Source organism: Nicotiana tabacum, chromosome 2 (genome assembly GCF_000715075.1).
Source record: "Nicotiana tabacum cultivar K326 chromosome 2, ASM71507v2, whole genome shotgun sequence".
NCBI lineage: Eukaryota > Viridiplantae > Streptophyta > Magnoliopsida > Solanales > Solanaceae > Nicotiana > Nicotiana tabacum.
This window is the reverse complement of record NC_134081.1, coordinates 103852964-103925052: the sequence shown is the minus strand read 5'-3', so window position 1 is coordinate 103925052 and position 72089 is coordinate 103852964. Positions and strand designations below refer to the sequence as shown.

The following is a 72089-nucleotide window of genomic DNA, read 5'->3' as shown; positions in this document are numbered from 1 at the left end:
GAAAAGAGTAGGTTAAAAATAAAAAAGAATTTCGTTGGGAATTGGTGTTGTGATTGGTTGGTGGTAGTTAAGTTCTAATATTGTTACTTATATATATATATATATATATATATATATATATATATATATATATATATATATATATATATATATATATATATATATATAGAGAGAGAGAGACCGCGTTATACAAGGCTGATAAGACAGCTATGCATAGCGCGGTATATAACCGCGCTATATATGTATAGCGCAGTTATATACCGCGCTATACATAGATAAATAAACGGTCCCCCTCCTTCTTCCCCACATTCGAACCAGACGCCCCCCTCCCCCCAATTTCAAAATTCTTAACCGACCCCCCCCCCCCCCCCCAAATTTCCTTCTAAAAATATTGTAGTGGACCCCACCCGTCACACAAAAAGATTAAGATTATAGGTCTCACATCCTAGCCAAGTGTAATGACCCGACTTTTCTTTTTGAGTAATCACTCTCCTCTCTACTATTTGAAGTCTCGAATAGCTTCATATGATGTATTATGACTTGTATGCACAATTTGAGGTCAATCGGAATTGATTTGCTATATTGCGACATCGATTCTTCAATAATACGTGGTATTTTATTAAGCAAACGAGTTCCAAATTCAGTTTTGATTGAAGCATTAGATCCGTATTAAAATTTTGGAGCCATAGCAAAAAGAATTGTCTAATTCGGACATCGTATGAGAGAGTTATGCCCATTTTCGTATCAGAAAAAATTTCCCATCGCCGCGAGCGCCCAGGGTAGCGTGGGGCACTAGCCCTAGCGCTGGAAATTTTTGGGTACTGGAAACTGCACCACAGGCAGCACCCCACGCTACCTGTGACGCTCGAAAACACCAGAGACTCTATAAACGGGGTTTTTGACTATTTTTGACAAAAAGAGTTGAGGAGCTCGGTTTGGGCGATATTTGGGCGATTTTCAGGGGTAAACATTGGGGTAAGTGTTCCTTATCCTATATTGATTATATTTCATGATTCCATACTTATTTATATCATGAATCCGTGAATTTATGGAAGAAAAAATCAGATTTTTTTAAAATCTTCCAAAAATATAAAATGACGATTTGAAGGTCAATCCATTATCGGAATTTGATAAAATTGGTATGGGTGAACTCGTAATTGAATGAGTTATCGGATTTTGTGAGTTTCATTGGATTCCGAGACATGGGCCCCATGGGCGATTTTTGAGTTAAATTTCGGATTTTGTTGGAAATTTATATTTTCATATGGAATTAATTCCTACGATTCGTGTTGAGTATATTGAATTGTTTGTGACTAGATTTGGAGCTTTTGGACACGAATTCGCGAGGCAAAAGTTTATTAGAATCTTGAATTTGATTGTGAAACGAGGTAAGTATCTTGCCTAACCTCGAGTGGGGGAATTATCCCTTAGGCATTGAGTATTATGTGGAAATTGTGTAATTAATAACCATGTACGCGAGGTGACGAGTACGTACTTGGTTTATATGTGTAAATTATATCTGTTGAAATTCGTAGACGCCCTTAAGTATTAAGTTGGAAAATTGTTGTAACTTATTAAATCCCTTATTGTCATGCCCCGTTCCTTGCTTGCCGAGGTTGTTTTTATATGATAATTTGGTATTGAATTATAAAGGTCGTGAATCATATTGAGGCAAAGTGCCAAATTATGAAATATTATTCGGTTGCGTTGTTCACTCCCGAACATTTTGTTAAGATGGTGTGCACATTATGATCGAGTCGTGGCTCCTTATTGTGGAAAAATAATATGTTGTAAGATTTGAGCACTTGATGTGCAATTTGTGATATGTTGTAAGATTTGAGCATTGATGTGCAATTTGTGATATGATATGATATGTGAGCACTTGATGTACAGTTGTTGAAATTATATTTATTCTGGGACTACGGAACGGTATTTCGGGAGATCCCCTTGGCTGCATATTTACTTTGGAACTACGGAACGGTATTCCGGGAGATCCCCCTGTCTTGCATATTTACTTTGGGACTACGGAACGGTATTTCGGGAGACCCCCCTGCCCTGCATATTTACTTTGGGACTACGGAACAGTATTCCGGGAGATCCCACTGTCTTGCATATTTACTTTGGAACTACGGAACGGTATTCCGGGAGATCCCCCCTGCCCTGCATATTTACTTTGGGACTACGGAATGGTATTTCGGGAGATCCCCCTGTCTTACATATTTACTTTTGGGACTACGAGGCGGTACCTCGGGAGATCCCCCTGTCTTGCATATTTTTCTATAGATTCACTTGCCTTTGGTTATTCTATTTTTTCGTAATATGTAAATTCTTGTGTTCTTCCGTGATGTATTATTTGATTTTATTATGTGTTCTGCTATTCCTTGTTGTATTGTGTTGGCTTTGGCTCTTTGTACAAGACTCTGCAGATTTGTGTTTATATTCTTTACTAGTTTTCGAGAGTTGAGTGGTTTCGAATAAAAGAAAATACTATTATGTTTTAATTTAATAAATTTTACATCCAAATTAGTAGTCATCGGATGCTTCATTTTAATTGAAATGTCATTTTCTTCACCCAAGCGAGTTCAAAAATGAACTCATTTCTTTGATAATTTCTTACTTGATTTAAAAATTTGAAACTCACTTTAGTGGAAATAAATTGATCATGTGGATCTTATATACATTAAGGATATTGGCATGTGAATTGTCTGTGTAGTTCTGATATGTAATGAGGGCATGAGATACCGAAAAAATATGATGATTTAATTATGGGCACGAAGTGCCATGAAAATATGAAAATGGGCTGAGACCCGTATTTTTATGATTATGAAATGAGGTGTCACATGGTGACCTTTTAATTGAAGAATTATATTCAAAAATTTTATTTGGAAGAATTTTTATTTAGAAAGTATTATATGAAAGAATTATATTTGAAAGATATTTATTTGAGGAAAATTATATTTGAAGGAGAGTTATTTGGTAGAATTATATGTGAATGATATTTATTTGAATAATTTAATTTAATTGGGTGTACTTGTATTTATTATTTGTTGAGCGATATTAAATGGTATTTTGTTGTCTTGTTGTGCATATCCCTGGTTGTTTTATGATATCCTTATTGTTATCTGTTTCCTACTATCTTGTATATTATATTGCACAGGCTATTAGACTAGTGAGTGTCTTGACTGTACCTCGTCTCTACTCCACTGAGGTTAGTCTTGATACTTACTGGGTACCGACCGTGGTGTGCTCATACTACACTTCTGCACATTCTTTGTGCACAGTCAGGTAAATGTGGAGTTGGTTGATCATTAGCTAGTTGCGCGGATTGTTGCTGTGGAGACTCAAGGTAAACCTATTGCTGCGTTCGCAGGATTCGGAATCACCGTCTCTAATTTGTATTCACACTGTTTACTTTATTTCAAACAGTTATATTTAGAAAACTGTAAAAAACTCTGTAGAGCTTATGACTTGTACTACCGGTTTTGGGATTGTAAGTATTGTATAGAGATTTCTACTTTGCATTTGTCAGTCTTGAATTAATATAGTTATTATTTTAGTAAGTGTTAGGCTTACCTAGTCCCTAAGACTAGGTGACATCACGATACCCAACGGAGGGAAAATTGGGTCGTGACAAGTTGGTATCAAAGCTCTAGGTTCATAGGTTCTGCGAGTCATAAGCGAGTTTAGTAGAGTCTTGCGGATCGGTACGGAGACGTCAGTACTTATCTTCGAGAGGCTACAAAACTGTTAGTAAATTTCCATTTCTTTCATTCCTATCGTGCGGAATTTGTTGAATTTGTAATTTGAGCCTTTATATCTCTATTCTCTCACTGATGGTGAGGACACGTGCCACTAGGACAGCTGAGCAGACACCCGTGCATACTGCTAGGGCCGCAAGAGGTAGAGGACGAGGTAGAGGCTGAAGAAGGGCATGTGTCGCGACTAGAGCACATGTCAGAACAGCAGTTGAGGAGCTGCCAGTAGCTCCAATTAGGGGATAGGTACCAGAAGCACCTGTTGTTACTCCAGCACTTCAGGAGACTTTAGCACAGTTCCTGAGTATGTTTGGTACATTAACTCAGGCGGGATTGATCTTTGTTGCATCAAATATTTCGCAGATTGAGGGAGTAGCTCAGACTCCTACCACGACTCTAGAGGAGCAGATTCACATTGGTCAGGTTCCGGGTGTAGTACCGGTATAACCTGTTATTCCGGTTCAGCCTGAGGTCAGGCCAGGGGCATCAGAAGAAGAACAAAAGAGAATTGAAAGGTTTAAGAGGTATAATCCACCTACATTTAGTGGCACGGCTACAAAGGATGCCCAAGGATTTCGAGAAAATTATCACTGTATTCTCTGCACCATGGGTATTGTGGAAATGAACGGAGTTGCCTTTACTACATTTCAACTGTAAGGCGCAGCGTATCTGTGGTGGCAAATATATGAAGAAGGTAGACTAGCCGATGCAACACCACCAACTTGGGCTCAATTTTCAGAAATGTTCTTGAAAGAATTTGTTCCCCAGACTCTCCGAGATGCATGGCGCACAGATTTTGAACGGTTGCATCGGGGCACTATGACAGTGTCAGAATATGCTCTCAGGTTTAGTGAGTTAGCTCGTCATGAACCTATCTTGGTTCCTACAGTCAGAGAACGCGTCCGCAAATTCATTGAGGGGCTCGATTATGATATTAAAATATGCATGGCTCGAGAGTTGTAAACTGATACTCCATTTCAACAAGTAATGGAGATTGCAAGGAAGATTAAGGGTGTTTTAGGCGAGTAAAGGGAGTCTAAGGAGACAAAAAGGTCTCGAAGATCTAGAGGGTTTAATGAATTTTACTCTTCAGCTAGGACCCATTATAGCAGAGGCTCGAACAGTCGGCTAGCTCAGTCTGCACATCAGATTACTTGGGGTGCTCCAGTAAGTTCTTATAGTGCACCACCGACACGAGATTATTATAGTGGTTATTCCAGTTATCCGGCACAGACTCAGTACGAGCAGTCGCGACCTCAGAGGGGCTGTTATGAGTGTGGTGACACTAGGCACATTATGAGAGATTGTCCCAGACTCAAGAAGGGTAGATTTTATCAGAACACTCGGACTATGGGACCAATGCAACTACTACCCCACGTGCACAACCAGTTAGGGGTGGAGGAAAGATGGGTAGAGGGAGCCTAAGAGGTGGAGGCCCGACCCGTTGATATAATCGCTATGATTTGGCTGAGGCCGATACACCAAATGGTGTCGTTACAGGTATGATCCTGATTTGTTATAAAAGGATAATTCTCCTTAATTTGATTCGGTTCTGAATATTGAGGTTAGTCCTCCTATTATGCTCCGCTTATGGGTGAGCATCGTAATTTTGTAAACTACTTATATATTGATCCCTATTGGGAGGTTTGATGATGTTAGCTTGTGTCTATCATTTTATTTTTGGGCATCATTGAGGACTATAAGTCCAAAAGTAAATTTTATTACTCACTACAGTGGTTTTTGATGTGATTTTGGGATATTTGATTTCAATTTTATGAACTTTATGCCCTATTGGAATGAGGGGTTCATTATATGTTGTCAAAATTCTTTACAAATTTATTAAAAAGAAGAAAGAAAAGAAATTGAATATTTCAGTTGGCACGATGTGCAAAATACTTGTGATTCGGAGTTGAGGACGAGATCCTTGCATTTTTTATATGATGTGAAATATTTAAAACAGGCTACAAGCTGCGGTGGAAGTTATATAAGGATGAGGTCCTTGTGATGAAATATTTATGAATTTAAATTCTCCCTTTGTGAAGCTAAATTTGTACTATGATACTAATAGGGAGTTATGCCTGATAGGCTTATGGGATAATTCTTTTATGTGTTTCTGTGCCATAATTATGCTGTAATTATTGAGCTTTAGCCTACGAGGTGAGTGCCCAAGTAATGTAAAATGTGACTCGTTAAGTCGGGTAAATAGTTATGAGGTCGTCATGCCTCACATTCTGTTGTCAATATTGTAAAAATTTGAAACAAGGTGTTGGTTAATATGAGATTAATTAATGATGCTGGAATTAATTATGAATAACTTTTAAGACCAGAGATGTGGTGATGAGCATATATATGATGTGCTTCATGTCCTGATATTATTATGTTAATGCAATGCTTGTAATGCTGAGATTAGTATTATGGATATATACCTTGTGGTGTTTTGTTAGGTTGTGGAGGTGCTGTTAGGAGTTGTTTTGGTGTTACTCTGGCAGGTGGATAGGCCCAATTACAGGGGAGACTCTGCCGAAATTTCTAAAAAATTTGGGAGTTAGTAACATTTGGGGGAGTGAGATTTGCAAAAGAAGGGATAAGTTATGTTATGTGTTTGAGGGCGAATGATCCTAAGCGGGGGAGAATGTAACACCCCGGAAAAATTTCAAAGTACCTTAAGCGCTATAAATAAAGTTGATGTGCGCATAGGCACGAGTTGCTATATCCAGTTGAGACTAATACCGTGCGTTGATGTGAAAATCGGACTTTTGAAAATGTTTGGAGTGTAAGAAATTTAGTCTTAAAGTTTACAAATATGAATAAAAGGAATAATCTCAATTGATATGGTATTGTCGGGCTTATGTCGAATAGGGTGACGTGGGACCACCCACGGGTATGTGCGCAGTAAGATGGAATAGTGATTTGATGGCTTGGAAAACAACTCTGGGCACGTTCGAGAAAAAACGTATGTTTAAGTGGGGGAGAATGTAACGACCCGATTTGTCGTTTTGAGTAATTACTCTCCTCTCTACTATTTGAAGTCTCGAATAGCTTCATATGATGTATTATGACTTGTATGCAAAATTTGAGGTCAATCAGACTTGATTTGCTATATTGCGACATCGATTCTTCAAGAGTACGTGGTATCCCATTAAGCAAATGAGTTCCAAATTCAGTTTTAATTGAAGCATTAGATTCGTATTGAAATTTTGGAGCCATAGCAAAAAGAATTGTCGAATTCGGACATCGTATGAGAGAGTTATGCCCATTTTCATATCGGAAAAGATTTCCCATCGCCGCGAGCTCCCAGGGTAGCGTAGGGCACTAGCCCTGGCGCTGGGAATTTTTGGGTACTGGAAACTGCACCACAGGCAGCGCCCCACACTACCTGTGATGCTCGAAAACATCAGAGGCTCTATAAACGGGCTTTTTGACCACTTTTGACAAAAATAGAGTTGGGGAGCTCGGTTTGGGCGATATTTGGGCGATTTTCATGGGTAAACATTGGGGTAAGTGTTCCTTATCCTATATTGATTATATTTCATGATTCTATACTCATTTACATCATGAATCCGTGAATTTATGGAAGAAAAAATTAGAATTTTTTAAAATCTTCCAAAAATGTAAAATGAAGATTTGAAGGTCAATCCGATATCAGAATCTGATAAAATTGGTATAAGTGAACTCATAATTGAATGGGTTGTCGGATTTTTATGAGTTTTTTTGGATTCCGAGACGTGGGCCCCATGGGCGATTTTTGAGTTAAATTTCGGATTTTGTTGGAAATTTTGTATTTTCATATGGAATTAATTCCTACGATTCGTGTTGAGTATATTGAATTGTTTGTGACTAGATTTGGAGCTTTCGGACACGAATTCGCGAGGAAAAGGTTTATTAGAATCTTGAATTTGGTTGTGAAACGTGATAAGTATCTTGCCTAACCTCGAGTGGGGGAATTACCCCTTAGGCATTGAGTATTATGTGAAAATTGTGTAATTGATAACTATGTACGCGAGGTGACGAGTACGTACTTGGTTTATATGTACAAATTATATCGGTTGAAATTCGTAGACGCCCTTAAGTATTAAGTTGGAAAATTGTTGTAACTTATTAAATCCCTTATTGTCATGCCCCGTTCTTTGCTTGCCGAGATTGTTTTTATATGATAATTTGGTATTGAATTATAAAGGCCGTGAATCATATTGAGGCAAAGTACCAAATTGTGAAATATTATTCGGTTGAGTTGTTCACTCCCGAATATTTTGTTAAGATGTTGTGCACATTATGATCGAGTCGTGGCTCCTTATTGTGGAAAAATAATATGTTGTAAGATTTGAGCACTTGATGTGCAATTTGTGATATGTTATAAGATTTGAGCACTTGATGTGCAATTTGCGATATGTTATAAAATTTGAGCACTTGATGTGCAATTTGTGATATGCTGTAAGATTTGAGCACTTGATGTGCAATTTGTGATATGTAAGCACTTGATGTGCAGTTGTTGAAATCATATTTACTTTGGGACTATGGAACGGTATTTCGGGAGATCCCCTTGCCCTGCATATTTACTTTGGAACTACGAAACGGTATTCCGGGAGATCCCCCTGTCTTGCATATTTACTTTGACTACGGAACGGTATTCCGGGAGATCCCCCTGCCCTGCATATTTACTTTGGGACTACGGAACGGTATTTCGGGAGATCCTCATGTCTTTCATATTTACTTTGGGACTACGGAACGATATTCCGGGAGATCCCCCTGCCCTGCATATTTATTTTGGGACTACGGAACGGTATTTCGGGAGATCCCCCTGTCTTGCATATTTACTTTTGGGATTACGAGGCGGTACCTCGGGAGATCCCCCTGTCTTGCATATTTTTCTATAGATGCACTTGCCTTTGGTTATTCTAATTTTTCATGATATGTAAATTCTTGTGTTCTTCCGTGATGTATTATTTGATTTTATTATGTGTTCTGCAATTTCTTGTTGTATTGTGTTGGCTTTGGCTCTTTGTACAAGACTCTGCAGATTTGTATTTATGGTCTTTACTGGTTTTCGAGAGTTGAGTGGTTTCGAATAAAAGAAATTACTATTATGTTTTAATTTAATAAATTTTACATCCAAATTAGTAGTCATCGGATGCTTCATTTTAATTGAAATGTTATTTTCTTCACCCAAACGAGTTCAAAAATGAACTCATTTCTTTGATGATTTCTTACTTGATTTAAATATTTTAAACTCACTTTAGTGGAAATAAATTGATCATGTGGATCTTATATACATTAAGGATATTGGCATGTGAATTGTACGTGCAATTGTGATATGAAATGAGGGCACGAGGTACCAAAAAAATATGATGATTTAATTATGGGCACGAAGTGCCGTGGAAATATAAAAATAGGCTAAGACCCGTATTTTATGATTATGAAATGAGGTGTCACATTGTGACCTTTTAATTGAAGAATTATATTCAAAAATTTTATTTGGAAGGATTTTTATTTAGAAAGTATTATATGAAAGAATTATATTTGAAAGATATTTATTTGAGAAAAATTATATTTGAAGGAGAGTTATTTGATAGAATTATATGTGAATGATATTTATTTGAATAATTTGATTTAATTGGGTGTACTTGTAATTATGTAACGACCCGACTTGTAGTTTTAAGAATTTACGCCCCGTTCAATGACTTAAGGTCTCGGGCAGCTTCGCAATATGCATATGACTTGCGGGTGTGGTCGAGTTTGATTTACTAAAGATTTGGAATTTAATTAAACGAACAATCCTTAATTTGAAGCTTAAATGGAAAGAGTTGACCGGAGAGTTGACTTTTGAGAAAACGACTCCGGAATAAAATTTTGATGATGTCAATAGCTCCGTATGGTAATTTTGGACTTAGGAGCATGTCGAAAAATTATTTGGAGGTCTGTAGTAGAATTAAGCTTGAAATGCCGAAAGTTGAATTTTTGGGAAGTTTGACCGGGGGCTTGACTTTTTGATATCGGGGTCGAAATATTATTCTGAAAATTTGAATAGCTTCGTTATTTCATTTATACCTTGTGTGCAAAATTTGAAGTCATTCCGGATTGATTTGATATGTTTAGGCACAAGATATAGAATTTGAAAGTGCATAGTTCATAGATTTTGATTTGAGGTGTGATTCGTCGTTTTGATGTTGTTTGATATGATTTGAGGCCTCGAGTAGATCCGTGTTATGTTATGGAACTTGTTGGTATGTTCGGATGGGGTCCCGAGGGCCTCGGGTGAGTTTCGGATGCTTAACGGATCGAATTTGGATTTGGAGGAGGAACTGAAGCAGCTGGGCTGCTGGTGTGATCGCACCTGTGCGAAAAAGGGCCGCAAGTACGAGCTCGCGGATGCGATAAATGAGTCGCGGAAGCGGAAAATTCATGGGCTGGCCAGGCACCGTGGGTGCGAAAAATTTGTCGCGGATGCAAAAAATTGGCCACGGATGCGAAAAATTGGTTGCGGATGCGAAGGCCGCGGGTGCGAAAAATTGGCCGCGGATGCGAAGGCCGCGGGTGTGAAAAATTCTCCGCGGGTGCGAAAAATATACCGCAGGTGCGAAGAAATCACCGCGGATGCGAAAACCCCTGGGCAATACAAAAACAGAGGGGTTTCGAGCTTTTGCCATTGTTGGGCATTTCAAGCTCGGGTTGGGCGATTTTTTAGCAAGGTTTTCACGGGAAAACTTGAGGTAAGTCCCTTGTGATTATTTCTACTCCATAATATTGCATTATCATCGAATAATCCGATTAGATTACATGTTTTTGAGGTGTAAATCGGGGGTTTGAACTTAGGGATTTGAAAACGAAAAATTAAGATTTGGAGGTCGAGTTGTTATTGGAATTCGATAAAATTGGTATGGTTGAACTCATATCGGAATGGGTGTTCGGATTTCATGAAAATTTTGTTGGGTTCCGAGGGGCGGCCCCCGCGTTGACGTTTGTTGACTTTTTGGAATAAAATTTTATGTCGACGCATTATTATCCGGAATTATTTTCGATGAATTTTAATGAAGTTATACAATTAATTTGGATAGATTTGAGCTGTCCGGAGGTCAATTCAAGCAAGAAGGCTATTTTGGAATATCGGCCTAACTTCAATAAGGTAAGTGTCTTACTTAACCTCGACTGGGGGAATTACCCCTTAGGCATTAAGTCTTATGTGCCATTTGTAAAATGTGAAAAGCCGTGTACGCGAGGTGACGAGTACGTACTCGGTTTATACGTGCAAAAATTCATTGAATTAAAGTCCTAGATATTTTTGTGTAGTAAATTGGGAAATTGTGAAAAATTATTAAACCATCTGTTTGTCATGCCTAAATCCTTATTGTTGAATTTGTTTTTATATGATAATTTGATGTGATTGTTACTTGAAATATTTATGAAATTTCGTGAGTATTGTTGGTTTAATATTTCTTGGAAATTAATTCCAATATGAATTTTCCTCTGCAAATAATTTCCAAGAAATATTAAACCAACAATACTCACGAAATTTCATAAATATTTCAAGTAACAATCACATCAAATTATCATATAAAAACAAATTCAACAATAAGGATTTAGGCATGGCAAACAGATGATTTAATAATTTTCCATAATTTTCCAATTTACTATACAAAAATGCCTAAGACTTTAATTCAATGAATTTTTGCACGTATAATCTCGAGTACATACTCGTCACCTTGCGTACACGGCTTTTCACATTTCACAAATGGCATATAAGACTCAATGCCTAAGGGGTAATTCCCCCACTCGAGGTTAAGCAAGACACTTATCTTATTGAAGATAGGCTGATATTCCAAAATAGCCTTCTTACTTGAATTGACCTCTGGACAGCTCAAATCTATCCAAATTAATTGTATAACTTCATTAAAATTCATCGAAAATAATTCCGGATAATAATGCGTCGACATAAAATTTTATTCCAAAAGGTCAACAAAAGTCAACACGGGGCCCGCCCCTTGGAACCCTACAAATTTTTCATGAAATCCGAACACTCATTCCGATACGAGTTCAACCATACCAATTTTATCGAATTCCAATAACAACTCGACCTCCAAATCTTAATTTTTCGTTTTCAAATCCCTAAGTTCAAACCCCCGATTTACACCTCAAAAACATGTAATCTAATTAGATTATTCGATGATAATGCAATATCATGGAGTAGAAATGATCACAAGGGACTTACCTCAAGTTTTTCCGTAAACACCTTGCTCAAAAATCGCCCAACCCGAGCTTGAAATGCCCAAAAATGGCAAAAGCTCGAAACCCCTCTGTTTTTGTATTGCCCAGGGGTTTTCGCATCCGTGGTGATTTCTTCGCACCTGCGGTATATTTTTCGCACCCGCGGCCTTCGCATCCGCGGCGAATTTTTCTCACCCGCGGCCTTCGCATCCGCGGCCAATTTTTCACACCCGCGGCCTTCGCATCTGCGGCCAATTTTTCGCACCCGCGGCAAATTTTTTGCACCCTCGGCCTTCATATCCGCGGCCAATTTTTCGCACCCGCGGCATTCGCATCCGCGGCAAATTTTTTGCACCCGCGGTGCCTGGCCAGCCCATGAATTTTCTGCTTTCGCGAGCTCGCACATGCGACCCTTTTTCGCGCAGGTGCGATCACACCAGCAACCCAGCTGCTTCAGCTCCTCCTCCAAATCCTAATTCGAACCGTTAAGCATCCGAAACTCACTCGAGGCCCTCGGGACCCCGTCCGAACATACCAACAAGTTTCATAACATAACACGGACCTACTCGAGGCCTCAAATCATATCAAACAGCATCAAAATGATGAATCGCACCTCAAATCAAAATCTATGAACTTTGAACTTTCAAATTCTATATCTTGTGCCGAAACATATCAAATCAATCCGGAATGACTTTAAATTTTGGACACAAGTCATAAATGACATAACGAAGCTATTCAAATTTTCAGAATAATATTTCGACTCCGATATCAAAAAGTCAATCCCCCGGTCAAACTTCTCAAAAATTCAACTTTCGGCATTTCAAGCTTAATTCCACTACAGACCTCCAAATAATTTTTCCGACACGCTCATAAGTCCAAAATCACCATACGGAGCTATTGACATTATCAAAATTTCATTCCGGCGTCGTTTTCTCAAAAGTCAACTCTCCGGTCAACTCTTTCCATTTAAGCTTCAAATTAAGGATTGTTCGTTTAATTAAATTCCAAATCTTTAGTAAATCAAACTCGACCACACCTGCAGGTCATAATACATATTGTGAAGCTGCCTGAGACCTTAAGTCATTGAACGGGGCGTAAATTCTTAAAATGACAAGTCGGGTCGTTACATTCTCCACCTCTTAAACAAACGTTCGTCCTCGAACGTGCTAAGAATCTTTCTGAGGACTTTAAATTACTGAGTATATTCTTGCACACATACTTGTGGGTGATTCTACATTTCCGCAATTAAACACGGGTCCGACAACACCATCTTAATTGAGATTATTTCTTTTCTCCATTCTTATAAGCTTTAGAGCAAAAATCCCTAACTCTCCATTCATTTCCAAAATACCTGATTTTCACTTCGACGCACGGTATTAGTCTCAACTGGCTATAGCAACTCATGCGTATGCACACATCAGCTTTTCTGGGATATTTCATTCTTCCCCGCTTAGGATCATTCGCCCTCAAACACACAACATAACTTATCTCTTCTTTCGCACATCTCAATCCCCTAAATTTTTCTAACTCCCAAATTTTTATTTTTATTTTATTTTATTTTTTATTTTTTTCAGAAAATTTCGGCAGAGTCTCCCCTGTAATTGGGCCTATCCACCTGCTAGAGTAACACCCAAATAACTCCTAACAACATATCCACAACCCAACAAAATATCACAGGGTATATATCAATAACATTAATCTTGGCATCACAAGCATTGCATTACCATAATGATATCAGGACATGAAGCACATCATATGTATGCTCATCACCACATCTCTGGTCTTAAAAACTGTTCATAATTAATTCCAGCATCATCAATTAATCTCATATTAACCACCACCTCATTTTGAATTTTCACAACACTGGCAACGGAATGTAAGGCATGAAGACCTCATGATTACGTACTCGGATTAATGAGCCACATTTAACGCCACATGGGCACTCACCTCATAGGCTAAAACTCAATATTTACAACACGAAAATGGCTGAATATGAACAGAAAATATACAAGCATTATCAAATGCCTAACCGGTATGACTCCCTATTAATATTATTGCACAAATTAAATTTCATAAGGGAGAATTTTAAACTCATAAATATTTCACCACAAGGACCTCGTCCTTATATAACTTCCATCGCGGCTTGCAGCCCGGTTTAAATATTTCACATCATGTAAAAATGTGAGGATCTCGTCCTCAAATCCGAATCACAATTATGTTGCACATTATGCCAACTGGAATTTTCATTTTCCTTTATTTCTTCCTTTCAATACATTTCATAAACAATTTTCACAACATATAATGAACCCTCATACCGGTAGGGCGTATAATTCATAAAAATTGGAATCAATTATTTCGAAATACATTAAACCCACTGTAATGAATAATAAAGATTATTTTTGGACTTATAGCCCTCAATGGTGTACAGAAATAAAATAACAGACACGGACTCACATCTTTAAATCTCCCAACAGGGATAAACATATAAGTGAGTCACAAATTTACGAAGCTCACCATAAGTGGAGCATAATAGGAGGACTCACCTCATTATTCAGAACCAAATCAAATTAAGGAAAATATCCTTTTATAATAAAAATCAGGATCGTACCTGCAACGACACCATCTGGTGTATTGGCCCCAGCCAAATCATAGTGATTATATTAGTGGGTCGGGTCTCCACCTCTTAGGCGCCCACTACCCGCATGTCCTCCACCTCTAGCTGACTGTGCACGTGGAGTATCAACTGGAATAAAGCTTGTAGCTGGAGGGTTCTGATGAAATCCACCCCTCCTAAGTCTAGGACAATCTCTCATAATATGCCTAGTATCACCATACCCATAACAACCCCTCTGAGGTCGCGGCTGCCCGTACTGAGTCTGTGTCGGATAACTGGAATAACCACTGTAAGAATCTCGTGTCGGTGGTGCACTATAAATTAGAGCACCCCAAGTAATCTGATGTGCGCACTGAGCTGACCGACTGCTCGAGCCTCCGCTATAATGGGTTCTAGCTGAAGAGTAAAACCCACTGAACCCTCTAGATCTTCGATACCTTTTGGCCTCCTTAGACTCCCTTTCCTCGCCTAAAACACCCCCAATCTTCCTTGCAATCTCCACTACTAGTTGAAATGGAGTATCAGTTTGCAATTCTCGAGCCATGCATATTTTAATATCATAATCGAGCCCATCAATGAATCTGCGGACCCGCTCTCTGATTGTAGGAACCAAGATCGGTGCATGATGGGCTAACTCACTGAACCTGATAGCATATTCTGATACTATCATAGTGCCCTGACTCAACCGTTCAAACTCTGTGTGCCACGTATCTCTGAGAGTCTAGGGAACAAACTCTTTCAAGAACATTTTCGAAAATTAAGCCCAAGTTGGTGGTGTTGCATCAGATGGTCTACCTTCTTCATAGATTTGCCACCACCGATACGCTGCGCCTGACAGTTGAAATGTAGTAAAGGCAACTCCATTTACCTCCACAATACCCATGGTGCAGAGAATACGGTGACAATTTTCTAGAAATTCTTGGGCATCCTCTGTAGTTGTGCCACTGAAAGTAGGTGGACTATACCTCTTAAACCTTTCAATTCTCTTTTGTTCTTCTTCTGATGCCTCGGGCCTGACCTCAAGCCGAACCGGAATAACAGGTTGTACCGGTATTGCACCCGGAACCTGACCAACGTGAACCTGCTGCTCTGGAATTATGGTACGAGTCTTATCTACTCCCCCAATCTGCGAAATATTTGGTGCAACAGAGATCAATCCCGCCTGAGTTAATGTACCAAACATACTCAGGAACTGTGCTAAGGTCTCCTGAAGTCCGGGGGTAACAACAGGTGCTTCTGGTACCTGTCCCCCAACTGGAGCTACTAGTGGCTCCTCAACTGTTGTTCTGACAGGTGCTCTAGTCGCAGCATGTGCCCTTCCTCAACCTCTACCTCAGCCCCGGCCTCGTGCAGCCCTAACAGTATGTGCGGATACCTGCTCAGCTAACCCAGTAGCACGTGTCCTCACCATCTGTGAGAGAATGAAGATACAAAGGTTCAAATTCCAAATTCAACAAATTCCGCACGACAAGAATGAAAGAAATGGAAATTTCCTAACAGTTCTGTAGCCTCTCAAAGATAAGTACAGACGTCTCTGTACCGATCCACAAGGACTCTACTAGACTCGTTCGTGACTCGTAGAACCTATGAACCTAGAGCTCTGATACCAACTTGACACGACCCAAAATCCCACCACAGGAGTCGTGATGGCACCTAGTCTCTAAGACTAGGTAAGCCGATTTCCATTGTATTTTTTTAAGCCATTTTTTTTTTTTGAATTAAATTGGTTTCAAAACTAACAGCGAAAATAATTACAATATACAACCTCCCAAGACTGGTAGTACTGAGTCACGAACTCTAATTGAAGACATAGAATGATCACGAGGATCGAATATACAATACTGTTTGATTACAAATTAATAGTACAATGAAATGAAAAGACTCCAAGGGACTGCGACAACCAAGCAGCTCTACCTTGAATCCTTACGATCCCGCTTTAACTCTGCTAAAGTTCGTTATCTTCAATACCTGGCTCTGCACAAAAATGTGCAGAAGTGTAGAGTGAGCACACCACAGCAGTGCCCAGTAAGTATCAAGACTAACCTCAATGGAGTAGAGACGAGGTACAGTCAAGACACTCACTAGTCTAATAACCTGTGCAATATAATATACAAAATAATAGGAAATAAATAATTATAAAGGCAGGATAAAACAACCAGTGATATGCACAACAGACAACAAGAATACCATTAATATCACTCAACAATTAATAAACACAATTACACCCAATTAAATCAAGCCCTTCAAATAAATGTCTTTCACATAGTTCTTCCAGATAACTCCCTTTCAAATATAATTTTTCTCAAATAATTATTTTTCAAATATAATTCTTTCAATAAATCTTTTCAAATACAATTTCCTCAAATAAATATCTTTCAAAATACAATTCTTTTATATAATACTTTCTAAGTAAAATCCTTCCAAATAAATATTTTGAATATATTTCTTTCAATTAAAAAGTCACCATGTGACATCTCATTTCAAAATCATCAAAATACGGGTCTCAACCCATTTTCATATTTTTCGTAAATACGGGTCTCAGCCCATTTTCATATTTCAACGGCACCTCGTGCCCATAATTAAATTATCATATCCGCCCGGCAACTCGTGTCCTCATTTCATATCATAACTGCATGGACAATTCACGTGCCAAATATCATTATCATTTCATCACACCACCTCGTGCCAACGTTTTATATCACAACCGCACAGAAAATTTACGTGCCAATATCCCCATTTCATATCACAATTCACGGCACCTCGTGCCCACATTTTATTTTATAAACCGCCTAGCAATAGCCACAGACTCCCAATTTCAATATAAATCAGATTATTATGAATTTACTAACAACAAGACAAGTTGCACAAGGTATAAAAATGAACACAAGAAAATCACAACATCACATGAAAATTGTCAACATCACAACCCCACATCACCACATATCGTCCCTGACAATAGCCACCCTTATCGCTCTTATTGCCACCCTTATCGCTCCTATAGCTACCCTTATCGCTCCGCCCAGACAATACCAATAGCCACATTTATCGCTCCTATTGCCACCCTTATCGCTCCTATAGCCACCCTTATCGCTCCGCCCAGACAACATTCCAACAAACACAACAGTGAAATGCCACTCTTATAACCACATAATATCAACGGTGAAATGCCACCCTTATCTCCCCAAAATAACAACTCACACAACACAACAATTTACACGGAAAATTATCACAGCAACATAATAAAATCAATTCATATCACAATTTGCCCAATGGCCACAACCAAATTTCAAAGATATGACAAAAATAATTAATTTCACAACAAATAGCCCAAGGCTCCACACAATGTATATAACACCCAAAAACAATCAATGGAGATAGAAATTACTCAACATAAAGCAAAGTCTTCATTAAATTCAAATTTTCAATAATTATATAAACACTTCTTCTAGATAACTCTCTTTCAAATATAATTTTTCTCAAATAATTATTTTTCAAATATAATTCTTTCAATAAATCTTTTCAAATACAATTTGCTCAAATAAATATCTTTCAAAATACAATTCTTTTATTTAATACTTTCTAAGTAAAATCCTTCCAAATAAATATTTTGAATATAATTCTTTCAATTAAAAATTCACCATGTGACACCTCATTTCAAAATCATCAAAATACGGGTCTCAGCCCATTTTCATATTTTTCGTAAATACGGGTCTCAACCCATTTTCATATTTCAACGGCACTTTGTGCCCATAATTAAATTATCATATCCGCCCGGCAACTCGTGTCCTCATTTCATATCACAACTGCACGGACAATTCACGTGCCAAATATCATTATCATTTCATCACAGCACCTCGTGCCGACATTTTATATCACAACCGCACGGACAATTCACGTGCCAATATCCTCATTTCATATCACAATTCACGGCACCTCGTGCCTACATTTCATTTTATAAACCGCCTGGCAATAGTCACCCTTATCGCTCCTATTGCCACCCTTATCGCTCCTATAGCCACCCTTATCGCTCCGCCCAGACAATACCAATAGCCACCCTTATCGCTCCTATAGCCACCAATATCGCTCCGCCCAGACAATATTCCAACAAACATAACAGTGAAATGCCACCCTTATAACCACATAATATCAACGGTGAAATACCACCCTTATCTCTCCAAAATAACAACTCACACAACACAACAATTTACACGGAAAATTATCACAGCAACATAATAAAATCAATTCATATCACAATTTGCCCAATGGCCACAACCAAATTCCAAAGATATGACAAAATTAATTAATTTCACAACAAATAGCCGAAGGCTCCACACAATATATATAACACCCAAAAACAATCAATGGAGATAGAAATTACTCAACATAAAGCAAAGTCTTCATTAAATTCAAATTTTCAATAATTATATAAACACTTCTTCCAGATAACTCTCTTTCAAATATAATTTTTCTCAAATAATTATTTTTCAAATATAATTCTTTCAATAAATCTTTTCAAATACAATTTTCTCAAATAAATATCTTTCAAAATACAATTCTTTTATATAATACTTTCTAAGTAAAATCATTCCAAATAAATATTTTGAATATAATTCTTTCAATTAAAAAGTCACCATGTGACACCTCATTTCAAAATCATCAAAATACAGGTCTCAGCCCATTTTTATATTTTTCGTAAATACGGGTCTCAACCCATTTTCATATTTCAACGGCACCTCGTGCCCATAATTAAATTATCATATCCGCCCGGCAACTCGTGTCCTCATTTCATATCACAACTGCACGGACAATTCACGTGCAAAATATCATTATCATTTCATCATAGCACCTTGTGCCGACGTTTTATATCACAACCGCACGGACAATTCACGTGCCAATATCCCCATTTCATATCACAATTCACGGCACCTCGTGCCCACATTTCATTTTATAAACCGCCTGGCAATAGCCACCCATATCGCTCCTATTGCCACCCTTATCGCTCCTATAGCCACCCTTATCGCTCCGCCCAGACAATACCAATAGCCACTCTTATCGCTCCTATAGCCACCCTTATCGCTCCGCCCAGACAATATTCCAACAAACACAACAGTGAAATGCCACCCTTATAACCACATAATATCAACGGTGAAATGCCACCCTTATCTCCACAAAATAACAACTCACACAACACAATAATTTATATGGGAAATTATCACAACAACATAATAAAATCAATTCATATCACAATTTGCCCAATGCCACAACCAAATTCCAAAGATATGACAAAAATAATTAATTTCACAACAAATAGCCCAAGGCTCCACACAATGTATATAACACCCAAAAACAATCAATGGAGATAGAAATTACTAAACATAAAGCAAAGTCTTCATTAAATTTAAATTTTCTATAATTATAAAAATACATCTTCTTAAGCTCATTTAATTAATTATTTGCAAAGGAAAATTCATATTGGAATTAATTTCCAAGAACTATTAAACCAACAATACTCACGAAATTTCATAAATATTTCAAGTAACAATCACATCAAATTATCATATAAAAACAATTTAACAATAAGGATTTAGGCATGGCAAACAGATGATTTAATAATTTTCCACAATTTCCCAATTTACTACACAAAAATGCCTAAGACTTTAATTCAATAAATTTTTGCACGTATAATCCCGAGTATGTACTCGTCACCTCGCGTACACGGCTTTTCACATTTCACAAATGGCACATAAGACTCAATGCCTAAGAGGTAATTCCCCCACTCGAGGTTAAGCAAGACACATACCTTATTGAAGTAAGGGCGAAATTCAAAAATAGCCTTCTTGATTGAATTGACCTCCGGACAGCTCAAATCAATCCAAATTAATTGTATAACTTCATTAAAATTCATCGGAAATAATTCCGGATAATAATGTGTCGACATAAAATTTTATTCCAAAAAGTCAACAAACGTCAACGCGGGGCTCGCCCCTCGGAACCCGACAAACTTTTCATGAAATCCGAACACCCATTCCAATACGAGTTCAACCATACCAATTTTATCGAATTCCAATAACAACTCGACCTCCAAATCTTAATTTTTCGTTTTCAAATCCCTAAGTTCAAACCCCCGATTTACACCTCAAAAACATGTAATCTAATCGGATTATTCGATGATAATGCAATATTATGGAGTAAAAATAATCACAAGGGACTTACCTCAAGTTTTTCCGTGAAAACCTTGCTGAAAAATCGCCCAACCCGAGCTTGAAATGCCCAACAATGGCAAAAGCTCGAAACCCCTCTATTTTTGTATTGCCCAGGGGTTTTCGCATCCGCGGTGATTTCTTCGCACCTGCGGTATATTTTTCGCACCCGCGGCGAATTTTTCACACCCGCGGCCTTTGCATCCGCGGCCAATTTTTTGCACCCGCGGCCTTCGCATCCGCAGCCAATTTTTCGCATCCGCGACAAATTATTCGCACCCACGGTGCCTGGCCAGCCCATGAATTTTCCGCTTCCGCGACTCATTTATCGCATCCGCGAGCTCGCACCTGCGGCCCTTTTTCGTGCAGGTGCGATCACACCAGCAACCCAGCTGCTTCAGCTCCTCCTCCAAATCCAAATTCGATCCGTTAAGCATCCGAAACTCATCTGAGGCCCTCGGGACCCCGTCCGACATACCAACAAATTCCATAGCATAACACAGACCTACTCGAGACCTCAAATCATATCAAACAATATAAAAACGACGAATCGCCCCTCAAATCAAAATCTATGAACTTTGAACTTTCAAATTCTATATCTTGTGCCGAAACATATCAAATCAATCCGGAATAACTTCAAATTTTGCACACAAGTCATAAATGACATAATGAAGCTATTCAAATTTTCAGAATAATATTTCAACCCCGATATCAAAAAGTCAACCCCCCGGTCAAACTTCCCAAAAATTCAACTTTTGGCATTTCAAGCTTAATTCCACTACAGACCTCCAAATATTTTTTCCGAAACGCTCCTAAGTCCAAAATCACCATACGGAGCTATTAATATCATCAAAATTTCATTCCAGAGTCGTTTTCTCGAAAGTCAATTCTCCGGTCAACTCTTTCCATTTAAGCTTCAAATTAAGGATTGTTCGTTTAATTAAATTCCAAATCTTTAGTAAATCAAATTCGACCACACCCGCATGTCATAATACATATTGCGAAGCTGCCCGAGACCTTAAGTCATTGAACGGGGCGTAAATTCTTAAAACGACAAGTCGGGTCGTTACAATTTATTATTTGTTGAGCGATATTAAATGGTATTTTGTTGTCTTGCTGTGCATATCCCTGGTTATTTTATGATGTCCTTATTGTTATCTGTTTCCTACTATCTTGTATATTATATTGCACATGCTATTAGACTAGTGAGTCTCTTGACTGTACCTCGTCTCTACTCCACTGAGGTTAGTCTTGATACTTACTGGGTACCGACCGTGGTTTGCTCATACTACACTTCTGCACATTTTTTGTGCACAGTCAGGCAAATGTGGAGTCGGCTGATCATTAGCTAGTTGTGCGGATTGTTGCTGTGGAGACTCAAGGTAAACCTGTTGTTGCGTTCGCAGGTTTCCGAGTCACCTTCTAATTTGTATTCACACTGTTTAATTTATTTCAAACAGTTATATTTAGAAAACTGTAATAAACTCTGTAGAGCTTATGACTTGTACTACCGGTTTTGGGATTGTAAGTATTGTATAGAGATTTCTACTTCGCATTTGTCAGTCTTGAATTAATATTGTTATTATTTCAGTAAATGTTAGGCTTACCTAGTCCCTAAGACTAGGTGCCATCACGATTCCCAACGGAGGAAAAATTGGGTTGTGACACCAAGCCTTCTATTGTTGTGGTTTCCTCGTTTCGGGCTCAAATTTTCAATTCATCAACTTTCCGAAAAACATAAATCGAGGTATTCCGATTTAGTTTATGTTGAAACTCGTATAATAATGCATATTAGTTGTTTTGAATGTGTTTCCATATTGTTTTGTGTTTTTTTTGCTATTAAAATCGTATGTTATTTTTATCCGGACTAAGATATTAGTGTTTTGCGTTTGTTTTGTGATTAAAATGTATTTGTTGTTTTTATCTAGTTTAGATTATTTATTTGCTTAAAGACTAGTGCCATTTTAGCGTAGTAAAATGTAGAGCCTTTTAGCGTAGAATCCATGTAGTTTAAGTATCTTTTATACTGATAGATCAAACACAAACTCTGTCCAATTAAATATGATAAAAATTAATTATTTAATTTACAAAACAAACATACAAAATTATGAAAATATTAAAATTGACACACATAAGAATTCAGGATAGCTTGGTGCTACTGGACCTCAAATATCGAGTCTGGAACCCATAGGTATATACTCTGTCCAATTAAATATGATAAAAATTAATTATTTAATTTACAAAACAAACATACAAAATTATGAAAATATTTAAATTGACACACACAAGAATGCAGGATAGCTTGGTGCTACTGGGCCTCAAATATCAAGCCTGGAACCCATATGTATATACTCTGTCTAAATAAATATGATAAAAATTAATTATTTAATTTACAAAACAAACATACAAAATTATGAAAATATTAAAATTGACACACATAAGAATTCAAGATAGCTTGGTGCTACTTGGCCTCAAATATCGAGCCTGGAACCCATAGGTATATACTCTGTCCAATTAAATATGATAAAAATTAATTATTTAATTTACAAAACAAACATACAAAATTACGAAAATAATAAAATTGACACACACAAGAACTCAAGATAGCTTGGTCCTACTGAGCATCAAATATGGAGCCTGGAACCCATATATATATACTCTGTCCAATTAAATATTGTATAATTATAAAAAATAATTATTTAATTTACAGATCAAACATACAATTAATGTTGTTTAATTTACAGGAGACGACATGGGCGTACCGCCTATGCATCCCGGACCTGTCTCCGATGAGCTATTAGTGTTACAGGGCGATCATAGGTCCGCCTACGTATGTGAGGGAGAGTTACTGGCCCAGACTCTCCGCGCCAGGAGAGTGGACGACATGTGGGATTTTATGAAGGACAGAGATCTCTATCCCCGTGTAGTCCAGCGCCTGCGGGATACGTGCTTCTATAGGATTTTGGAGATCGAGCGGCTGTAGCTCGACTGGTCTTTGATCACACACCTGATAGAGCGGTGGTGACCGGAGACGCACACTTTCCACCTGCCCATTGGCGAGGCCACCATCACGCTGCATGACGTGGAGGTATTATATGGGCTGCCCGTTGATGGACTGCCCGTTGCACTGCCTCAGGCCATGAGAGAGATGATGCGTGGGCAGTATTTGGACATGCTATAGCAGCTCACTGTTTTTAGGCCACAGGATGAAACTGCACACTCAGGGGTCAGTCGCATGAGTTTGACAGCTATTCGACAGTATTTGGAGATATTGCACCCCGACATCACCGGGGAGACAGATGATCTGCATATTCACTGGTATACGAGGTTGTCTTCTGCTCCTTCTGTTTGGGGGGGTCTTGTTCCCAAACACTTCGGGGAACCTAGTCAGCTTGCGATTTCTTCATCATCTTCAGCTGCTAGATGATTTACCCCAGTACAGCTGGGGTGCTGCTGTTCTCGCCTACTTGTACAGGCATCTGTGCCGGCGAGCATGGGCACCTAGCATGACGTATGTGGATTTTTGCTGCTTCTACAGGTGACAACATATTTGAATACTCTGTTCATTCCTTCCAATTCTATCTAGTCAAAAATTTTCTTAAACTTTATGTCAACTTTGTATGTTAGGTTTGGGCCTGGGAGCGGTTCCTGCAGTTGCATCCACCTCTACCACCATTACCTCCGGATGTACCACCTCCGTTTCTCCCTCTAGTTAGGAGGTGGGTTCTCCGGCGTGGATATGTACGAGATTACGAGGCTCATCATAATCTCCCCCTTTGCAGGGATGTGTTGGATATGCTGAAGGGCGCACAGGTAAATGTGTACCTAAACTTACTTGGTATAGCTTCGCATGCGTTGCGCATACTCACGTTTTCTGTTGTTATTTGATAGTTCATCTGGACGCCATACATCGACGACTTGATAGGTGGCCTGGCCGATTATTGCTCGACCGACCAACTAATTTGGAGCACTTCCGTCCCGCTCATGTGCCTCGATATTGTGGAGCATCATGACACGGAGCGGGAACTTTGCCAGTTTGGCCGTCTGCAGTATATATCGAGGGGGCCTACATGGGAGGCCACACATTATCAGCGAGATGATCGTTCCAGGGCGGACGATGCATATGTAGCATGGCTAGAGGCACAGGTCCATACTTGGGACGGCCGAGCAGACCTAATCCCCCCCCCCCCTTCACAGATCCAGACGGAGACTATTCAGCTCTATATGCCCTGGTAGTGCCGCGTTACCCGACTTTTTGTTGAGAATCCCATTCATCAAGCTGACGGTCGGTACGTTCCATATGTCGGGAGGCACGAGGCCCTGGTATGTTTTCTGTTATTATTAATTATATAACTGTAACTTAGTGTTCTGTAGTTTATATTTTATACGTTGTGCAGGCTATTGGCCTGCATATAGTCTACCACTGCAGCGAGCTCGAGAGGATCAGCGCTTGGGACACGACCCTGCTTATGTAGCACTAGAGCAGTACCAGCGAGGTAGGGGTGTCGCACGAGGGAGGGGTGCCCCTCGAGGTATGAGTGCCCCACGAGGCAAGGGTACCCCACGAGGCAGGGTTGCCGCACGGTGTCGTGGTGGGCGGCGAGGAGGTGGTCCCCAGCAAGGGGGCGTTGAAGCCCCTATTTATGGTGTTGGTGCTGATCTGCCGGGTGACCTACATGAGCCGGACGAGTATCCCACCAGCATGCCGTCATACAGCCTTGGGATGCAGCTCACTCCAGGGACTTCGCAGGTGACCCCGTCAGGTCCGTTATTGATCACGGGCACGGACCTTACCGGAGAGGATTGGGAAGCATACTTCCCAGGTTCATCGACCACTGCTGAGGATCGGCCGACCCGAGATTTGGATAGTGGGCGCCGGCTGAGTTATGGCTCATCATCACATGCGCATGTATGTTTTTATTAGTATTAAATTTAAATTTGATTTTTTTTTTCTCATTTATTTTCCATAACTTTATTAATTTTCTTATTAAGGCTTCATCCCCGCCCGTCAAGGAGGCCCATTTGTGCGATGTTGACACGGTTGCGACGGATGATTATATTCAGGAGCCCGACGAGACCATGGTAAGACTATTTAAATTGTTGTGACTTAATATATACTTTCCTATACTGAGCTGACTTATTCTTCTGTAGGTTTCTACTGGACCGACGACCCCTTCTACCGATCTTGCCAGCACCACTGATGATTATGCTGCAGCGCATCCTGTTATAAAGAGGCGTCGTGATGAGGATGATCCTGATAGTGTAGCCGGGTGGGATGGGATGCGCCTCAGGCCAGCGGCTGCAATGAAGCACACAGGCTGTGGGACACATTGATTATTTATTTATTTTTTTGTATTTTATGTAAATAATAACAACAATTTTTTATGTTTACATAATATGCGCATTATGTTTTTATTTCCCCGTTCCTTCTTTATTTTAATACTAAAACACAAACACAAAACATAACAACTTAACATAATTTAAATTCAGTACAACTAATGAAAATACATGACACAGGAAACATAAAGATAAATAGTACACTCAACACATACATGTCATTGTTTAGTCACTGCCGCCCATTATTCTCTGCTCCAACCACTTAAATTTCTCTTCCATCTTATTTTTTTCTAATTCTGCCTCTTTCAGTTTCTCCTTCAACTCCGCAATTTCTCGTTTATATTCTTTTTCATATTCATACTGTTTTAAGGTCAAATCATGAAGATACTGCAAAGATCATTTGTAGCATTCCTTCTTACAGGGTTCATCAATCCATATCTTAAAATTGCAAAAAGGTTCGCCAGGAACCCTATAAAACTTGTTCACACACATCCAGTAGCGGCGTCCAACTTCACCATCATCCCAACAGTCATTCATCAAACATTGTTTGCCGCACTGGCACCTTGGTACATAAAGGCGTTCAGACATTTGCTATTGGTTATTGTTAAGCGCAGAAAATAACTAGAATGCGCCCGTTATTTATAGGCAAGGCAACACACATAACGTAGTATTTAACCGCGTTATATATATTCACATAACGTAATATTTAACAGCGATATGCTTTGCGTGTTAAAGATGATTACGGATACAAAACAGCTTTTTCTCAGACGGGCAGCTTTTCAGTTCGACAAGACAATACACATAACGTATTATTTAACCGCGATATATATATATTGACATAACATAGTATTTAATCGCGCTATGTGTATTCACATATTTATCAGAAATCTACCTTTAACTCAACTATTTTTGAACTATATTTATCAATTATATTTATCAACTATATTTATCAAATATATTCACATATTTTTCCATTTTTTAATCCAATACTATTTTTTATTACATGAACGGGAGGGAGAAATGCATTAATTTACTCAACTGGAAAATGTTAAATATCAATAAGATTTAACAACAATGAAAATATAATTTTATTTGATACATCTTGCAACATAAACAAAACAGCTACTTATTACAACATAAACTCATTGATAGTTGGGCACATTAGAAGAACACCCACCACGAGCTTGATTACCACCGCCACCCAAATCAACCGAAGGACATTTTCGACGGTCGTGTCCTGTTTGCGAGCATATACCACATTTGCGTATAAACGGTATCGCTAACATCCATTTGGTTCTGTATACGCATTCTCTTCTGCACCTGTATTCGATGCAAATAGTCCTTGTTACACACCATTTTAAATGGTTCCGACGGCTAATAATGCTCAGCACCCACTGGCTGCAACTGCCCACTATAGGTGTTTAAGTAAGCAGCAACACTATATTGTTTATCAACGTAGTTGGTTGGCCCTAAACCTGTATGTTAAAAGCACCTGATGGCATGTGAGCACGCCATGTGGTAGATGGATCATTTTCCACAAGAGCATAACTTCTAGATTCATTTATGGTATGTACATTATTCCCCTGGTTTTGGTGGATTGCGGTGCGAACTTCAAAAACATTTCTGTCGTGATCATACTGCAAAAATGAATGCCAATGTGCTCGCCGCCTGCATTTCTCAAATCTACTTTCCATAGACATGAGTGTCGTCTATGGATATTACCGGCCGATAATGCAGAAAACCATCAATTGCTGGTTTAAATGGCTAGAACACGTAATTGAATATATATTCTGGTTTTCCAGGACTCCGCTCAAGCTTCCATTCAACAACCGTCCCGGGGTTAAAGTGTTGTAGTGCGGCCATGTACTTGGGTAGAGCTGCAAATTACTTATTCAAGTTACCATAAATAATTTCAAACGCATGTTTGCGCCCGAGAATGCCTTTCTTTTGGTAATGGTATGGCCATATTCCTGGTGGACTGATGTAATGCACTCTTTGATTTTGTACCTTATAGACGCTTCAAGGTGTGGAATAAGGACAAGAGAAATCAAGTCAATATCTAAGTTGTAGTGATTCCCATTGAATGTGTCCATTTCACATCTGTGGGTGGGAATATATTTACCCACTTTTCACAGACCTGTATTCTTCTTGCTCGCACGCAACATCCAATGACAACCCGTAAACCATCTGCGACAAACAACCTTGTATACATCCGGACTTGACTCCCATACCGTCATCTCACGACACTCTTTTACGCTGTACATTTTTGCTGCCCTGCTTAGGCGCACCTTATCAGGAAAAAGCATGCCCTTTGCCAGCACCGTTGGTCTAGAATCATCCCATATTATTGTCCGAATTTCATCAAAATGCCTTGTGAGAGCATCCACATCTGGCATACTTGGCAAGTTATCAAGGTAGGGAATCTTCCTTGAATGAAACGACACTTGTGACTCGTACACTCTTGGTCTAACGGGGGGTGGAGCATACTCCCTTGTCAAATCAGGTCCTTCATTCTCTTCATCCCCGTCACCATCCTCACGAGGGAAGGGTGTGTCGTCTCTAGAATCATCGGCATTGTTGTCATAATCACTGTTCTCTTCCTCACTCTGTGCATCTGCTAGATCCCGATTTAATATGTCATCTTTGGGCAATTAAGTGAGGACATGTGGTTCAACTTGCTCGTTTTCACTACACAAATAATAAAATAATAAGCTACTGAAATTAATAAATATTGTCCATATAGCTGTATCATTTCACTTACAAGTCGTAACGTGTTGACATTCCTTGATGGACATTATCCTGTTGGTGATGACTCCCAGATGGACCACCATGATCCAACACATCAGAACTACGCATATTCCAACTGGGCGTGGGTTCATAACTTGTAAAAGTCATATCTGGCTGGTACCCCCTGTGGGATATATGAGTGTTAATACAAATTCAATACAACAAAAATATACATCGTAACACTAAGGAAAATTGAAGTTTACTACTCGTCTTGTAGATTATGTAAAGCAGGAGAGAAATTATTTTCTCGCTCCTCATTCGCCCGTGGTGATAAGTTTAAATCAGGGCAAACTCTTTCATCCGGAACCTGTCCGGCAAAAACTGCTCCAGAATAACCCCCCGATGACTGAGGGTTATCCCTACTATGCGCAACCTCATTTTTGCGAACGTCTTCGACCTTGACGTACATTTCCAACATTTTTATCACAAGAAATTTTCGGTATTCATCCGGAGTCCTAAAAAAATCCCTCAAAGTTTCATCATCGTCGATGTTAAATTCAGCGTAACAAGCAACCCCTTGCGGAGTGACGGAATACAGATATCTTCCGGTTACTTTAAGGTTCACCGAACGTTTCCTCACACTCGTTTTATTACATAACAACGATACAAATCTATCGTACTCCATTGTAAGTGGCAACTTAACATGACACTGTGGAGATAAACTATAGCTAACAGAGTTATTCGCCACCATAACCTCACCCCCCCTCCCCTCCAATATAATGAAACCCTTATTTTTCGCTCTTCAGACATTATGAAAAAATGCTTGAGAATTTTACAAGAAGAAAAATTTGAACGAGAGTTAGGAATATTTTTGAATGGATTTTTGTAAAATCCTAACGCCTTTAAATAAGGCAATGCCTAGCTCGGTGGGCTGAATTTTTTAGGTATAGCGCTCTTTTAAAGAGCGCTATACCCATTTGAATTATTGTTATGTCAGTTAAACACATGAGACTTATTGGTGGGCCCACAAAACAAGTATAGCGTGGTTATATACCGCCCTATGTATATAACGCGGTTTATAGTGGCGTTATATATATATATAATGTTCTTTTAAAGAGCGCTATACTTTAACAGCCAAAACTTCGTTTAAAGTATAGCGCTCTTTTAAACACATATTTTCACACTTGTCCAAAAGAACCAATAATGGGTTCTCGACTCCAAAAATATGCATGTCAGTTGTCACTGTCATTCTTATGCATGTGCTAACTGTTATTGCTACATGTTGGTTGCATCTCGAAAATCTCATTTAAGTACTTAGTTAATTATTTAAAAAGAAAAAGTCATTAGTCAATTATACTCCATGTTGTCCCTGTTTTGTTTGAACTTCAACAGTACTTTCTCAAATTATATTTATCATGACTTTATGCCACCATCATGTTCTCATATATATATATATATATATATATATATATATATATGGTTAACTATTTAGGTGAATTCATGCCCAATGTTCATCTGGTTACTTTTTTATGCCGGTTCACTAATTAGCCCATCAAATGCAGTTAATTATAAGAAGACCTTTGAAAAGATTGAAGTAAAATTTTAAGTTACATACAATAATGTAAATATTTTTGTTACAAGATCATTTTAACATATTACAATAACAACAAAAAATTAACTACACTGGGGTCGGAAAAAAAACAGTGTACATAGAGAGCTCTTAGCTCTAAAGAAATACTAGTGGTCTAGTGCCTATAATCATTTATTAATATCTAATCTTTTGATTTTCACGTTGCAGCTGCTTGAATAAAGAACTTGGAGTTGCAGAAATTTAACAAGGTAACATGAGAACCTAATATATATATACAGACAAAAGGACAAGTCATGGATTGGCACAGTGTTGAACTTAGAAAAATTTAGTTAGTGCGAAGCTGACCAGTTGCTCTGTATTTTGCATCCTTCTTTTTTAGTAATCGTCTTTTAGGAAAGTGATCATACCCTTTCTTCTCTCATCTTCCCATTCTGCAGTTTCAACATATAGCTAGCTAGGTTTCATAAAACACAAGAATTTAAATAAGTTGGAATGACGGTGGAAGAGTCAGCTCTGCTAGCCGACCAGAATAAAAGGAGTAGTGGTGGTCCGAGGTTTAACCGCAGATCAGATGTTATTGCTTCAGGTTCACCTTATCAGAAAGCTGCTGCTTTAGTTGATCTTGTACGTCCCTTTTAATTTCTCTGCTCCTTTTAATTTGTTTGTTCCACAATTTTAAGCCACATGTAGGCTCTGAAAATATGGAAAGCTATCTTGATGCTGTTTAGTTTGGTTTAAAGCAACATTTTAAGTGAAATTCAATCAACAAATCAAGAAATTGTCTGCACAATTTAGAGGGGGCAAATCAGAGAAATCGGGGGGGGGGGGGGTGTTCAATCTTCTAAACTCCAAGAGCTGCCTAGCAATTACAGAGATGTCTCCTTTTATTTGAGTGGGAGTTGGTTACAGTAACCTAACTTCTTACCACTGAATCTGTTGTATTTTTTTGTAATTATTGGTTCAAAATTTAGTATTTGTTAAAATTTTAGTAATTTTTAACATATATTTATGCTCCGTGTAAAAATTACTGGCTTTAATTAAACCATTATTGCATCATTGCATTCGCCTACGCTTCATGATGCAGCTTGTGGGTTATGCGGAGCTAGGGGGCACAACTGTATATACAAGGTTCAAAGATTATTGTTTGTATATAAATAATAGATGTTGAATCTCCTCGGCTTCTTTCTGTATTTACATTTTTATATTTGAATCCCCTTAGTGAAAATTTTGGCTCCGATACTAGGGTTCAAGGTCCACTTTACTGGAAATTTTGATGTTTTCTGTTTAGCAATGTCTGATGAGATATTAAGTCTGCAAGTTACGCATGCAGGCTGAAGATGGCGTTGGTCTACCAGAGGAAATTCTTGAGGGATCGAGCTTTGAGAAGGCAGCACCATTGTACTTCATGTTTACTGATTTTCACTTAGTGATTGGGACATTTAATTCCCTTGCGCTAGTCATTCTAAACTTCCTTGAGGTTTGTAAAGTTCTCTTACTGCCCTATCCCTGCTTCAAATTTTCTTTTTTCCCGGTATGTTGACTTCCCACTTGTTCTTAGAACTGACAGTCTTAGTTTCATTGTTTTCCTGTTTCACTTTGCTCAGAGACCACTGTGGTGTTTTAAGCATTTAGCCGAGTCTTGTATTAACAGAGACTACTATTATCTAGGAGAGCTTCCATACTTGACTCGTACCGAGTCCCTTATATATGAGGTAATGTTTGTAAGCTGGTTTATTTGTTATATTTAGAGTTTTTGATATCTAAAGCTAGAAGCTAATCTTTTAAACAGAACGAATGGATGGTTCTGAATATTTCCTAATCTATGGAAAATTTTATTGATTCGACTATCGTTAAGTTTGATTATTTTAAGAGCTATCCTCAATTAGGAGTAGTTGCTGCCTCCTAGTGCCGAGGCATGATGCATGAGATCTTATTTTTTTGCTGCATGGAAACTGAAATCACTTTGCTACAGGAAGCTCGAAAATGTGAAACAAAGACTTCCACTTCATACTTAAAGCCATGGATCAATTATCATTACATGAGAAGTAAAGGCTGTTCTATTATGGCACCATGAGCTTCTTTTTTTCATTCTTGTTCTTGTTGCTTACTGGTTTCCCAGAGAAGTTAGACGAGGAAAAGTCATTGGTCCATTATTAAGTAATAAGGGCCTACTCTGGACGCATATAGTACTACAGCTATGCACTTGGCGAGGTATCTTACGAAGAGTAACTTCTTTGGTGACTTATTAGGCTATAGGAGACTGGTGTAAAATGTAAAAACATTAGCACTAGAGATCTGTGTACAGCTTACCTTATTCTTCCTGGCTTTGCTAACTTTTTCTTTCAAACGGTCTTCTGCAGGGTGTTACTCTTATAATTCTTATGATACACATTTTATTTCCAATATCATATGGAGGCTTCCATCTCTACTGGAAGAGTCTTCTTAACAGAGTGAAGGTATTTGGAACCAGACTTCCGCGTTTCTCCTTATGAATCTTCATATTTTTTTTCAATGTTAAATTATTTCAGTTCCTCCTCGTAAATGTATCACTAGTTTGTGAAGATAAATGTTTTTTGATAACTGAGAAAACCTCGAGGGCCAGTGGCGCACGGTTCGAAACTTGGTGGATACTGGGCCCACCCCTCTACCCTTCATTTTAAATACCAAGCTTTTGCCTGCGGCAAGGTTCGAACGTCAAAATCATTTTCTATTTTCCCTCTTTCTACTTTCCCTTCCAATTTGTCCACAATCGGAGGGTAAGTCTCACGTAAAAGTTCTCTGATAAACCCCCACGAAGTCAACTGTGTGAATCCTAAGCAACTCTTGGTATTCTGGTTGCACTTTTTTCTGTAGAAAACTGACCTATAACTGGATATTCCATAAAGCATCTTGAGAAAAGAATTTCCAGAGGTTGGAGTTGGTGAATCAATTTGCTTGAAACTCTCACAGAAACTATAGTTAATTTTCTTTAGTAACTTCTTTCATTTTTGGCTTGATTTTTCAGGTCATTTTGCTGTTTATCTTGGTTGCAGATATTGTCGTCTACATTGTTTTCCCCGTAAACTACTATCTTCCATTCCGCATTGCACCGTATCTCAGGGTGGTGTTCTTTATTTTGAACAATAGGTACGCCATAGTAGGATTCCTACTCTTTTACTTTCCAAGTTTAGTCATGATCTCTTTGACTCTTTGTTCATGTTTATGTTAATAACTTTCTTTACCCAGACTTCTCCCTCCAAGTGGTCTCACATTTTACATTTTTAGTAGTCTCTTTTCTTTTACTCAACTATATGAAATATAATCAGAAATAGGACGATGATTATCATGCACAATACACAACTTCAGCTATGCGTCTGTTATACACGAAGATATTTGGAGAAGTGAGCTTTTAATGTTGTCTTCCAAAATATCAAGCAAATCTCATATTGTTCTATTGCTTTAGAAAATGATAGTTTCATGAGTATGTTTTTTCATTCTCCTTAATGCTTTCATTCCCACCCTTCCCCCACCCTACCGAGGAAGGAAGATGAGCCTGATCTTCTGTGGTTCTATGAAATTACTATCTTGCAACTTTTGAAAGGAATGGAGTCTTCAAATATGATTTTAATGTCCTCTCTCTCTATCTCTCTCTGAGTCCATTATCCCGCTTCTACTTCTTGAATGAGCTTCAATTGTGACTTATCAAAACAAAAAGAAAAAGGAATGAGCTGTGATTGTGTAAGGTATGTTTTGGACAACGGACATGCAATAAGCCTGATGAATATAATTGATTGTCCGCGTATATTACATTGTATTACAACAAGGGCTCTCTTGGTAAAAGACTTAATGCCACTTCTATTGCTCTAATCCCTGATGATCAATAGAGTTTCTTCTGATCAGGTCAACCTTTATGCAGACAACTTAGCTTCCATCGAGCTCACCCAACAATCAAAGGCATGTAAGATAGCTATGTAATTTGGAAGATAGCTTTTTTAACCTTCTTCTCGACTGGATGCCCACTGTAGCACACAAACACCCCATCTCACCCCTTCACCACCACCATGAACCATGAATCCTAGGATTCCACCACCACCATCCGAGAACCAACCCTGTCGCGACACTACCCCAGAAAGAATCGCCGGGATTTGACACTCCACGCGCCGTCACGCGTGGCAGATCTCCGACCACCCCTAGCCCACGCGCCGGCGCGTGACGCCTTTTCAGGCCAGATCCCAACTTTTTTCCTTCGGACAGCCTCTTCGCGAGGCTATTCCGACCTCACCCATCCATCAACCTCCAACTTCCGATCACTTTTGCTATTTTCCGGCGACGGAGGTGTCTTTTTCCGGCCAGATTTCACTCCCCCTCACTTTTCCTTCTTCAGTCAGTCTCCTTGCGAGGCTCTTGGTTTAGCTATGACGGACTCTACAGAGAGAAGCTCCTACTTCTCCCTAGAATCTAGAAAATTAGAAAGCATGTCTTTTAGCAAAGCTGCATCTTGGCCAGCCCTCGAACTTGGGGGAAGATGCCAGCGAAAGCTTGACGTAGGGCAGGAGCCACACTTCTCGCTGTCCGAGAAGCACACTCTCAGGCGTAAAGGTTTTTTGGACTCTTGTTTGATTGGGTCTTTCTCCAAATGGGTTGGTTCTCCAGAAGCTGTTAGGAACTGGGCAGCAGAGGCATGGAACGTCAAGGACGGACTGAAAATATCGAAACTGGGTGACACGCAATATCTCTTTCGATTTGTCGACGAGTCTCAAGCTTCAGAAATTCTTGTCAGAGGAAACAGGTGGTTTGATGGGAATTTCTTAAAGTTAGACAGATGGGTGGAACACGATGGGTGTCTCGACCCTCGTTTCACTGGCGAAACATTGGTGGTCAACATGGTGGGTCTCCCGGTGCATCTCTGGTGTCTTGACCTATTCAAGAAGGTTGGGGAAATCTGTGGGGGTTTCATTGATGTCACTTGCAGCTTGCACGATCTCTCGCGAGTAAGGATTGTGGTGAGGAAAGGGGGCAGAATCCCTGTCTCCACTGTGGTGGAAGATGGCTACTTGAGCTACAGGGTTTGGTTGAGCCCTGAATTTCGCCCTGTCTTTATGCCTGTGATTTTGGCGGAAGAAAAGGAATGGTCAAATAGAAGGGAGGGAAGGGGAAATCAGTTTCTGAAGGGAGGGGAGGGCTCACCGGATCAGTGGACTAAGCTGGAATCAGACGGTAGATCGAGAAGTGACGGGAGGTTTGAACTTGTCAGAGAAAAAATACTTTCGGGAAATATTGTTACAAAGTTTGTAAAGTCGAATGATCAACTAGCAGATATTTTCACTAAGTCTCTTACTGGTTCTCGTATTAGTTACATGTGTAACAAGCTCGGTACATATGATGTGTATGCACCGGCTTGAGGGGAGTGTTAGTTTATAGATATGTATAGTGTAGTCTTGTCCCACATTAGAAGAGGAGTAATATCTCCTTGTAGTGTATAGCTATAAATAGGGACCTCTTGTATTGTATTTATCATCCAATATCAATAACATATTTTCTCCTGTGCCTTCTCACAGAGAATTTAAGAACAATAATCAATAATATCAAGAGAGAATTAGAGTAGTAAGAAAGTGAATTGTGAGGAAAAATGAAGAAGAAAGGGGGGGCTATTTATAGCTTTTAAAAGGTTAAAATTGTAATTTATCAAATATTAGGGGTGGGGGTTATTTTCTTAAGGGGTAGGCCGAAATGGCCATTTCTGCAAAAAAGGACCGTTGCCCAACGGTCATATTTGAATTTGACCGTTGGCAACGGTCCAAAAAAAAACACACCCTCATCCCCCCCCCCCCACCCCGTTAAAAATCCGTTAACGGGTTAACGGGCTTAGCGGGTTCCGGTGCACCGGTATCAAAAAATTGTTCGTTTGTAACCCGCTCCCCGCCCAGCCCGCCCCCCACGCTATAGTACCGGGCTGAACCGGGTTGTAAACGGGTCAGCCCGGCCCGATTAACAGGTATAGTCTGTACGTAGCACGGCACCCGGTGCCTAACTACATGCGGCCGAGCAAACCAATTGGCTAGCTGAATCAACATGTGATATCATAACATATTGAATGCGGAAGATAAACTAACACATGCTGATATACTGAAAGTCCGAATGATATAAATCAAAATGCAAAAACACTAACGTAAGTCTGAAACATATCTGTAGCCAACATTGCTTAACATGAAAAGCCTGCGAATCTGTTTAACTGTTATTCTAGTCTATGAAGCCTCTAATGAAGTATTGAGAACACTGATTGTCTGTAAATATTGAAAGACTATAAAGTAATGATAATGCCCCAAAAAAATTGGAGCTCACTATTCATTCTACTTCTAACTATCCCACAGGTGCAGAAAGTACGGCCGACGAGGTTTCCGAGCAGGGGGAGCAACCTGAAGAGGTTATTGAGCAAGGGAGCAACTTGATGATGATGTTGAGCAAGTGGAGTACCCCACTCAGGAAAAAAACAACCTCTGAGGAGATCAGAAAGACCAATGGTAGAGTCATGCAGGTACCCTTCCACATAGTATGTCCTCATCAGTGATGAGGGGAAGCCAGAAAGTCTTAAGGAGGTGTTGTCCCATCCAGAAAAGAACTAGTGGATGAAAGCCATGCAAGAAGAGATGGAATCTCTTCAGAAAAAATGGCACGTACAAGCTGGTTGAACTTCCAAAGGGTAAAAGATCACTCAAATGCAAATGATTCTTTAAACTTAAGAAAGATGAAAATGGCAAGCTGGTCAGATACAAAGCTCGATTGGTGGTAACCGTGATTAAAAAAGCGCTCGCTTCCTCGCTTTAAGCGAGAAGCGATGCGAAGCGACTCAGTGCCCGCTTCACATGGGTGAAGCGACTCAGGTATAAAAAAGCGACCGCTTTCCACTAAAAAGCGAGAAGCGACCAAGCGATGCGATGCGAAGGAAGCGACCGCTTCTTTGTTTTGAAAGAGACCCAGGCTATTTAATTAAAAACGAAGTTGTTCTGTCTTTTATTCTTCAACTTCAAGTTCAAGTCTTCAACAGCAACAGGTATGTTCTGATTTTCCTCCTTCTTTTTCTTCTTCTTCTTCTTCTTCTTTTTCTTTCACTGTTTCAACGTCCAAATAGCAGCGAAATGTTGGCGAATTTTTTTTTTACCTTCGATTCTTTCTCATAATTGATGCCAATCCTTGGGTTCTTCTTTCTCTGCCCAGTTTTTAACAGAGAAAAACTGCCCTTCCTCTAATTTTTATATCCTTTACATTGAAGTATTGAACATTTGCTTACAATTACATGTGTTGTCTATGCATTATTTATTTTAATTTTTTTTTTTAAATTCCGCTTCACTTCAAAAAAGCGAGCGCTTCGCTTCTCGCTTCACGCTCTTCACAACACTGGGTGGTAAAAGGCTTCGAACAGAAGAAAGGTATTGATTTTGACGAAATTTTCTCACATGTTGTTAAAATGACTTCTATTTGAAATATTTTGAGCTTAGAAGCTAGCCTAGATCTTTAAGTGGAACAGTTGGACGTGAAAACTGCGTTTCTTCATGGAGATTTGGAAGAGGAGTTTTATATGGAGCAGTCAGAAGGATTTGAAGTAGCTGGAAAGAAACACATGGTGTGCAAATTGAATAAAAGACTTTATGGATTGAAGCAGGCACAAAGGCAGTGGTACAAAAAGTGACTCATTCATGAAAAGTCAAACTTATATGAAGACCTATTCTGATCCATGTGTATACTTCAAAAGAATTTCTGACAACTTTATTATTTTGTTGTTGTATGTGGATGACATGTTAATTGTAGGAAAAGACAAGGAGGAGCTGATTGCAAAGTTGAAGGGAGATTTTTCCAAGTCATTTAATATGAAGGATTTGGGTCCAGCACAACAAATTATGGGGATGAAGATAGTTCGAGAGCGAACAAGCAGAAAGTTGTGGTTGTCTTAGGAGAAGTACATTGAACGTGTACTGGAACGCTTCAACATGAAGAGTGCTAAGCCAGTCAGCATACCTCTTGTTAGCCATCTGAAGTTAAGCAAGAAGATGTGTCCTACAACAAATAAGGAAAAAGAGAGCATGGCGGGAGTTCCTTATTCTTCAGCAGTCGGAAGCCTGATGTATGTAATGGTATGCACCAGACCTGATATTGCTCATGCAGTTGGTGTTGTTAGCAAGTTTCTTGAAAATCCTGGAAAAGAACACTGGAAGCAGTCCAGTGGATACTCAGGTACCGTAGGAGACTGTTTGTGTTTTGGAGGATTTGATCTAATCTTGAAGGGCTATACAGATGCGGATATGGCAGGTGACCTTGATAACAGAAAATTCACTACTGGATATTTGTTTACTTTTTCGGGGGGAGCTATAATCATGGTAATCGAGGTTGCAGAAGTGTGTTGCACTTTCTACAACTGAAGCGGAATATATTGTCGCTACTGAAGCTGGTAAGGAGATGATATGGCTGACACGGTTCCTTCAAGAACTTGGATTGCATCTGTTAGATATGTGTAGTCCCACATTGGAATGGGAGTAATATGTACTTTGTAGACTATAGCTATAAATAGGACCTCTTGTATTATATTGAGTATCTAACATCAATAATATATTTTTCTCCCGTGCTTTCTCACATGGTATCAGAGCATTAGTGAGAAAAGATCGTTGTGCGTCATTCCAGCGTTAACCGGGAAGAAACAACTTAGTCATCGTGCAATTTTTCCGATGACCTAAGGCTTGTCTACGTGAAAGTCACTTTCTGTCGGTGTTGTGCTAAAACCAACACCACCACGAGGTATATCACCCTCCGATGACCAACCCCTGAAAATTTATCCATCCCCTCCACGCGCCGGCAACAACAACTTTTCCAGCGAGGGTTCCGTCCAGTTTCAGGCCATTTTTTCGCGAAGCTTCTTCAGGGCATTCTGCTCTCCTCACAATTCCGAGCCTATCCCCTATTTCAAGTTAACCCTACTACTACAAATTGTAGCGACATGGGAACCGATACTTTGAATAGTCGGATGGTTTCTTTAGCAGATTATATTGAGTTCCTTCAGTACAAAGCATGTAAGCAGACATCGTCTTAGATAGCTTTTGTTGTTCAAACAGGTAATAGCGTGACTTGTTTCTCCCTCCTCTGAGTCTTGGGTCATTGATTTAGGTGCATCAGATCATATTTTTGGTAACAAATCTCTTTTCACTACTATTTCGTATTCTCCATCTCTTCCAAGAGTTACAATGGCCAATGGGTCTCAAACCATGGCAACTGCAATAGGTCAAGCAAGCTCACTTCCTTACTTACCTTTAGATTCAGTCATTTATGTTCTCAATAGTACTTTTAATCTCATAGTTGTTAGTCGCTTAGCCAAATCACTTAAATGCGCTGTTTTATTTCTTAATGACCATATTTTTATACAGGAACGCAGTACGGGGCGGATCATTGGTACCGGACGTGAATCAAACAGACTTTATTTCATGGACTTGCTAAATCACATGGACTCACATCTTGTCTTCCTTCAACAACTTGTCCTTTTACTGATTCACCAAATTTATTACATAAACGGTTGGGACATCCCAGTTTGTCAAAACTTCAGAAAATGGTATCTAGTTTATCTCACTTGTCAGCTCTAGAGTGTGAGTCATGTTAGCTCGGTAAGCATACTCGCTCTCATTTCCCTCGGCGTCTTGATAATCGACCAGAGTCACCTTTTACTTTAGTCCGTTCAGATGTTTGGGGTCCTAGTCGAGTCAGTTCCAACTTGGGATTCCACTACTTTGTCAGTTTCATTGATGATTATTCCAGGTGCACTTGAATATTTTTGATAAAAAATCGATCTGAGTTTTCTATTTTCCAGACCTTCCACGCTGAATCAATTTGGGGTTTCTATTCGCATATTTCGTAGTCATAATGCACGAGAGTATTTGTCTTCCCCATTTCAGCAGTTTATGAAATCTCATGGGATTATTAATCAAACATCTTGTCCGTACACATCTCAACAAAATGGGGTAGCTGAAAGAAAGAATAGACATCTTATTAAAACTGCTCGTACCCTACTCATACAATCTCATGCTCTGTTGTATTTTGGGGGGATACAGTTCTTACATCTTGCTATCTTATTAATCATATGCCATCTTCAGCTATCCAGAACCAAGTTCCATTCTCTGTCATGTTTCCCCACTTACCTTTGTTCTCTCTTCCACCCCGTATCTTTGGAAGCACTTGTTTTGTCCATAACCTTACTCCAGGAACACATAAGTTAGCTCCTCGTGCTCTTAAGTGCGTATTTTTGGGTTACTCGAGAACACAAAAGGGGTATCGATGCTACTCTCCTGACCTCCAGCGGTACCTTATGTCTGTTGATGTTACCTTCTTTGAAACCCAATCATACTTCACAGGTTCAGGTCATCACTTAGATATTTCTGAGGTACTACCAGTTTCATCTTTTGGAGATTCAGTCACTATTTCCCATTCATCTTCCTCTACATCTCCAGCTCCACCACCTACAACTCCAATTGTAGCTCCACCACCTATAGCTTCAGTTCTACCACCTACAGCTCCAGTTGTAGCTCCACCACCTATAGCTCCAGTTCCTCCACATAATCCAGTTCAATTTTCTGCAGCTCCACTACTCTTGACTTATCATCGTCGTCCACATCTAGATCAGGCCCAGGTGATTCACGCCCTGCATCAGATTCTGCACCTATTGCGTATTTATCTCCTCTTAGTCAACCAATTGCACTCCGCAAAGGTGTACGATCCACACTTAATCCGAATCTCACTATGTCGGTTTAAGTTATCATCGTCTGTCGTCACCTCATTATGCTTTTATATATTCTTTGTCCATTGTTTCTATCCCTAAGTCTACAGGTGAGGCACTATCTCATCCAGGATGACGACATGTTATGATTGACGAGATGTCTGTTTTACATGCGAGTGGCACTTGCGAGCTTGTTCCTCTTCATGCAAGTAAGTCTACTGTTGGTTGTCGTTGGGTTTATGCATTCAAAGTCGGCCCGGATGGCCAGGTTGATCGGCTTAAGGCTCGTCTTGTTGCAAAAGGATATACTCAGATTTTTGGGCTTGATTATAGTGATACTTTCTCTCTCGTGTCTAAAGTAGCATCTGTTCGTCTCTCTTTGTCCATGGTTGTACGTCATTGGCCTCTTTATCAGTTAGACATTAAGAATGCTTTTCTCCACGGTGATCTTGAGGAAGAAGTTTATATGGAGCAACCACCTGGTTTTGTTGCTCAGGGGGAGTTTAATGGTTGTATGTGCAGATTGCGCAGGTCACTATATGGTTTGAAACAGTCCTCGCGAGCTTGGTTTGGTAAGTTTAGCACAATTATTCAAGAGTTCGGCATGACTCGTAGTGAGGCTGATCACTCTGTGTTTTATCGGCATTCTGCTCCTAATCTGTGTATTTATCTAGTGGTTATGTTGATGATATTGTTATTACTGGCAATGATTAGGATGATATTACTAATCTGAAGCAGCATCTCTTTCAGCACTTTCAGACTAAGGATCTGGGCAGATTGAAGTATTTTCTAGGTATTGAGGTCGCTCAGTCTAGCTCAGGTATTGTTATTTCACAGCGGAAGTATGCCTTAGACATTCTTGAGGAGACTGGAATGATGGGTTGCAGACCTATTGACTCTCTTATGGATCCGAATGCTAAGCTTCTGCCTGGACAGGGGGAGCCTCTTAGAGACCCTACGAGATATAGGAGGTTGGTTGGCAAATTGAATTACCTCACAGTGACTAAACCTGACATTTCTTTTCCGGTGAGTGTTGTAAGTCAGTTTATGGATTCTCCCTGTGATAGCCACTGGGATGCAGTTGTTCGCACTTTTCGGTATATAAAATCAGCTCAAAGCAAAGTATTACTATTCGAGGATCGAGGCCACGAGCAGATTGTTGGGTACACAAATGTTGATTGGGCATGATCACCTTTTGATAGACGTTCTACGTCTGGATATTATGTTCTAGTGGGAGGTAATTTGATCTCGTGAAAGAACAGGAAACAGAATGTAGTTGCTCGATCTAGCGCCGAAGCTGAATATCGGGTCATGGCTATGGCAACGTATGAGTTTGGGTCAAGCAGTTGTTCAAGGAGTTAAAGTCCGGAGAAATCAACAAGATGGAACTGGAGTGTGATAACCAAACTACTCTTCATATTGCGTCAAATGCGATGTTCCATGAGAGGACTAAACACATTGAGATCGACTGTCACTTTGTCAGAGAGAAAATAATTTCAGGAGATATTGTTACAAAGTTTGTAAAGTCTAATGATCAACTAGCAGATATTTTCACTAAGTCTCTTACTGGTTCTCGTATTAGTTACATGTGTAACAAGCTCGGTACATATGATGTGTATGCACCGGCTTGAGAGGGAGTGTTAGTTACAATGATGTGTAGTCCCACATTGAAATGAGAACAATATGTACTTTGTAGACTATAGCTATAAATAAGACCTCTTGTATTATATGAATTAACCAATATTAATAATATATTTTTTTCCCATGCTTTCTCACATATATGATATTGTCATCTCATAATTACAGCCAAAGTGCAATAGACCTAAACAAAAACACCATGTATCATGCAAGAACAAAGCATATTGACGTGAGATATCACTGGATTCGGGAAAAGATAGAGGACTGATCTATGCAGGTCAAGAAGATTCCTACGAGTGAGAATTCTTTAGATATGTTGACAAAGGTGGTACCAAGAGACAAGTTTGAGTTGTGTAAAGAACTTGTCGACATGCACTCAAGTTAAAAGTCCGGTGTTATATCCTTCCAGTGAATGGGTCTGGAGGGGGAAGATTTGTGGGGTCCATCCCCATAATTGAAAAAGAAAAAAAAAAGGGAATTGCATGATGCCAAAACAAGTTTTGGCCTTGTTGGTGACGGTGACAACTTAGCAAATGTAAACCAATTCTGATTGGTTAAACTTTCGGTTGCTTTACCTATAAATAGAATGGCTTCTATTATATACACCAATCTCAGAGGGAAACATATTTGAGAGTAGTGTGAGGTATTCGCAGGCGGTGTAGTTTGTGAGGGAAAATAAAAAGTGTGAGCGATATTGTAGTGAGGTGGGAATCTCAAAAGAGAGTTATTTCTTTTGAGTGTATAGTGGTCCCTGGAGTAATTTACTCGAGACTACGGAGCGTAAAATTTTTCATTATAGTGGATTAATTTGCTCCTCTCGGGCCCGTGGTTTTTTCCCTTATTAAGAAAGGTTTTCCACGTTAAAATCTTTGTGTCCTTGTTGTTTTCTTTATTCTTGTTGATTACCTTATCTCGGTACTACGTTATTGTTCCGTTGTTATTACCGTGATATTATTTTTGTGGGGGGGTTATTCCCAACAGTTTATAAATCTGGTTGATTTATCTTATTAAATTGTATACCGAATGTACTGCGTTAGCACTTGGACTGATGTTTTTTGTTCATCCGCAACTGTTTTGCTCCTACCTGTATTTCTTAGAATTATCTCTCTTCCTACTTATCTATAACTTATGTAAGGCTTTATTTGAAAGTAGGGGTGGCATGTGGGCCGGGGCCGATCCTAAGTGGGCTTCACGGGCCCGGTCCTAAGTGGTCCGGTCCTAAGCGGTCCCGGGCTTCGCGGGCTTCTCGTTGGAACCGGTCCGGGACCGGGACCACGAACTAGCGGTCCCGTGTTAAGTGGGCCGGTCCCGGGCCTAAGCGGGCCCAAACGGTCCTAAGCGGACCCAAGTGGGCCCAACGGAAACTTTCTATTTTTTAAATTATTTTTATACAAGTTAGAGAAAAAAAATGGTAATAAAAATATCTAAGGCAATTCTTAGTAAATTATATTATAGAATTGTCACCTAAATTTTTTAATTCAAATTTAAAGACAAAAATATTGTAAAGAGATATTCAAAGCAATGCGTTATAATATATATACTATACTATACTATATATACATCTTAAGATATATAAGCTATATTCGATTTACTATATATACATCTTAAAATTTATACATTAATATTCGATTTATGTACTATATATACATCTTAAGATATATATATATATATATTTATATACTATCGAATATGGCTTAAGATATCTCTCTCTATATATATATATATATATACTATACTATATATACATCTTATATATACATCTTACTATATTAAGATGTATATATAGTATATCGTAAGATATATACTATCGAATATGGCTTATATACTATGTATATAGTAAGATGTATATATATATATATATATATATATATATATATATATATATATATATATCTTAAGATGTATATATAGTATAGTATATATATAAGCTATATTCGATATATATATTTATATACTATCGAATATGGCTTAAGATATCTCTCTCTATATATATATATATATACTATATATACATCTTACTATATTAAGATGTATATATAGTATATCGTAAGATGTATACTATCGAATATGGCTTATATACTATGTATATAGTAAGATGTATATATATATATATATATATATATATATATATATATATGAGAGAGAGAGAGAGAGAGAGAGTATAGTATATACTATATGTATAGCTTAAGGTATATAAAAAGACAAAAATATTGTAAAGAGATATTCAAAGCAATGCGTTATATTTTTATTATAGCATTAAAAAATCATGGCAATATCTTTCTTAGTCTTTCTCCCCCATATGGAATGAGTACAACAAGGTGCTAATACCACCATTGAGAAGAAAAAGAAACTAATCAAGATGTGCCAAAATACTAGTTACATATTAATTTACATGGTATCTCTTACAAATTTCATAAATCCTTCAAGGTCCGGAGGAATTTCCGTTGGTGGTGGCGGAAATGAAGCTTGGTCATCACCGCTTCCAGGCGAAGCATCATCCTCCGCAAGTTCAGCTAGCATTTCTTCATAAGCTTTGTCTACCTCTGGTTGTGATTCAGCAAGTCCAAAATTTCTTCTTTCCGAACGGATCCAATCTCTGAAAAGTACTGATTTTTCCAAGCTCTCCCTCATAGACGCTCTATAATCACCGAGTTGAAGTCTTGCTTGACTGAAAGCGCTCTCTGATGCCACTGTTGAAACTTGAATAGTTAAAATGTCTCGGGCCATCCTTGAAAGAATCGGAAAGTATTTTTCTTTGTCCTTCCACCATTCCAAAATATTAAAGGAGCCGTCGGGATTCACTTCCTCAATTCCCTGTGACAAATAAACTTCAAGCTCATTTAGTTGTGAAAAATCACTAGTACTAGAATCTTGAGAACCCCTGAACCCTGCCCAAGCACTAAGTGTTATTACTCCCGTAGTTCTTTTAGATGATTGAGAACTAGAAGAAGAAGGAGTTGGAACATTTGGTCTAGCATGATCTAATGCAACTTGATAAGCATTATAAATAGTTTGAACATTTATTTTAATTGAGGCTATTGCGTCCGCAAGTGTAGACAACTCCTCATCTTCAAGTGCTAAACCATTATAAACAGTTTCATACCAAAATTGAGGACCTCCTAATTTCATAGTAGGATTTAACAATGCAGCAACACCATAAATAGGGGGAATAGGGAAAAAATATTTTTTAAACTTTTTTCTCATGAAATCAATAGTAAGTTGATAAATTTCCCCACCCTCTGAAAAATGATCAAACAAATTTGCAAGTTCTGCAATATAAACTAAACAGTTAGAAATAGTAGGATAATATTGCCCAGAAAATTCATTTGTAGCAATATGAAATTTTTCTAAAAAATCTACAAGCATTTTAACATTAGCCCAATCCGCATTTGTAAGGTGCTCATCATCATCACTTACATGAGCATTAAACGTTGAGTTTATGGGGTTTCTATATTCATATGCAACAACTAAACTTTCATACATGTAATTCCATCTAGTTGGACAAGGTTTAGGAATCTTTCTTTCTCTTAGGCCAAATTCATCGCATCTTTTAAAATATTCTCTAATTCTACTTCTACGGTTTGAATAAAAAAGCCAATTAAGAGCCATTTTAACCTTTTCAATTTCAACATTTAAAATTCGCATACCATCACCCACAATTAAATGGTAAATATGACAAATATATCTAACATGAAAAATGTTACTAAATGCCGGACTTAGTGTAGTGGTAATCAAGGCTACAGCATTTGTGTTACTAGTAGCATTATCCATTGAAACTAACATTATTTTATCACTAATGCAAAAATATTTACAAATATCCGTAATCGTGTTAGAAATAAACTGCCCTGTGTGACGTGAATTAATTATTCTATAAGCAATAATGCGCTTTTGCATTATCCAATCCTCATCAATCCAATGACTGGTAACAGTAAGGTAATCACAGTCATTACCACTTCTACCAATATCAGTTGTAATAGCAACACGACAATTTATATGAGTAAATAAATAACGCAAATATTGTTCATATTCATGTTTATATTTATAAATATCACTCTTTACGGTTGTGCGAGGAAAACTTTTATAAGTACGATTATAAACTTTTCTAATATAATGCACAAAGTGAGGGTTAGAAGGAAAACTATAGGGTAAGCACATAACAGTAACCATTTTTGCCAATTCTTCCCGATCTTTTTTTGGATCATAATATAAAATACCACCGGTAACAATGTTAATTCCCGGTTGAAATTGATTTGACCAGGTACTAAGGTCAGCCTGACTAGGTGCACTTGTCCCCTCGGCCAAAGCTTTCATACGAAAATATCTAGCTTTATCTTGAGGGTGTAGCAATATGTGTTTAGTCAAACTTCCCGTCCCCCCCGACTTCCAACATATTTAAAAACTAACTCTTTGCCACAAGTTTTACACTTAGCCCTATTTTTTTTTATCTTAGTTGAGTAAAAAATGGCCAAACAAGAGATGTTTCTGCCCGTTTAGAAGGTTGTCTAGAAAAAGTAGGGGCAGTAACAGGAGGGTCAGACGGGGGATCATTTGGATTATTATTAGTTGGGTTAACTTCAGGAGCAGGACTAGTGGGTGTATCGTCATCCGGCTGCGTTTCATCAAAATCTATTTCTTCATCATCATTTTCATCAATAGTTGGATTACCATAAAGAGCATTCATATATTCATGGTTTAATTGTTCACCGGGGGCAATATTATGGCAAAATTGACTCTCGGTAAATTGTAATAAACTATTATCGCTATCAAGAATAGTAGGTGTAGAACGGGTAACAGGTTTCGGCCGGGGAGCCGGGGGAAGTGGAGGAGGAACAAATTGGCCACTAGATTCACCACTCTTGGACTTTCCCTTATTTTTACTAAATATTTTTTTTAGGGAATAAGCCATCTTAATTAATCGAGCAAAGTAAATAAAACAAACAAAACTATAATATTAAAACTTAAGAGTTGGAACGAGTTTACCGAATTGACGAATAACTTGTTGAAAAATAATTATCGTTGAAGACTTCAATTCACCAACTTCACAATTTTGCACAAATTGTAACAATTAAGTAAGCAATTATAGAAGAATATTAGAGAGAGATTGATGATTTTGTGAGAAAAATGAAAGAATGAGGGGGTATTTATAGTTGAAAATAGGGAAAAAGTGTAATTATAAAAAGTTTGGGGTTAAAACAAAATTTGGGGGGTTAAATGGCTATTTGCAACGGCTATTTTGGCAGACCAAACGGCTAGTTTTTAAATGGCCAAACGGTCAAAAAAAAAATTTAAAAAAAATTATTTGTTGGGCCCGTTTAGGACCGTATAGGACCGCTTGAACCGGCCCACTTCTGAGCCGGTCCCGGTCTCGCGGGCCTCCCCTATGAGACCGGCCCACCACCCCACGGTCCCGGTCCTATCCGGTTAGGACCGTTTAGGCCCACCGCCCATGTGGGCTTGCGGTCCTGGGCCGGTCCCGGTCCTAACCGGCCCACATGCCACCCCTATTTGAAAGTGTCATTTGCAATGCAGCTAGCATTAAGCCTTTGTTTGATGTATCCATTATTGATTTTAGCTCTTGTTTTTTCCTGCTAAATATGTATTTTCAGATCCTTTTCCCACGACAGTTGAGTTTTCAACTTGTCTTCTTTAATCCCACAAGTAGATAGTTGATTAACTTTCTTCTTTTCTCTAGTTTGTGGATTTTAAGGTTGCATGCCTTTAAATATTAAGCTGCAATTACCGTTGTCTTTGATTTATTGCTTTGTCAAGTGACGTTTTTCTCCTCCACTGATTTTCTTAATATGTGTTTCTCTAGGAAGGAGAAAGAACTTACAGACTTATGTCCATTGATTTTCTGGGTATAGGTTGGTGTTATTTAGCTTCGTTTTGAGGGATAAATTTGATTCTTTCTATCCACCCTAGAAGATCTGCTTGTCCTTTATTTTGTCTTCTGTTATGTGTTGATTTATTTGACTTTTACCAGCCTCTCAAATTAGGGTTCTTAAATTAAACAAACACTCAAGTGTTTTGTGTTAGCTTGTTTACTAACAGCATACTTTTTGTCATTCTTTTTCGTAGTTTGTTAGTGTGGGTGGTAAAAGTTATCATGGTATGTAAATAATGGACAAAGGGATGAGATAAGAAATCCTCTAAAGCTCTTAATTTACTTGGAACAACTGAAGTAGTTGGATTTGGATGGTTATAGATGATCTACCTGGTCTGCATCATATCCTTCCATCAGCCCACTCAAAGGGAAAACGCAAAGGAAGGATAGGATATCATGTTGGGAAACGGTTGTTTATGTGAAGTAAGGTGCTGATGTGAAAAATATGCGAACTTCCAATGATTTTACTTCATTTACTGGAGGTGGTTGCTTGTTCTTTTGCAAAATATAGTGAATTATTATCTGTTATATTTGTTTTTATGGTCAAATAAATAACGTAAAATTATTTGAATCAATCCAACAGTACCGCTGTTTGTCAAGTTCTTAGCATAAATTGGTAACTTCTTACTTATGTGAACATAGTACAACAATAACAACCACCCAGTGTATTCCCACAAGTGGGGTTTGGGAAGGTAGGATGTACGCAGCCTTACCCCTACCCTTCCTTGGAAGGGCAGAGAGGTTGTTTCCGATAAACCCTCAACTGAAGACTTATGTGAACATAGTAAGATTGCTAAATCATTTCTCGGAAGTTACTGAGGTTAACTCAGTTTATGGATGATTGCAATTTTCACAGGTATTGAAGAAATGACTACTTTGGTATGCCCTTATGGTCTGAATTTCATGTCCAACGGAAATTGGTAAAGGCCTTGATAACTCATTTTGCAGTGACTGCGAAATTTGTGCTCTATGATGTGCTTGAGTAATTCAATTATTTTCAAGAGTATGTTACCATAGACAAGTAAAAGATTTTAAGGCGGTGAAATAGAATCTTGTGTTTTTTTTCTTTCTATTTGCTGTCTTTTGAATACTAGTCTTGAGGCGAAGAGTTAATAACAATTACGAACTAGAAGGTAGAGATTGATGACAAAATTCCCAATTTACCTTCTGTGGCTTGTATCTCCTTTGCTTATAGTGAATAGTGAACCTGTGTTGGTTATATAATATTATCTACTTAATATAATCACCAGAAAGATGAAGTGTGGGCTGATCATGTACACTATATTGCTCCACAATAATGATAATTTTGCTTATGTCTTATCAAGGAAGATTGAAATATAAAATCTAGTTCAAGAGTATGGCATATTAGTTGGAAGCGAAATCATCTTCTGTCCTAATATAATGTACATTCAACATTTTCATGTGACTGCCTGAGATTCTATAATTGTTCAAGACTAGGGTTTCTAACATCGTCAATTTCTTAGAGTATTCTATTTTTACCTAGAATATGTGTAACCATAAAAGTATGAAAAAAATGTACTGTTGAGTACTTCATGTGGTTAGGAGCAGGGTTGGACGATGTAGTCGCGGTCTTTTTCTTTCTGATGCTTCATAATTTAGCGCCCGTCTTAGGGATACATTAATTGCTTCTGTTTGCTGGTGCTTACAGGATTCGCTATCTTCTTATCGCAAGAATGTTACGTTTCATAAGACTCTTGATGCACATTGAGCGATTTCGTTCTTTTGTTACCACATTTTTGACCCTCATACATTGTCTGCTGCCATACTTGGGGACCATATTCTGTATCTTATGCATATACTGCTCTCTTGGTTTACAGGTATATTTGATTCTTTGCTGCTATCTTTATGAATCACTCCATCTTGGATTTTATTTCTCTCCTCTTCTGCTTGTTATTACACGTAAAAGCTTTCTAAACTTTTGTCTTGAAGCAGTGGTGAACCCTGTATGTTGTTTTGATCTTCGTAAACGTTATCCTCAAAAAATTGATCTATTTCTCTGTTACTACTGCCTTTGGTTGCAGAGCATAGTCATCATGGCATCATAGAAGAAACTCCTGTGTCTTTTCCTCATCAATTTTTAATTGATATTGCACTATTGTGTGTCTAACATTTTTCTAGCCCTCTCTGCGCTTTACCCTTAGTTCTGTTTTACCTTGTGCAGTTCTTTGGGGGATTGTCAACACTGGAAACCCCAAGTTACACCAGACTGATCTTGTTGGTTATGAGTATCCTTTTGTTAATTGTGAAATTCCTTGCAGAGTATTCTACAAGTCACTTTTCTTGACAAACAACGAGGAGACAATGTTTTTCTCGTGTCATAATTATCTTCTTGTCTATTTTATCATTTGAAGATAAAAACAATCTATTTTATCATATAATACCGAGATCCTATTTGATTTTCAATATCCTTTATAGTGTTTCTACTTGAAAGTCGATTGGTCGACTTTGTTTTCTTGACAATCCAAGCTATTTGCTTTTTAACTTCAATGACTATCCAAATGGCATGGTGACACTTTTCAATTTATTGGTGATGGGAATCTGGTCACCGTTGATGCAGGTATCCTGATCTGGTTTCCTCAATTATCATTATAACTGCTTAGAAGAACTATTTGCACATAAAGGCCATCTTTTGTAATGCAAATTCAGTTGTTGATGGAAAACTTTAATGAACCAGCACTTTCAAATAGGTCTGAAAAATATGGTTTTGACCATGGAGCCTAGCCAAGTCCTGAAGTTACTGCATTCTAATTTTGTTACTTTTCTCAGTGCTCCGATAAAATAGTGTAGAGTGTAAAACGATTATCTTTGGAAGCAAAAATTTACTTGGAGCATTAAGATGTTATATATATATATATATATATATATATATATATATATATATATATAATAGTTAATACTAAGTAATAAAGCTTATTTGTGTAAATGTTCTCTATGTACATAGTACTTACTTTGTAAATGTTCTCTGATGTATAAACACAAAGAATGTGTAGGCAGACTACACGTTATTTTGACTCCCAATTCCTAGTCTTTCACCAGATGAAATCTTGTCTGTCTTGTGGATCAATGAAAATGGGAATTTACAGACAAAAAATGTACAGACGATATGTGTACACTTGTAAAAGGATGAATATTTACAGGAGATATACAACGTCATGCATCATTTGGATTAGGGTGTCCAAAAGGCATATATATAATGGCCCTAGACTACTGCACCCATTACCTTATGTTTTTGGTTTGCTGCTCAAAATCTTTTAACATGGTATCTGACCCAATGTTTGGCAACCTGTAGTGACACGTGTAAGTCTGTTTTGAACTCTACAACTATGTCACACATGCGGAAGGGTGATGGAAATGGGCAATATATACATTGGCTATATAAGGATTTCCAAATGTTTTATAATGATCTTATACATCAACCATTAATGACTCATGCATTTTGCTTTAATGTGCTAATAGAAAGATATTTGAGATGACTAATTCCTGTTTTTACGGTTCTGACCTAGCTGCTTTTCTAACTTGATGAATTTTAATTAGCTTATATCTTACTACCATGTGTGGTCCGAGTAGCTGATAATATGCTTCTAACATTTCAGAGCTACAAGGATGAAGGAACTGACAGGGACTTCCTGGACTTATGTCTACTTCTTCAGCTTCTATCTTATTGCCGTTTTGTGGCTATTAAATTTGGTAAGTATCCATGTGTACTCTTTGCAAATTGGTCTCTAGACCTCCACTGAAGATCCATAGGCATAGATGAAAACCAGATAATGTTGGAGTCAACTTCTCATGTAGAAATAAGTACTCATACGTTCATTGTATCAGATAACATAACCACAGGGGGATTGTGTCCGTGTGGGTAAAAATGAGGGTATATTTTCCATTTGCTACTAACTTATAGATCTCTAGGTACTTGTAGGTGTATTACATTGAAAACCAGTTGTATAACCCTCCCCTTCTCCTAATGCACAAACCTAACTGTAATATTTACTCTTGCTTCATGTTCAAGAAGTGATATCACATTTGTGTGCTTTTAAAGTTAAAAGTTCCCTTCTAAGAACTAATTATCTTCACGAGTTGACTTATTCCATGTCCTAAAATGATGTTTTCCTTTACCCACCAATATGATGCTTTAGTTCTTTAGAGTATTGAACCATGTAATCAGATATCATTTATATATGTTACCCACCTGTATAAGACATCTAACATCATGTTTATTCCAATTCCTATTCAAGCTAACCACCATGCTTTCTTGCTGGTAGTTTCTAGATCTTTATATATCCTTATCGTATATGGTCGATTTAAAATTTTCACTAATGGGAAAATGCTCGACAAAGTGCTAACATATTTTTTGATACACATAGGAATTAAAAATTTGTAGAGTTGACCTTAAGGACTGGGAGATTTTATTTCCCACCCTACCCATGTTTGCATTATTAGCCTTTTTACACTTTCCATCTCAGCAACCATTCTCTGGTGGTCATTGATCAATCAAAAAACAATCTATTTTATAACCCAGCGCTTGGAAATAATAGAATGACCTGAATGATGAGGCATCTGCTTGCAAAGTTGCTAGATTTGTTCTAAATGGCTAGTCAAAATGGTCACTTAGTTAATGATGTATAAATAATGATATCAAAAAGAAGAAATGAATGAACGTAAAGGTGTAATAAAAAATTTTATTTGGTAGTAATACTGGTATATATGTGTATATGACTATATTCCTTACCAAGGCAAGGTAGCTTAAATGTTCTATTCCTGTTGAATAATTACAGAAGTTGACATTGCATCTTTTTTATTTTCTTAGAAAACTAGCTCTCTTTTTTTGTGACAATTGATCTTATAATTTACTTTCCCTTTGTGTTCTGACACTTTCTTTTTCTAGGTACTTATTCTGTGTATAGCCCTATAGCATGTGTCAATGCTTAAGCTGTACTAACACTTTACTACTCTTTCAGATTGTAGTATTTGTCTTTGGAAGCTTTTCAAACAGAAATGAATCTAGAGGCTTCAACAAGAATTGTGGATGGTGAGGACAAGGTTAGTTAAATTGTTATTACTAGCTATTCCTTTGGCCAGGAACATCTCGACAGACTCTAGCGTGTTTTTTGGATTTCTCGGCTCATCATAGAAATACAAATTGCACTCGTGAAAATTGTAAGTCGAAGTTTAGAAAGAGATTATTCCCTCGTGATTTACTAGGTAGGTCACTCTTAACAAGAGAAACAGAAACTTTAGTCAGATCGTGATTAAAAGATAACTGCTAAATTTAGTAGCACACGGAAATGACACCAAAGAGTATCTAGGACAAACTCAAACTTTCAGCCATATTTAGCTTGTGTAACCTAAACCTTGATTCTCTAATGTTATTCCTTCACTCATTACAGAGCATACTAGACTTTTTCTTTTCTTTGTATTTTCATCTTTAGTCACCACATAAAACTGTTTCAGACTTTAATGTCTTTTTACTAGCCTACCTTGTGGTTAGCTCCTTCATTCATGAATCAATCCTGTTCTAGACCAGCCAATTTGTACTAACTTGGAGATTTGCATCTCTTGTATTATAACACTATGTTGTCTTTGCCAAATGATAATTGTTTATAGACTTCATTGCTGAAGTAGCCTTATGACCTGAATTCTGTTTTTCTAATCCAGGAAGAAAGAAGAGGGCAGCGACGTCCTGTTGGGTATGTGTGATTGAAAGATGTTAAACTAAGAGAAATTTTCAATGATTTAACCTATTTTCTGATTGGGAACTACTTTCATTGCACAGTGCTAAGACTCGGAGACACAAATTAGATGATCTTCACCGTCGCATGTCTTGGTCTGAACGAACACAGCGCTCCAATTCACAAGTTTGTCCATTTTCCAGGCTGGTAACTTGTTTAAGAAATATGAAATGGAAAAAGAAATTCTTACATGTTCTGAGACAATCTATTCACTCATAACAATTTAGTATCTTTCTCTTAATTTTCAGCTTTATACAATACTGGGAGCTTCAGAAGCTGAGTAATTTTGGACCTGGTGGTGGATAAAAATCACAGTCAAGCGATCTCTGTGTGTAAAGTTGTGAATTGTGGAGTTTCATCCGAGCAAATTGCAGCATTTTCACTTCTCCATGCAAATATGTAGCGGTTTGTTGAGTGCTGTTATTATTATAAATACCGTGCATTGCTAGCTGCAGTTTTGTTCTCTGTATATCAAACGTTCGAGTTGAAATATGATGAATTTCAGCACTTTTGCTCATCTCCTGGTTATGATTGTTAACCCTGGTGGTAAAAGCAATATGTGGATAATAAAGTCTAATCTTCGAGAGCAATATTGGCAAGGCATTCGAATCCTTTATAGCTGCTTAAAAGAATCCTGTCAACGTCTGAGGTTGTGCAAGAAAAATGAGTATTTAATCTTTTCTCTCAAGTTCATCATTCCATTAACATACGCCCCATTGGTCATGAAGTTCACTATATATTCTTTATATTTAATGTATGAACTTTGAGTTGTATCCTACATTGCAAAACTGAAATATATAGCATGTCTGTAATACCTACCACTACCATTGCCTCCACCAGAAACGGCAAGAGATGCTGCCTAGCATTTCTCAAGCCATTCGAAAAGAAATAGAGAGCTATGCTCTCTGATATATTACCATACTTATCTGGTGATAGATTTTATCATATAATCCAGGGAATGGAAGGATATATACCACTAGAATATACTTCAGTGCTAAAGTATCCAGTTTTATCTACATTCAAAATTAGAGTTTCTATGTACAGGAATGTGTGAATGGCACCAAAAGCTGGGTAAAAGAGGTGTTCAAAGAGTCGAAAACGGACCATTCAGCTAAAACATCTTATGATTTTCATAGGATCTGATGGGTAATCCTGTAGGCTTAGACACGAAACCGGTCACAATCCTTCGCACCATTCTTAGTGAAAAGGGATATAAGACCATTCATCATTCTGGATACTGATTCCCTGAATATCGGTGAGCTCCTGTCTTCAGTTGCATTACCCTGGACTTTTCCCTTGACCACAGAACCAACTGGAGCTCCTTCTACATATGCCTTGCATGCTGAGAGAATGTCTACAGCATAGCAACGGAAGTGACCAATGACAAGGTCTTCAAAATGCTGCACGAAATAAAAGAATAAGAGCATGCCAGATTATATTGATATATCATAAGGAAGAATGCTAACCCACAAATAACCTCAAGAAAAAGATGTATACTTAGAATTGTCTTGAATGCTACCTCACAAGTAACCTTAGGAAGATGTGTACTTAAAATTCACTTCCTAAGAACAAAGATAAGTACTTAGCAATGTTAACATGTACATACACCGCTCTTTAAGAATAAAACAAAGCTCCATTTTTCATTTACCCTACCCTCCAAAAGTCGACCCCTTTCTATCCCAGGTGCACAAACATGTTCTACACTATAGATGCATCTACATCTATATCGAAAGTGTTGAGTCATAGACAAAAGCATACTTTACTAGACAACCAAAATAATACAACCTCATGTTTGAATAACATAATCCCTCCTCCTATTTTAGCTGTTTTCACTTTGCAATTATGGAAGCTAAATATAACTAAACAAGAAAGTCTGCTCAGATAATCTCTCCTCCACCCTCTCCCCACCTCCCCCCCAAAAAGAAACAATCTTCCTCTATCTCATTCTGAGTTGCATGGTAAGAAGAAATTCATTCTTGCACGAATGTATATACCCACTACAAAACCAGTTGAAAAAACTACTGTACTGATTAAAAGTTTTGGCTGTCCGTTAAAATATGCAAGTGATATCGGTTCGAATACACATGAATAAGAGTAGAATAAGTTTTGTTTTCAACTTCAAAGCTATTCCCGTGGAAAATAGACAATTGGGTAGTCAAAAGAAATTATGCCACCACATCCAACCTCGTTCCAAACCAGATAATATCTGAACTCAGTTCCCAAAGCTGAGGAACCTGAGCAGAAAAAGTTTCAACTTTCAAATCCATTTGAAAAATCACTTGTATTAAGATGCCAACCACAGAGCTAACTCAAGACAAACGAAAATATATGTTAAACTCATACATACCGGACACTGTGAACCTGATCTTCCCTTCTTTCTAAATCACTCTCCTGATAGTCTATGCAAAAAGCCAATATGCAATTAGACAAAATTCAAAACACCACTAAGATGAAAACTGATTTCAAGGATGAACTAGGTTCTACATTTAACCAATCCCCATTTTCCCAGATAAACCTATGGTACCAGTATTGCAGTTATATCAAACATAACACCATTTAAATGAAAAGGGCAGCATTAATTTAAATACTAACTGCATTGGTCATTAATAAGTAGGTGAAATCCTAGCAGAGCCAGAAAATTGAAAGGTAAAAGACATTATTTGCCTACACAGGTACTCCAACCGGATGTTACTTTTGACTTAACTGAAGGAAGAAGAACTATGACAAACAACGATCCATGATCATACCTTTGGGGGCCTCCTCAATGTATATGTCATTGTTTTCAAAGATAGAACAAAAACATCTTCATTGTAAGCTTTAGATCTCCTCTCTCCGTCAGGTCCAGGATATGAGGCTTCATATCCAGGCTCATTAAAGAAAGGCCTTGAATTCAAAATTAGAGCTTGTATCGAAACCAGGACTTGCAGCATAGTCGATGTCTTGGGCAGCCACCTTTCATTACCTTTACCGGTCCAAGTGTTCAGAAGACTGAGACAGACTTTTCCACAATCATACAAGTTCGGGTTCAGTCTCAAACCACCAGAATAGTAGTAAACCATCTAATGAAAGGGAAAATAAGTAAATAAAAAATAAGTTAAAAAATAAATATCTCAACATTTTTTACAAGGTAAATTAGAAATAAATATCTTAGCATTTTCATGCTACAAAATCAAGAGAAAACGTGAACACACAAATTCATACCGGTGGCACATCGGGATAGTTTTGTGGGAACAGGACATCAAAGACAAAGAGACCATCATGATATGGAGTGCCTTCTGGTCCAATGATGACAGCCCTAAGGAGATCCATCCTTGATTCGTAGACCCTTACATATATTGTATCTGAATACGAGAGAGTGAAATGAGTTCAACATAAACCCTCAAATGGATTAGATAGAATTACAGCAATCTACCAATGACAGGACATCCCACAAAGTCAATTCACAAAAAAACTCTCTTTTCCAGATAAAACTGACAGTGCAGCATGCCACAAAGGGGATAGAGTCATAAATTTAGCAGCAGATAAGGAAGTTGAGAAAGGGAAATGGCAGTGGAAAAAGCAAAGGATAGCTTTGTATATTATTTACTTATGATAATCAATGTCCCAAAATATAAATTGCGAAGGATGTCCATTAGGAATCACACATGTCTTTTCAGGAATTACACATCACACGAGCCAATTGATGCATTTCCCATCATGTGGTTTCACATCACATAAAGGATTTAAGTTTAAGAATGTCAGAAAGACAGCGAAATACCACTTTCAGAAGACTTCTTCAGCAGGAAACCAAAATAGAGACATTTACCAACAAAAATTTTAAAACATTACAAAAACAACAGACGCAAATGTATGTGTCACTAAATAGCAGCAACTGACTCACCGGGTAAATCATTTTCCAATATCTTCCACTCATCCTGAACTTTCTTACTCCAGGCCTTAGGTGGCTGTTAAAAAGGTAACAGCAGAGGTTAGCATAGTCTCATAAAACGATCAACTAAAATGCCATAAGATGACCTGCAAAGCAAAAAAAAAATTCCCTTACAAGTTACCTGTTGCCCCTGGAAGCCCAAGCTACTGTAATGATGATCTGAGAAGTCATCTACCACATCAAAATGCTTAAAACTCTGATATTTTTTCATGGCTTCTTCTTCAGTTGCCTCTTCCTTTCCATGAGAACTTGACTCTACAGACACTAGAGAACTGCTTGAAGCAGGGACCTGAGATAAGTTACTACTCCTTCCGTTCTCCGGAAGTGTGGGTTTCACTGTCCCAACGCCTACTAGATGACTAGAAGAGCTAACTTGGGAAGGCGCTTTTGAACTGGGAGCAGGTTCATTCAACCAAGAAACTGTGGCCTCTACACCAGCGGGCAAATCAACATTATCAAATTGTGCCTGCATGCTCAAGTAATCACACTCATCATCGTCATCATTGTCATAAAACATATAGTCATTATCATCATCATCGTTATCATAGTTTGACACATCATCGCCATCATCCATGCCATCATCTCCATTATTCTGATCTTCATGAAACGAGAGGTCTGAATTGGAACTGTTGTTATTGCCAGAGTCAAGAGATACGGATGTGGACCCAGCTACTGTTTGTGAATTATCCTTAGTCATAACCTCCTGTAAGTGAAACAACCTAAATAGATGAGCAAAGGGAAAGAGCAGATTCAATTTTCAAATAATAAACTGATATAGGCATGCTGGAAATTACAGTACTGTATGCTACTCTAGTACAGTAAAATTATGAAACTAGAACCAACCGCTGCACGTACAGTTTCAAGATTCCTTCTTTTTTCTTTTTGAATCCCCAAGACCCCCACCCCTTTGCTCTATCGGTGAATCAATTCCCAACAACGACAACATCAACATACCCGGTATATTTGGAGTCTCGGGAGGGTAATGTGTACAGAGATCTTACCTCTACCTTGTGGACCGTGGATGTAGAGAGGTTGTTTTCGGTGAATCAAATTCCCAACAATATTAAAAATTCTTTAAAAGGATTCTCAAATTTATTCAAAAGTTATCTCATTCTACAATGGCTAATTCAACAGCCCCACAATTAAGATTCTTCAGATACCATACTTTAACACTCACAAAACATATCTAACCGCATGATACAAGTAACCTTAGACCAAAAAAAAGTTAACAATGCAACGCATAACAAAGCTCGAAGCTTTAAGGGCAACAACTGATCAATCATACACAAAAACATAACAGAATATTATGATCCACCAATCAATAACAACCCAACCAAAAATCCAATTCTAAAGCGATCAAGCCCAAAGCAAACCAAACCCAATTTAAGAAAAATCACTCAAAGAAGTAAACAAAAACGAAAATTCTTAAGGAATTCGAATTACCTTATTGTGTTTCAGTTTGTCAGAATCTTGAGAAGAAAGTTGTTCGATTTCAACGTCCATTGCATACAACAATTTCAATTTTCCACCAAAAGTCACTGATCTCAAAACCCTAACACACTTTTTATTCGTATCAACTACAATTAGTGGAATGTAGAGAGGTTTTAGAGAGGGCGATATCTTTGTTGCCTTGTCAAAGTACGTTTTTTATTATCGTACGTTGGAAGAAAACACGCTTTGTATACTATACTTATATACTCCACAATTGGTTTGATTTGTATACACGTGTTGGTCTCTGTATATATTCGCCAATAAGAGGTTGTATGCACCGAGGTTCAATGGTCCTCTCTGCACTAGATTATCCTCGATAGTTGACCTGTTGACTGAACAAAATTATAGAATATTACGGAGATACCTTCGGTGTTTTTAAGATATCTCCAACAAATTTGTTTTGCTTTTATGGTTGAATGATATGAAATAAAAGTTTGTATCATTTACTAATTATTATTATGTGATACATCTCATATAAAATGTTATGCACTTTGTTGTTTGATGTATCAATTTATGTTCGACTGCAGGGGCGTATGCGTTAAGAACGGATTCAATTGAATCCATAACTTTTGACGCGTAATAAAAATTTATTAAAATTATAAAATTAATATATATGAACCGATAACTTTAAAAATATAATGAGTTCGATGCTAAAAACTTTATAGTTGAACCCATAGAATTTAAATTCTAGATTCGTCTCTGTTCGAGTGTAAATAGATAATTTCTGGATTTAGGTAAACCTTTTTTCTTGACAAATTAATCTCCAAATTTGTATATTAATCGTTTGATTACCATTAAAAGAATTTAAATTTGAAATGTCACGTTATCTTGAAATCTGGTTATTGTATACGGTAAAAACTGGTTAGTCCTCCGTACGAACTGGTTTAAATGGTAATACATCGGATCGGAGAAGCGTCTTCGTAGTTTCAGGTTGAGGTCCGAAGTCAGGTCACCAAGCTTCGAGCCCGAAGAACCGATCAATGTCGAGCTCGATGTTAATATCAAGCTTGAATCCAAGTCGAACTATAATGCAAAGTAAAGTAGCAAAGTAAAGATTATCAAGCTTATGATTCAGAGACCGACCAACACTGACCCTGAATCAATACAGGGATCCGAGTCAGAATCGAGCTCGAGTAAAGATCGAGAACTTGAGTCAAGACCGAAAACTCGAGTCAATATCGAGCTCACAGACAAGAGCCGTTGCAATCCCACCAGATGAGAGAATCCTGGCAGGAATTATGGAAAAGTTGATTTGTCATGGGTCTCCCACTATGTATTTTTAATTATATCTAAAAGTAGGATCCTCCACTATAAAGAGGATGACTACATTTTTGTAAAGGACAGCTTTTTTGCTTACATTGTAACTCAAGCACCATATACTCCTATATTAAAGAATTATTCTTTTAAACTTCATAAATTGATTCATCTTGCTTAGTCCCAAAAGTCACCTTCTTTCCAACCTCGTTTATTTTGCATCCTTTGCAATCTGTATTTGATATTTCTATTTATCATTACGATTTGTATTAAGCTATACCACGTAACCTTAGAACTACGTACAAATTCAACTCTATCCGTTTTTTGAGTAAACAGTTTGGCGCCTACCGTGGGGCTAAGGATAACAGTGGTTATTTGATACGAATCTGCAAAAAATACACCGTTTTGCGCTTGTTTCCAAAAGTATCTTGGATTTCGGATTAGCAACGACTAACTAACAATCAAATGGCCTTACCTATCGACAACAAAGCTGGTTTTCAAGATGAGAACAACAACTTGACACCCAGTACCGACATACCACTTGTCAAGGCCGTTGGAGCTCGAATCGAAGTGCCGATAGACATCAATTCGCATGTGGCCATTGAGACGAACCTACATTCTGAACCTGAAAATAGCATTCATGGTGGCACTCGGTCTGCAACTCGAGATACCCACAAAGTTGAGGAAAACGGCGTCAACTTGCGTATGATTTTCGAAATGTTGCAAGCTCAACAGGCAGCAATAGCTAAGTTGCAGAGTCAAACCCAGATACCGAGTAAACCGGAGCCCAGTCAACCCCGAGAAATCGCCTATACAACGGCACCAGTTATAGTGAAATCAAATGAGCAGGAGTTGGGGACTAATCCCGAAATTGCGAAGATGTTCGAAGAACTGACCAAACGAATAGAATCGGGAGAAAGGAGGACCGAAGTAAACGACAAAAAGGTAGAGACATACAACTCCAGGGTTGATCAGATCCCCGGGGCACCACCAATATTGAAGGGCTTAAATTCCAAAAAAATATACAAAAGCCTTTCCCCCCAAGCGCGGCTCCTAAACCGATCCAAAGGAAGATCTGCATGCCTGAGATTCCTAAATATAACGGAACTACCGACCCCAACAAACATGTCACCTCATACACATGTACCATCAAAGAGAATGATCTATATGATGATGAGATCGAAACCATATTATTGAAGAAATTCGGTGAAACCCTGTCAAAGGGAGCAATGATATGGTATCATAATTTGCCATCTAATTCTATCGATTCTTTTGTAATGCTTGCGGATTCCTTCGTAAAAGCACACGCCGGGGCCATAAAAGTCGAGACCAGGAAGTCGGATTTGGTTAAGGTAAGTCAAAAGGATAACGAGATGCTAAGGGAATTCGTGTCTCGTTTTCAAATGGAAAGAATGGATCTACCCCAAGTCACAGATGATTGGGTTGTTCAAGCTTTCACTCAAGGTTTGAACGAACGAAGTTCGACAGCTTCACGACGGTTGAAGCATAACCTCATCGAGTACCCAGCTATCACTTGGTCCGACGTGCACAATCGGTACCAATAAAAAATTAGGGTCGAAGATGATCAGTTGGGGTCTGAACCCGCTGCTCGAAGGGATATAAATCGAGAACAAGGTCCGATCAGGGATCGATACCGACCGTATAACAGAAACCACAGAATCAATGAATCGAGATGTAACCCCGGACAAAGCAACAAAAGAAGTGATCGAGGTCAAGAGTCTCGGGGGCTGATGAACAGAAGTGGGTTCGACAGCCCTCCGGATCTAAGGAAGCGCCTAGGTTATCGAAGTATAACTTCAGCATTGATGCATCCGCCATCGTATCGGTTATCGGACGCATCAAAGACACTAAATGGCCTCGACCCATGCAGACCGATCCTACCCAGAAAAATCCCAATCAAATGTGTGAATATCATGGCACACATGGCCACAAAACGGAAGATTGCAGGCAACTAAGAGAGGAGGTAGCGTGGTTATTCAATAAAGGGCACCTTCGAGAATTTTTAAGCGACAGGGCAAAGAACCATTTCAAAAACAAGGATTTCGGCAAGCAAAATGAACAAGAAGAACCACAACACATCACTCACATGATCATTGGCGGCGTCGATACCCCTCAAGAGCTAGTGTTTAAATGCACTAAGACATCGATTGTGAGAGAAAAGCGATCTCGAACTCAGGATTACGCACCTATATGAACTTTGTCCTTCAATGATGAAGATGCAGAAGGGGTCATACAACCTGATAACGATGCACTGGTAATATCCGTACTTATGAATAAAACTAAAGTTAAGTGCGTGTTAATTGATCCAGGTAGCTCGGCCAACATCATTAGATTGAAGGTCGTAGAACAGCTCGATCTACAGGACCAGGTCGTACCCGCAACCCTAATTCTAAACGGATTCAATATGGCATGTGAAACTACCAAAGGCGAGATAATTCTACCGATAATCGTGGTCGGGACCATCCATAAAATGAAGTTCCACGTAATCAAAATGCGACATGAGGTACAACGCCCTTTTTGGAAGGACATGGATCCACAACCTGAGAGTTGTACCTTCGACCCTACACCAGGTTCTTAAATTCCCAACATCGAGGGGAGTCAAAACAGTGTACGGAGAATAATCGGCCGCAAGAGAAATGTTTGTCGTCGAGGAAGCAAATCTGATATCCTCGCCTTCACCAGTAAAGGGATCAGGCTGAAAAAAGGGAACAAAATGCCAAATAGCAATCACAGACATCAGCTTTAACCCAACCAGAAAATCAGAAGATCGATGAAGATGATGATCAAAGGATCCATCGATCCTTCGTGCTTCCCGATGATTCCGACACTACCCAATCAACGATTGAAGAGTTGGAGCAAGTCATACTAATCGAGCATTTGCCCGAACGAAAGGTATACATGGGGATGAGATAAACCCCCGAACTTAGGAAAAGGCTTATTCAATTTCTTATCGATAACATGGATTATTTTGCTTGGTCTCATTTAGATATAACAGGGATCCCACCGGATATAACGACGCATCGGCTAAGCCTGGACCCTAGGTTCCAACCGATAAAGCAAAAGAGAAGTCCCCAATTTGAGGTAAACACGTATTCATAAAGGACGAGGTAACTAAACTTCTCAGAATAGGGTCCATTCGGGAGGTGAAATATCCCGAATGGTTAGCTAATGTAGTTGTAGTCCCTAAAAAAGGAACAAACTTAGAATGTGTATAGATTATAAGGATTTAAACAGGGCATGCCCCAAAGATTCTTTTCCACTGCCTAACATCGATCGCATGATCGATACCATGGCCGACCACGAGATCCTTACTTTTCTCGATGCCTATTCCGGGTATAATCAAATCCAAATGAACCCGGAAGACCAGGAAAAGACTTCATTTGTCACCAAGTACAGAACATACTGTTATAATATGATGCCCTTCGGGCTAAAAAATGCAGGAGCTACCTACCAATGCCTAATAAATAAAATGTTCGAGGAACAAATAGGCAAATCAATGGAAGTTTATATTGATGATATGCTAGTTAAGTCCCTGCGCGCAGAGGACCATTTGGCTCATTTGCACAAAACATTCGAAATTTTAAGGAAACACAACATGAAGCTCAACCCCGAGAAATGTGCTTTCGGTGTCGGTTCGGGCAAGTTCCTCGGCTTCATGGTATCAAATCATGGGATCGAGATTAACCCCGACAAAATCAAATCCATCGAAGACATCGCCATCGTGGACAGAGTAAAAGCCGTACAGAGGCTAACGGGACGGATTGCTGCCTTAGGCCGATTCATTTCAAGGTCGTCAGATCGAAGTCACAAATTTTTCTCTCTACTCAAAAAGAAGAACGATTTCTCTTGGACCACGAAATGCCAACAGGCATTAGAGGAATTAAAACGATATCTATCGAGCCCACCACTACTTCATACTCCAAAAACAGACAAAAAACTTTGCTTATACTTGGCAGTATCGGAAATTGTGGTAAGTGGTGTCCTAGTTCGAGGAGAGCAAGGTACGTAATTTTCTGTTTATTATGTAAGTCGAACCTTAGGAGAAGCAGAAACTAGATATCCACACTTGGAAAAATTGGCACTTGCACTGATAAGCACCTCTAAAAAGTTAAGACTGTACTTTCAATGTCACTCCATATGTGTATTGACCACTTACCCACTCTATAATATTTTGCATAAGCCCGAACTATCAGGCCGATTGGCTAAATGGGCCGTCGAACTCAGTGGGTACGATATCGAGTATCAACCTCGTACGGCCATCAAGTTTCAAATTTTAGCGGACTTCGTGGCCGATTTCACGCCGAACCTCGTATCCGAAGTTGAAAAAGAACTCTTATTGAAATCGGGTACGTCATCAGGGTATGGACCCTTTTAACAGACGGGGCTTCGAATGTGAAGGGGTCCGGGCTAGGCATCGTTTTAAAGCCACCCACAGGTAACACTATTAGGCAATCTATCAAAACAACTAGGTTGACTAACAACGAGCCCGAGTATGAGGATATGATTGCTGGTCTCGAGCTAGCTAAAAGATTGGGAGCAGAATCATTGAAGCCAAGTGTGACTCTTTGCTGGTGGTAAATCAAGTAAACAAAACCTTTGAAGTTCGAGAAGATAGAATGCAAAGGTATTTGGACAAACTGCAGGTCACTTTGTACCATTTCAAAGAATAGACTTTACAACGTGTTCCATGAGAACAAAACAGTGAGGCCGATGTACTTGCAAATTTGGGAACATCGGTCGAGGAAGGCGAGATAAGCTCGGTGACTGTCATTCAACTATCGAGATCCGTGATCGAAGAAGGTCATGCCGAGATAAATTCTACAAGTTTAACCTGGGATTGGAGGAATAAGTATATTGAATACTTAAAGAATGGAAAGCTCCCATCGGACCCTAAAAATTTGAGGGCCCTACGAACCAAAGCTGCTCGATTCACATTAACTATAGATGGAATATTATACCGAAGGACATTCGATGGACCATTGGCAGTATGCTTAGGTCTAGGAGACACCGACTACGTCCTACGTGAGGTGCACGAGGGCACTTGTGGAAATCACTCTGGTGCCGATTCATTAGTCCGAAAAATAATCAGGATAGGGTATTATTGGATCGATATGGACAAAGATGCAAAGGAGTTTGTTCGAAAATGTGACAAATGTCAAAGCTTTGCACCAATGATCCATCAGCCCGGAGATCAACTTTCAGTCCTATCCCCATGCCATTCATGAAATGGGGAATGGATATCGTCGGCCCTCTGCCATCGGCCCCAGGTAAAGCTAAGTTCATTTTATTTATGACTGACTATTTCTCTAAATGGGTTGAAGCACAGGCGTTCGTGAAAGTAAGAGAGAAAGAGGTTATAGACTTTATTTGGGATCATATCATATGTTGATTCGGGATACCCGTCGAAATAGTGTGTGACAATGGGAAACAGTTTGTCGGTAGCAAAGTGACGAAATTCCTCGAAAACCACAAAATAAAAAGGATATTATTAACACCGTATCACCCCAATGGGAATGGACAGGCCGAATCAACGAACAAAACTATCATTCAAAACCTAAAGAAAAGGTTGAACGATGCTAAGGGGAAATGGAGAGAAATCATACCCGGAGTTCTTTGGGCATATCGAACAACATCAAAATCTAGTACGGGGGCAACCCCGTTCTCCTTAGTATATGGCTTCGAAGCCTTGATTCCGGTCGAAGTCGGGGAACCCAGTGCTAGGTTTCGATATACAACTAAAGAGTCAAATAATGAGGCTATGAACACTAGCCTCGAATTATCGGATGAAAAATGAGAAGCTGCTCTCGTCCAATTGGCCGCCCAGAAGCAGCGAATCGAAAGATACTATAATAGAAGAACCAAGCTTCGCCATTTTAAACTCGGGGACTTAGTGCTAAGGAAAGTCACCCTCAGTACCCGAAATCCAAATGAAGGAAAACTAGGACCGAACTGGGAAGGACCGTATCAGGTTCTCGAAAATGTCGGAAAAGGATCATACAAGCTCGGTATTATAAACGGCAAACAACTATCAAGCAATTGGAATGTGTCGCACCTAAAACAATACTACTGCTAAGGTATGACCCTCCCATATTCGTTTACATTTCGAAACTAACCCCTGCAGGAGTTCGATCAGGAGCTAGGATGGATCCTTCAATACGAAGCCCTAGGTCTGAAAGCACGCGTTGCACTCTTTTTTCCTTAGACCGGTTTTATCCCAAATGGGTTTTTCGGCAAGGTTTTTAATGAGGCAACCATTGATCGTGCTAACTTAGAAATAATTTGATAGTATCCGAGGCCTCTTTACAATCGACCTCGAATAGTGGGGGCATTAGTCCCTCAAATATATCAAGTTCGGTGCAAGAAAGTTACTTCATAATAACAGGGTTCCGATAGGAAAAATTGTAAGAGCTAAATGGTCAAAACGAACCATGCTCGTGTAGTTGGCCCGAGCCTTGACACAAAACATGGACACATGTATAATGACTTGCAAAGAAAAATTTCTTATTTACCGATATCTTATATCCAAGAAAGATTCCCCTATATCGAGATTTATTATGCAAATAGGCTTAAGGTAAATCAACGAGTTCGAGCAACACCCACTCAACTATAAAGCGCAAGGGCTACACCAACTTGAGTTCGAGCAACCATTCTCACTCGCGGACTATTTACTAAGCTTACAGGCTACATTACTTCTAGTTAGAAATCACTCACTCAACTATTAAGCCTACGGACTACATTACTTCGAGTTCGAAATCACTCACTCGACTATTAAGCCTTCGGGCTACATTACTTCGAGTTTGAAATCACCCACTCAACTATTAAGCCTATGATCTACATTACTTCGAGTTCGAAACCACTCACTCGACTATTAAGCCTACATGCTACGTTACTTCGAGTTCGAAATCACTCACTCGACTACTAAGCCTACGGGCTACAATACTTCGAGTTCGAAATCACCAAGCCTACTTTCTATGTTACTTCGAGTTCGAAAACACTCACTCAGATATAAAGGCTGTGAATTCCGAATTCAATCAAATTGCCTAAAGCCTTATGAAAACATTCATAAGGCATGAATAAAACAAAACCTTCACAAGACAGAAAATAAAATAGAGGCAAGACGGTAGAAGAAAAGATATTTGTATATATTTACGGGATTGTTTACATGAATGTTTGCAACATCCGAAATAGAAACTAAAGGACTAAGTTTCTTGGTTATCCCCGGGGGCGGTCTCTTCTCCATCGGGATCCTCTCTGCTCTCGGACCCGTTCTTGCTCCCATCATCGTCATCATCGGAAACCAAGGCTTCAGCATTGGCTTCGAGCTTCTTAGCCCTTTTTATCTCTTCAGTGAGGTCGAAACCTCGAGCGTGGATCTCCTCGAGGGTATCCCTCCGAGATCGGCACTTAACAAGCTCAGCAACCAAATGTGCTCGAGTGTTGGTGGTCTCGGCTGTCTCTCTTGCTTGTACCTGAGCAGCTTCAGCATCAGCCCAATAAACGGCCACGAATGCATCTGCATCGGCCTTTGCCTTTTCGGCGTCAGATTCGGCCTTAGCAAAGTTGAGAGGCCAACCGAGCCTCGAGCTCCTCTATTCTTCTTACTTGAACCGAGCTTTTCTCCTTTATACTTTGAAGCTGGTTTTCGGTCGATGATAATTGGGCTCGAGCAGCCTCTTTCTCTGCAGCAAAGCAGTCCATACCTTCTTTGCACTTCAAGTACTCCGCTTTTATCACATCAACCTCCTCACGGAGTTTCCCGATCATCTCAATTTTCTGCTGCAGCTGTGAGACCGAAAAATTAGTCATCATTCCAGTATCGAGCCCATAGGCTTTTAAAAGTATCATTACCTGCTCAGTTAGATCGGTCTGATCTTGATGAGCCTTGGCCAACTCAGCTTGGAGGTCTTTGATTTCCTCTCCCCTTTGCCCTAAGATGAGTTTAATGGAGTTCCTCTCCTTCGTGACCCGTTGAAGATCGGTCTCGAACCGATGCATCTCAACTTGAGACCGAGAACATACTTCTCGATGAACCGCCACGGCCTGGAAGAAGGAAGAAAAGAAGTTAGGAAAGAATAACAAAACATGAAAAATAATATCAACAAAGGGAGTTAAGAGCTTATCCGATTTAGAGCTAGATGCACTTCATAGAGAAGACTTGACATATCACTAGGGCCAGCAACATCCTCGACCCCAGTAAACAGATCACAGAAAGGGTCCTCCCCTTCATGAGACCGGCTCATCTCGAGGGCCCCCAAAGTTTGGGCTTCTCGAATAGCCCCTTCGGAAAAAGCAGGAAGAGTGGGCGAATCTCCGATTAATATTGCCCCGGGCGACTCGCTTGGGGCGTTCTCCTCAGTTCGGAGAACTTCAGGACTAGTCCCTTCCGATGTACCCACCATTTGTTGACTTCGGTAGGAAGCATCCTGAACCTCTAATGATTCGGGGACTTTGCCTGAACCTTCTTCCGACATCTCCTTAGTTCGGGGCAGAAACTTATGAATCACCGTCGATTCAGCTGCCTTTGGGGAATCAATGCTTTTCTTCATTCGGGCCGCTAGCACGGACCCGTTATTTTCTTCTTCTTCTTCGCCGTCTTTATCCCTTAGATGCAGAACTGATTCTACGGTCAAAGGAATGGTATTCTTCTTCGGCTTACAAGCCGTCCTCTTCTTCGATTTTGGATCTTCAGGAGCGGAGGCCCTTTTCCTCTTATTATCCTTCACCGGCTTTGGAACGGACGCCGAAGCCTCTTCCTCGATGGACGAGGGCCTCAAAACTGCATCTTTGCCCACATTTACATACGGGAAAAATTATTGAAGTATATGGAAAGCATCTTGTTCGAACTACCAAAAAATACGAGAAAGGGGCTTACCCTGATTTTTGGCCTCCTATCGGCCTTTTGACAAATCATGCCATGAGCGCCCGGCGTATGTGGAGGTCGAAGCCAGAGCTCGTACCCAGTTCTTGAGATCGAGAACTACGCCGGGCATCCAGGAAACCGCTGCATCACAAAAAGGGGAATATCAGTAAGAGAAGAAATGAAAGGGCAAAATAAAAGGAAATAACATCAGAATTACACTTACGCTTCATGTTCCACTCCTCGGGAAAAGGCATCTTTTTAGTCGAAATCAGGTCCGAAGTCCTTACGTGAATGAACCTGCCCATCCAACCTCGATCCATGTCCTCGTCTATGCTCGAGAACAAAGCCTTAGTAGCCTGACGCTGAAGTTTTATTAACCCTCCTCGAAAAAGGCGAGGACAATACAATCGGATGAGATGATCGAGGGTGAACGGCATCCCCTCGATTTTGTTCACAAAGTATCGGATCAAAATAACGATCCGCCAAAAAGAAGGATGGACCTGGCCTAGGGTTATTTGGTATTGACGACAGAAGTCAATAATAACAGAGTCGTGGGGACCTAACGTAAAAGGGTAAGTATACACACTTAAAAACTCTTTCACGTAAGTGGTGATATCTTCATCAGAAGAAGAGATTATTATTTCTTTTTTCTCCCAATTGCAATCTTTCTTTAGCTATTTGAGGTGCCTCTCGGTTATCGAACACATGTACCTCGATACTGGCTCACATCGGCCGGGGACCGACGAGCCTTTATCGACCTTAAAATCAGAGGTAAGAACACACGTCCCAGGAACGCACTCCTCAGGTCGTGGCTCTACCAGTGTTTCATCGGCGACAGACTGTGAAGATGAAGCTTTCTCTTTCTGAAGAATGGTTTGTGATGTTTTCACCATTTTCGAATTTGAAGGTCGAGAATAGAATAAAGTAACAAAGATTTGGTAGTTTTGAAGAAGGATTTTTGCAGAGAGGAATCACATATTTGCAAATAAACTTAGAGGGTACGAAAAAGAACTTGGAAAATTTGGAAGATTGAAGATGTAAAAGTGATAATGGTAAAAGGAAGGGCTACTTATAGATTAAAGTAATGGCGGTTCAATATCAGCGGTGGCCGACCACCGTCTGACATGCATTAAATGCCTTGAAAAACTAAACCGACGGGACAACTATCACGTGCGTCATGATCGAGCCCAATGTGAACGTCAACTTATATCTGTACGATCCATTGTGAAATCATGTCGTTTCTCGCTACATCCTTCTCGAGAAACGAGGGGACTATCTGTATACGGTAAAAACCGATTAGTCCTTCGTACGAAACTGGTTTAAATAGTAATACATCGGATCGGAGAAACGTCTTCGTAGTTTCAGGTTGAGGTCCGAAGTCAGGTCACTAAGCTTCGAGCCCGAAGGACCGATCAATGTCGAGCTCGATGTTATTATCAAACTCGAATCTAAGTCGAACTATGATGCAAAGTAAAGTAGCAAAGTAAAGATTATCGAGCTTATGATTCAGAGACCGACCAACACTGACCCCGAATCAATACAGGGATCCGAGTTAGAATCGAGCTCGAGTCAAGATCGAGAGCTCGAGTCAAGACCTAAAACTCGAGTCAATATCGAGCTCACAGACAAGAGCCGTTGCAATCCCGCTAGAGGAGAGAATCCTGGCAGGAATTATAAAAAATTAATTTGTCATTGGTCTCCCACTATGTATTTTTAATTATATTTAAAAGTAGGATCCTCCACTATAAAGAGGATGGCTACATTTCTGTAAAGGATAACTTTTTTGCTTACATTGTAACTCAAGCACCATATACTCCTATATTGAAGAATTATTCTTTTAAGGTTCATAAATTGATTCATCTTGCTTAGTCCCAAAAGTCATCTTCTTTCCAACCTCGTTTATTTTGCATTATTTGCAATCTGTATTTGATATTTCTATTTATCCTTACGATTTGTATTAAGCTATACCACGTAACCTTAGAACTACGTACAAATTCAACTCTATCCATTTTTCGGGTAAACAATTATAATCATGTGTCACTACAATGTACACCTTGTTTAAGTTGATGCTTAACAAAAAATATCAGTCAAACCTCGTTAATTTGTTTTTTCAT

The 72089-nt window shown here is 38.9% G+C and overlaps 2 protein-coding genes across 13 annotated transcripts; one reads left to right on the top strand and one right to left on the bottom strand.

Moving 5' to 3' along the window:
- The first annotated feature begins 30578 nt into the window (after positions 1-30578).
- LOC107792180 (two pore calcium channel protein 1B-like) lies at positions 30579-55011 on the top strand. 10 transcript variants are annotated; one of them, XM_075237100.1, is made up of 15 exons: positions 30680-31047; positions 31754-31900; positions 32028-32135; positions 32784-32879; positions 33428-33549; positions 39813-41361; positions 49531-49594; positions 50344-50512; positions 50857-50920; positions 51162-51252; positions 52289-52382; positions 53651-53732; positions 54348-54379; positions 54466-54547; positions 54670-55011. In XM_075237100.1, the coding sequence occupies exons 1-6, from the start codon at positions 30916-30918 to the stop codon at positions 39880-39882; spliced, it is 675 nt and encodes a 224-aa protein (XP_075093201.1). In that variant the 5' UTR covers positions 30680-30915; the 3' UTR covers positions 39883-41361; positions 49531-49594; positions 50344-50512; positions 50857-50920; positions 51162-51252; positions 52289-52382; positions 53651-53732; positions 54348-54379; positions 54466-54547; positions 54670-55011. The 10 variants fall into 10 exon arrangements, with proteins under 10 accessions (XP_075093190.1, XP_075093201.1, XP_075093195.1 ...); XM_075237094.1 differs by having other exon boundaries at positions 54466-54568; XM_075237103.1 differs by lacking the exon at positions 39813-41361 and adding an exon at positions 36774-37453 and having other exon boundaries at positions 54466-54568.
- Positions 55012-55358: 347 nt separating this feature from the next.
- Positions 55359-60023, bottom strand: LOC107792179 (putative ubiquitin-conjugating enzyme E2 38). 3 transcript variants are annotated; one of them, XM_016614374.2, is made up of 7 exons: positions 59793-60023; positions 58471-59052; positions 58302-58365; positions 57623-57762; positions 57169-57480; positions 56769-56820; positions 55359-55821 (listed from the first exon to the last, which is right to left on the bottom strand). In XM_016614374.2, the coding sequence occupies exons 1-6, from the start codon at positions 59850-59852 to the stop codon at positions 56800-56802; spliced, it is 1179 nt and encodes a 392-aa protein (XP_016469860.1). In that variant the 5' UTR covers positions 59853-60023; the 3' UTR covers positions 55359-55821; positions 56769-56799. The 3 variants fall into 3 exon arrangements, with proteins under 3 accessions (XP_016469860.1, XP_016469858.1, XP_016469859.1); XM_016614372.2 differs by lacking the exon at positions 56769-56820; XM_016614373.2 differs by lacking the exon at positions 56769-56820 and having other exon boundaries at positions 58471-59068; positions 59793-60015.
- Between the last annotated feature and the right edge of the window lie 12066 nt (positions 60024-72089).

What these genes read in the sequence shown, in the direction of transcription:
- LOC107792180 (XM_075237089.1), top strand. Translation starts at nt 30,916, where the DNA reads ATGACGGTGGAAGAGTCAGCTCTGCTAGCCGACCAGAATAAAAGGAGT. An exon ending in TTCTTTATTTTGAACAATAG is followed by an intron (nt 33,550 to 50,343) that starts GTACGCCATAGT and finishes TGGTGCTTACAG; the next exon opens with GATTCGCTATCTTCTTATCG. An exon ending in ACTGCTCTCTTGGTTTACAG is followed by an intron (nt 50,513 to 50,856) that starts GTATATTTGATT and finishes TACCTTGTGCAG; the next exon opens with TTCTTTGGGGGATTGTCAAC.
- LOC107792179 (XM_016614372.2), bottom strand. Translation starts at nt 59,852, where the DNA reads ATGGACGTTGAAATCGAACAACTTTCTTCTCAAGATTCTGACAAACTG. An exon ending in ATTGGAAAATGATTTACCCG is followed by an intron (nt 57,763 to 58,301) that starts GTGAGTCAGTTG and finishes TCTCGTATTCAG; the next exon opens with ATACAATATATGTAAGGGTC. An exon ending in ACTATCCCGATGTGCCACCG is followed by an intron (nt 57,481 to 57,622) that starts GTATGAATTTGT and finishes CCCTTTCATTAG; the next exon opens with ATGGTTTACTACTATTCTGG.